The sequence below is a fragment of the Ursus americanus genome, chromosome 36, assembly GCF_024610735.1.
Source record: "Ursus americanus isolate L20-20 chromosome 36, mUrsAme1.1.p, whole genome shotgun sequence".
Lineage (NCBI taxonomy): Eukaryota > Metazoa > Chordata > Mammalia > Carnivora > Ursidae > Ursus > Ursus americanus.
The window spans coordinates 6,683,025-6,755,113 of NC_142162.1; the positions used below are offsets into that span (position 1 = coordinate 6,683,025).

Genomic DNA, 72,089 nt, shown 5'->3' on the forward strand with positions numbered 1-72,089 from the left:
CACCCCTACAAGGCACACAAAGGAACTCCTCCCTAACCTGTGCTTTTTAGTGCACACACATTTCCAGTGGCCCTCTCTTCTCCTTGGTCTCTGCCACATTGGGAGGTGGCCCTGGGCAGGGTGTATTTTCACCCACTTTTCTTTCTTAGTACAGGGGAGCCCAGACCCTGTCTTTCTCAGAGGTGTTTTGACTACTGCTGTTTCTGCTTCCTCCCCTTTCCCTCAGGCCTCGTTAGCCACTTCCTTACCTGTAAATAAGGTTTCCCCCCCCCCCCCCGGGTTGGTGCCCTCCTTTCCCCAAAGCGCTCTAGTCTCTGACCAGTGCTTCCTGTCAGCAAACCAGCAAGCCCACACCCCTGGATGGAGCAGGTCAGGTCAAAGATTTATATGGTGACTTAGTAAAGTAAGAATATAAATAGAATACGGGAAACAACCAAAAAGAAAAACGCAAATCTGGCCACTGTGGGCAAAACAGCTGTCAGGTCTGGTACTGAGCTTCCTCATAACAAGAACAATAAAAGAAAGCAGAGATTAGAGTTAAGATAATAGAAAAAAGATAACAATAGATAAAAGATAATAATTGTTATCATTTGAAGAAGTGTCTTATTCATTATTCTATCTCCTAAACACCTGGCTTAGGGAGGGCTTCATGCATAGTATGTGCTCAATAAGTATTTAAGACATAAGCTAGTAAAATAAAATCACCATTAAGTGCTGGCTAATACACCTGAGTCCTTACTATGCCGCCGGCAAATTCTAATCTGTGCAAGTGAACGACCTCAATAGGTGGGCACTGTGGTTCCCTTCATTTCCTCTTTTTCCCCCCTTTCTTTCTTTTTTTTTCCACCCTTCATTTTCAAATGTGGAAGCCAAATGTCCAGAGTGACTCCCGAAGGTCACAGCTCTTCTATGGTCTGGTGATGATTTAAAATCAAGTGCCCTGTCTGGAGCCAGGCAGTGTAAGCCCTAAAGAATCTGAAATGATAGAACAAACGAACATTTATGAATATTTTCATTTTACTAGACAGTAAAACCAATCATACTGGTTGTTTACTGCTGGTCCCTGGCTGGGAGCCCGATTTGGTGAGAGACCCTGCTGGAAACCAAGGCAGGCCGCCCTCCCCTCTGTGGGAAGCTGCCAAACTTCAAAGCTGACAAACCTTTTCCATGTCTGCCCCCTGCTGGTAGACGTGAGGATCATAGGGCATTCCCCCAGCCTGTTGCGGGAGGTCTTCAATGAGAGTGAGGCCTGGGCCCTCTGCGTGGCCCTCCGGCCGCAGGTTTGTAGAGTAGGGGGTGTACTACCCAAACCTCAAACTGGCCTCTGTGTTCTGACAAATGGAAGTGCCTTAGGATAGGCTGTTTAAAATTTGTTGCTGTCCTGGCAAGTCTAGTTGGCCTCGTCTCTTGATGCAGGGTAGAGGCGGCGTGGTGGAGCTAAAGGTCAGTTTTAGAACCGTTAGAACAAGAGTCAGGAGGCCTGAGTTCTAGTCCCAGGAGGGCCCACCCACCGAGTGGCAGGTGTCCTCTCTGGAGCTGTTCCCTCCTTTGCAAAATGAGACATTATTTTCTATGACTCGAAGGGGCCTGCGGTCCTAAACCCCAACCTTTAAACTAAGTCAGTCAGTTATTTATTTATTTATTTATTTATTTATTTATTTATTTATTTATTTTAAGATTTTATTTATTTATTTGACAGAGAGAGACACAGCCAGTGAGAGAGGGAACACAAGCAGGGGGAGTGGGAGAGGAAGAAGCAGGCTCCCAGCAGAGGAGCCTGATGCGGGGCTCGATCCCAGAGTGCCAGGGTCACGCCCTGAGCCGAAGGCAGATGCTTAATGACTGAGCCATCCAGGCACCCCTAAATTAAGTCTATTAAAGAGCTCCCTCAGTTGGGTCTCCTTGGACCTCACCTCCTCACCCTAAACTCCTCCCCCAAACCATGTTCCCCCTCTTGAGCCTGCTGACTTGCATCCCTCTGTGGCCGGCTAACTTGCTTCTCCCTAGATGCCCCACATTCCTTCCCACCCTAAGCCAGGCCTTGGCACCTTGTATGAGATCTCTACGCTCACACTAACTGAAAATGGGAATCTCGCGGTTCAGAAAGTAAACTGGGCTGTACTTCTTGGCATCTGGGCCAGCTTGCGTCCCACCCACTGGCAAGACCAAACTCAGGATGTAGAAAGAGAGAAGCAGCTGAAACCAACAGCTTATATGGGATTTTGTTGGGTGTTAAAGATGGAATCTGAGGTTAAAACAAACCTTTGCACAACCTGATAGTTTACAAAGCATTCTGTGAGTCACAGAACAACTCTATGAGAAAGGCATTTCTGTCACCCACATATGTATGAGGAAATTGAGCCCAGAGATCCACAAGGCACACAGTCACTTAGCCAGCATGTGGCTGGGCTGCCCAGGGACAGGTCCACACCAAGCTCAGGACTTACCCCATCAGAAATGTGAGAGTTCCAACCTGGTTATTCACTCCAGAAGAAGGCAGTGTCAGACAAGACAAGCCCTCTCACCCCTTCTTTCTAGTGGGAGCATCTCTTCTCCTTCTGGAACAGTTCTGCACCCGGATTTCTTACATATGGCTAGATGTCCCTTGCTCAAGCTCCTGGTACAGATCCTAGTCAAAGCTGGTACTGGCTTGTCCTGTATTGACCAGCCTGTACCCGTGTGTCGTATATTTGGACACTCTTACCTTCCCTGAACCCCAGTTTCCTTGACTGTAAGGTGGGGATAGTAATACCCAGCACAGAGGTATAGCGAAAAATAAAAACAGGATGTGTGGGGAAAGTTTTTACAATGTACAGAACCACCAAGTATTAGAACTTGTGGGGGAAGGAGGTAGAAGAATTTACCTGCTAGCTCCCTCTGTCTCCTGTTTTGCCCCTGTACTTCCACGTTGGATCACTGATCCTTTCCAGCAGCGTCGGAGGAAGCCAGACCCCATACCCTAAGTACAGTGCTTCCAAGGATCCAAAAGCAGTGAAAGGGGCCAGAGCCCCCTGGGTCAGGTTGGATGGGACCTGGGTGCATGGCTGCTGAGGCTTCAGCTATGCCAGGCATGGTGGGGGGAAGCTAAGAGAGGGATATCAAGAGATGAAGGGATAGTGACTGCTGGCACTTTCCATTTGAGCAAATGGTTGAAATTCTGGGAAAATTTGGGGCCAAGGAAATCTAGAGAGACTAGTAAAGTTGTTGTGGTCCAGTGGTGGCTACCTTAGGAGGCCAGAGAGCCGTAAGAGAAATGTGGAGGCTGGAGTTCCCGTGGGGCAGGGCTGGGAGTTAGAACCAGCGGATGTGGCTATTCTATGAACATGACCTCATGTTCAACCCTGGTAGTATCTGGAGAAATAAGAGTTTCCGAAGGATTTTTGTTATTTACTTTGGAGCACACATAATATACACATTTATTCAACCCCAGATAGCGTCTAACGCAGAGCTTCTGTGGCGAAGGACAAATTATTTTTCTTGATTTTCAGCCCATCATGGACTGACACCTAAAAAAATACAATAAAATAAAATACTAAAAAAAGAAACGAAAAAATGCCTAAACCAGTCCCTACTCTCGTCAGTGAGATGAGTCCTCTGATCACGTACTTGAATAACGTGGCTGCGTCATGTTGCTATAAAATTTCTAAATGCTGACTTTCTATATCTGTGTTTATCTCACCATGAGCCCCAGTTTGTGAATTCTGGTTTTTGGATTCTCTGGAGGTGAAATCAACCTTCATAATTACAATAGAGACAGTACTTTTCAACAAATGGACAGCTTCCACAAGGAGCCAAAAGGAAAACTCATAGCACTTAATTTGTCACCACCACATTTACCCAAAGACAGTCCCCTTACAGAGACATTTGTGTGTGCCGATGGCCATGTGCTCTGATTCCTGGTATTGTTTCTCAGCATCAGCAGAAGTATTGCTTTCCTACTTTAAACTTGAACATATTTACAATACCAGATACCAAGAAGTAGAGGAACAAGAGCACTCTACTACATTTTAATAAAACTCTACCACACTTAGCGTAAAACTCCAAATCCTTGCTGTGGTATTGAGAAAAACATGTCCAGAAACGGGAACAGGCAGGAGCTGGCTCTCCTGGGACAGGGCAGGACTGGACAGTGGCCAACTCTGTGCCTATCCTTTCCGGTTTTCTGGTTATTTTCAGCTTTGAATCTTAGTAACTGAATTTAATGTGTTTCTATTTTGATTTCAGTTACGAAGCTAATGAAACTTTGTTCGATTGAAAAATAAAAATTAGGTACACTAGTAATCTGGTTTCAAAATTATCTTCTTGTTAGGAAATACCCTGAAAATATTTAAGAAAATGGACAGTACTAAGCCCCTGAGGGAGATATAATTTACAGGAATGAGACTGTTTCTCAGTAGACATTCGGAACTCCTATAGTCAGCTTGGGGATCATACTGTTGTTCTAATGATGCTGTCACTGCTCAGAACACTTTTGGAATGACTTTTTTAGAGTTGTGTTCAGAGGACAGTACCCGGGGTATTGACATACATTAATAAACTTTTTCTTTATAGTGTCTAATAACTTGAGATTTAGGGAAATAATTCAAATGGAATCTTCTAGAAACATAAGTTAACAATAGAATTTTAGGGTCACCCTCAGGGTATGTCCATTCAGGTATAGATAAGAGAACCCGTGGAAAATTGTGTAGAACAAATAATTAGAAAAACGTATAATTTTTCAAAATCTATTCAAGACCTCTGAGGATAACTGTGTTTTCAAATAATGTCATTTTTATTGTTTTATGCTTGGGCAGCACTGTAGTTTAGGGTGTAGCTTCCACATGCTTGTGTCTCGCAGATGGCCCAGAGATCTAGAAGTCCTAGCTCGCCTGCCAAGTCTGAGGTATACACTGCTTCCAAGGGCCCCGGGGTTAATGTGTGTTAGCCGGCACTGTTTCCTTTCATCGCTCCTCTGCCCCATCACACAACCTACTTTGGTCCTCCCATCTGCTTCCCTGTATGCAGGGCGTCTTCTAGGTTCTTCATCCCCTACCCTCCAGCGTCACTGAGCTAATTTCTCAACCATGGTCATTCCACATCTGCTGCCCTGAGGCAAACGTTCAGTCAGGTAGGTAAACCAGAAAGCTGATGTTTGTGTTTGTTTTACTGGACCAGGTACCAATGCCCATCAACAGATGAATGGATAAACAAGATGCGATATATCTGTGCGGTGATTATTCAGCCTTAAAAAGAAAGGAAACTCTGACACATGCTACAACATGGATGAACCTTGAGGACCTCACGCGAGGTGAAAGAAGCCAGTCACAAAAGGACAAATACTGTAGGATGCCATTTATCTCAGGTACCTAGAACAGTCCAATGCATAGAAACAGAAAGTAGAATGATGGTTACCAGGCGCTGTGGAGCCAAGGGAATGGGAAGTTATTGTGAAATGGATCCAGAGTTTCAGTGTTGCAAGATGAAAGAGTCCTGGAGATGGATGTGGTGATGGTTGCATAACAACATGAATATACTTAATACCACTGAGCTGTACACTTAAAGATGATTCAGATGGTAAATTTTATGTTATGTGTATTTTATGATGATAGCAATTTTTTTAAAAAGGAAAAAGAAAAAAAAAGTAGATTTTCAGTTCTTGTCTCCCCCATCTGTGCATCTCATGACTATGTTTTTACTACAAGCTTGATGCCAGTCCCTTAGAAACGCAGGATGACTTGAAAACTTCATGTGCCAATTCATTTCCTCCAAATTCCCCCATAATGAATAGAACCATAGTTCACGGTGAAAAGAAAAGCTACTTGAATAGGGGCCAAGTAGACCGAGGCTGGCCCACATCCAGACCTTGGTGGAATGAAGTGATGAAGCACTCAGCTGCATTCATCAATGGAAAAAGAAATGTTTCTTGCCATCTCTATGTCACTGTTCACAGCCAAGCTAAGGAGCAGTCTTGCTTTATGCTTCAGGAAGGCATGGCCAGAGCCAGGCTGGGAGCAGAGGGCAGGCACATCCCTGCACTGGGAGGTGGCTTCGAAGGTTGAATGGAATTTAGACCTCATTCTTTGGTGGCAGTACCACCACAGGGGTGATGAATAGCCCTCCACGCTAAGCAGAGGGTAACCTGAGCCTTCTTGAAGGAACAGAGAGTTTTGTAAGCATGCACCAGACTGAAAATCGGGAGACTGAGCTGCTTCCTCGTCTTGCTGCCCAGGAGCTGTGAGGCCTTAGGCAGAGATCATCACCTCTCGGCCTTCAGGGTTTATAGATGGCAGATTGCGTCTCCCCGAACAATGAGATCCCATGAATCTATGAAAACGGTAAAAATCATATAATGAATTTCTCCTGAAATCCCGAGATATGATTCATTCCTAAGAAAAGATGTAAGTGTTTCATCCTAATGAACTTAAGTCACTTGTATTTCCATAATCTATAATTGCAAGATCTTTTGAAAGAGGTGGTAGATTAACTTTCTTCTTTTTTCTTCTCTTCTCTTTTCCTTTCCTTTCTTTTTTCTTTTTTCTTTTTTCTTTTTATATGTGATTAAAAGAGGGAAGCTTCTTTGATTGCCCTTATGGCCCCTTTGAAATTATCTGAATTCATGTCATAAATAACAAGAATCTTTGAGAAGGTATCAGCACTGAGTGTACATCTTCCTAAAGCAGAGTAAAAAGCAGGTTGTTCCCTGAGAGCTGTTTCATTTCTTTTTTCTTTCTTTTTTTAAATGAGATTTTGTTTATTTATTTGAGACAGAGCGAGGGAGCACAAGCAGGGGAGGAGGGGCAGAGAGAGAAGGAGAAGCAGGCTTTCCGCTGAGCGAGGAGCCCAATGCGGGGCTCAATCCCAGGAACCCGGGATCATGACCTGAGCGGAAGGTGGATGTTTAACTGACTGAGCCACCCAGGCGCCGTGTGAGACTGTTTCTTGATCTACTCTTGTTAAGTGCTCCTAACCCAAGTGGCCTTACAGGGAACATGCTCATAAAGGCTGCAGAGGGTGCCAAGCAGGATGTGTGTCATGTGAAAACATGAATAGCAACCTAGAAAATAAAAAATATACTGACAGATTGTGAAGAATGGAATTTATGAGCTGAAGCAGCATTGGACTTCAAAAAAATTAAGATGATCTTATTTGGAGATAAGTGGATGCACCAATTCTCTTGGAAGTGTCCCTTCTCTGCTCATGTAGACCAAGTCACAGGTGGTCGTTCAGCCACGGAGGCAAACCACACCGAGAAGAGCAGGGCAGCCAAAGTTCAACCTTAGCGGACTCCACAGTAGACATAAGTCATAACAGTCTTAAGTTATGATTGTTTAGTGATTAACAGTTTGTAAAAATGTCCTGCCATTATCATTTGCTACTGGCCTCCTTTGAAGTAAGAATGGAAGGACGATCTTCTGTGTTCACTAGTACTCAGCCTTTCCATGTAGTAGAAACAATACGGGACAAGGAGCCAGTGGCCATCTGTGCTCTTCCCTTGCCATCTATCTGTACATCCACAAGCAAGCCACGAAGCTCCGGGCCTCAGTTTCTACACTGAGCAGAGTGGGGGTGGGGCAAGGGCTCAGCCAGATGGTCTTATAGGCCCTTTAGCTCTGAGAGTCTTTGAGGGCTTGATTTATTTGGGGGCGGGGTCTCAACTGTGAAGCCTAATACTGATGGTCATTTTGAGTGAAGAGGAGAGCTGGTTTGCTGATCAAAAGTTCAGGAAATCAGGCCTGAGAGCAAAAGGTTAAAAGGGCAGGGTGGTCTGGGATGAGGGAGAAGAGCCTTGATTTATAGAATTTTCCAATTTCCATGGTGTACATACTCCCACTGAGGCCAATCTCAAGCTACCAACTTGGTGTTTACTGACTCACAAAACTCCTGACAACTCAGCATTGACCTTTGTGAGCTGAAATGAGCCAGACCCAGCATACCCCTGCTCAAACCCAGCTTCTGACTGTGACCCTTGTGGTCCAGCTTTGTCTGCTGTCTTAGTCTATAAAATCTGCCATGAGAAAATACTATAGACTGGGTGGCTTAAGCAACAGAAATGAATTTTCTCCCAGTTTGGAGGCTAACAGTCCCAGATCAGGGTCTCGCCAAGTTAGTCCCTGGTGAAGACATTCTTCCTGGCTTGTGGACGGCTGTCTTCTCACTGTGTCTGCATGTGCTTACAAGGCGCTCACTAATCCCATTGTGTTGGAGCCCCAAACCGATGGCTTCATTTAACTTAATTACTTCTGTAAAGGTTCTATCTCCAAATACAATCACAGTGAAGTTAGGGCTTCACTACATGAGTTTGAGTGGTGGGGGGGAGCATAGCATCTGCCTACCTCATCAACCCTGTTTCATGCTCCCTCTGATTGCAACACTTCAGCCACACTGCCTGCAAACCCTCAAATACTCCAACCTTCATCCCACCCAAAGACCTTCTCACTAGCTATTCCTTCTATCTAGAACTTTCTTTTCCAGATCTTGACCCAGTTATTCTTTGTCAATCTGGTCTTAACGTCAGTATCTCAGAGAGGCCTCACCTGACCATCTTAATGCTAAAATAGAGCCCCTTCCCCCATCATATCTCATAACTCAGTTTATTTCCTTCACTGTCCTTACCATCATCTGAAATGATCTTGCTTATTGTCTGTCAACTTATTTATTTTCTGTTTCAACATATAAGCTGCAAAGGAACAGGCACTTAGAATAGGGCCTGGCACGTGGCATGTTTGTTGAAGAAAGAAATTAAGAATAGGGCAAGAATAAATTGTTTTTGTTGCAAGATGGAGGTGATAAGCATTAGGGAAAAACTTCACTCTGGAGGTTTATAACATCAATTTCAGAGATTTTTGGTTTTTTTAGTTGGCATAGTTTTATTTTGATGTGGAGACAAATGTAGATAGACCTCTTAAGATCAGGACTAGTCTTTTATTCAAAGCGAACTATTTGAGGGGTGCCTGGATGGCTCAGTCAGTTAAGTTTCGGACTCTTGATTTTGGCTCAGGTCAGAATCTCAGGGTCGAGAGATTGAGCCCTGCCGTGGCTCAGCGCTCCGGGGGTGGGGTGGGGGAGTCTGCTTGAGATTCTTTCCCTCTCCCGCCCCACAATATCTCTCTCTTTCTAAAATAATAAATAAATAAATCTTAAAAACAAATGAACTATTTGAAAGACCACTGAGCCAGGAAGAGGGAGAAGGAGGAAGAGAAAGGAAAGACGCAATTGACCTGTTAATTTCCTAAGGGGTGCGGAAAGGGGAAAACCACAGGAAGAGTGAAGGAATGAGCTGACACTCTCTGAGCACCTTTGCTGACCCTTACAGGCACAATTCTACTACTACGCAGGGTGCATCTAATCAAAGGATCCTGTGGGGCATGCGTTATACCCACCTTTACCAACAGGTCAAACTAGCCTCTGGGAAGTTAGGCAGTTGATCCCAGGACAGGCAGCTTGTAAATCACAGAGCTGGGACTTAATTCGAGTTTGATGGAGTTCAGCCTTTGCCTGACTGGGCATCTCCTGTGAAGGCATTGAGTGAATCTTTTTCAGGGAAAACTCCCTGATCAAAGAAACCACACAAATGATGATGGCAGATGCCTAATAGAAGATTTTGTTGTATGTGACACATTTGCAGAGTTTGACTCTTTGGAAGTAAGGAGTTGGCTGTGGGCATTGGAAAAGTGGAGAAAGCACATTTAACCGATCCCTATATCAGGAACAAAGGTCCCTGGGAGAGTTTTTTAGTGATCTCTCTGGGCAGGGCAGGAGCCTGTTTAGTAGTTTCTGTGGGCACCACAACTGCGGTGGCTTGTAGGAATTGTATAGCACATGGTCATAGTCTTGGGACAAATGGCTGCCTGGCTTGGGGCTTAGGGTGGGGCAGTTTGTGCAATGTTATTAAGTGCAAGGGAGGGCAGGGTTAATTTCCGTCCAGGAGCTCCCCCCAGGGGCTCAGGGTAGCTACAGCCAGGCAGGGAACTCCCGAAGACCTGCCCTGCCACGGCTGAAAACTCCACAGGCTCAGGTACAGAGTGGCAGGAGGGGGCTTGGGTGTAATGCAGGAGGAGAAAAACCTTGTGTGGTTGGTGCTTCTCAAACTTCAACATGCAACCAGGTCCCCCGTGTTGCAGCTTGGGTATCTAGCTATAATGCAGATTCAGACTCAGCAGGTTTGAGTGGGGCCTGAGGGTCTTCATCCTAAAAGGCTCCCAGGTGCCATTGCTGCTGCTCCGTAGCCCACTCTCCTACACGCTTTGCTCATCTTGGACCACTTATCTAGGCATCAGAGGGACCTGGGAGAAATGCAGAATCTCAGGCCCTGCCCTGGCCAACTAAGTCAGGATCCACAGTGTAACAAAATCCCCAGGTCACTCAGATGTAAATTCAAGTTTAGGAAACACCGCTCTAGAAAGTATGAACTGCCAGTCATGTCCTGAGGGACTAGATTGATTGAATGATGGCCCCCCTCCCCCACCAAAACATTTGTTCACATCCAAATCCCTGAAAACTTGTGAATGTGACCTTATTTGGAAAAAAAGGGTCTTTGCAGGTGTAATTAAGGATCTTGAGATAAGATCATCCTGGATTACCTGGTGTGCTCTAATCACATGATGTGTCCTTAGGAGAGAGGCAGAGGGAGACTTGAGACAGACTGAAGAGGACATGGCAATGTGACCACAGAGACAGAGATTAGAGTGATGAGGCCACAAACCAAGGGGGCCAAGAACAAACTGGTGAGGCACAGAAGGAGTCTCTTTTAGAGCATCCAAAGGAGCATGGCCCAGTCGACACCTTAATTTCAGCCTCTGGCCTTCAGAACTATGAGAGAATCTATTTCTGATGTCTTAAGCCTCCCAGCTTTGGGTAGTTATGGCCTTCCTAGGAAACTGGCTCAGTGAGGAAGGGCTATCATGAAGGGTCCATGAAACCGCTGAACCTGTGACCTGTGTCCAGAGCAATTCGGGAAGGTGACTGGGGATTGTAAGAGAAAGGAAAGAGATAACAGAAGTTCAGAGAGCACAAGGGAGCATGGAAGGAGGATCTGCAGAGGAAGAAGAAAGAGAAGGACGAAAAGCAAATACACACAGATTCACTGGAAGAGAACAGTAGTCCTGGGCCAGGAGGCAGGGCAGGGGTTCCCTGAACACAGTCCTCAGCTCTGGACCTGAGACAGGCGGCAGGACAGTGAAGGGGCTAGGAGGAGGACTCGTGTGGAAGGTCTTGCAAAAGATCTATGAGAAGCCAGGATGCAGGCTACTGAATTAGAGACTAGAATGAGACCTAAGAAGGAGAACAGGGAATAATTGTGTTGAAACATGAAGAAATGTGCTTTTTGGATTTATTTGGAAATGAGTTAGACTTGTAAATATGCAGTGTAATCTCTCCTGATAATCAGTGGTCATCACATGTGATCGTTAAACACAAAAATACCATATATTCACGATCCTTATGAATTTGGACTGATTATGGAGCTAAGAGAGGTTCTTCTGAGAGATGGCCTCTTTGAAGCTGTGTGTTCCATGGGACCAGCTTTTTGGCTTCCATTAGAAAACGTTCGACTCCTTACCAACCCACAGACTTGTGGAATCTCAAGTTGCAAGAGGGGTGTCAAGGTTCATCTAGTCCAACTCCCTAATGAGCAGGAACTCCCTCCCCAGTAGCCCTGACCAAGAAGTATACAGCTCCCCCTGTTTGGTCATGTTTTTCTTGTTTCAGTTATTTTTTTTTTAAGATTTATTTATTTATTTATTTATTTATTTATTTATTTATTTATAGGAGAGAGAGAGAGAGAGAACACAAGCAGGGAGGAGGGGCAAAAGGAGAGGGAGAAGCAGGCTCTCCTTTGAGCAGGGAGCCCAATGTGGGGCTCGTTCCCAAGATCCTGGGATCATGACCTGAGCAGAAGGCAGAGGCTTAACTGACTGAGCCACCCAGGTGCCCTGTTTTTCTTGTTTTGAATGTGTAGCCAGTTCATTCACTGTCTCAGGCTGGTTCAGTGGCCCATTTTAGAAGGTGTACATAGGATACCAATTATCTTTGTGAATCTAGTAGAACTTGATTCTCTTAGTGGCTCAAATGCTCTTCCACCAATGTTCTATCCACCAACAAAGTATTGAGTTCATGCTGTGTGCCAGATACTAAATAACTAAAACATGGACGGCTAGAGAAAATATATTGATCAATTCACTTTGAGTCCTTCATATAGCCAAATGAATATAACTGGTTTGACCCATCATTGGCTGGTGGTTTGAGAGACAGGACAAAGTCCCAAGTCACTGTTTTTGGACTTATTGCCATGGTGATCTGGCTGATCAGAGCTCATATAGGGGCAAAGATTCATCAGTATTCTAAGGACATGATTTTCTGCCACTCCATCCCCCAATTTTAATACCTATACCAATGAAAACGTATAGGCATTATATTTATGTTCATATTTATATTTGATTTTACAAAGGACCAAATCCCACTTTTAGTCAATGTAACATACAGGAAAAAAATCATAGATTTTGGGATAAGTCAGATGGTTCAAATTTCTAGGTAAGAGAGTGTGGGCAAGTTACTCTTTGAGAATCAGTTTTATCATCTGCAAAATGGGGAATAATCTCTTGCATGATTGTTGTGAGGTTTAAATGAGATAAGCTGGACATGGCAAGCACTTGAAGATGGAGAGCTATTACTTGTGACATCTTAATGATTTATAACATTTCTTTCCTCTTCACACTTGCTTCAAGGACCACATGCAAAGATGTGTCAGGCACTCCTACATTATCACGGGCAGAGAGTTCATTTCTCTTTGCGTGTTTTTGATTGTTTCTGGAGCTATATGAGCAGTAAAAGCAGCAAGCTGCATTTGGAAGGGGTGGTAAGCATGCCAGAGAGAGCATTAATTTCAGGAGGGAAAAGAAGTACTGTTGACCTTAGTGATCCATTAGTTTGAGTATGAAACCAAGGCCACTCAGAAAAAATGATTTGCTTCAATAAATGTAGTGGTTTGCCTGCAAGTTCAAATAGGGCATAAAGTGATTATTTGTGAGTGAAATGTGGTCCATGAACATGTTTCATGCCTCTGCAGCAGTAAGGTAGGGCTACATACAGACATATAAGTGTTTGGGAGCTTGTATTCTGCAGGTGATGTGTGGGGAATGCCCAGATCATCCCTTCAGCAGCCAAATTTCATGTCTGAACTGCAAGAGAAATTGCCTTATGCACTCAGTTTATTAGAACCTAGATATAAAGGGGGAATTGGTGTTATGTTTATGAAGCAAAATAACAAGTTAGAATGAAAGCATTGAAAATGACTGTAGAAGTCCTCTGGTGTCTTCTGCATGTACAGATGGTCTACTGAAGTTCAGATTGGTGAAAGGACACCACAGTCATCTTTAGAAGACAGCCAGCTATGAAGGGTTGGGCTAAGTGAAGTCAGACCTGGAGCTGGGATCCCTGGGGGGGGGGGGGAACGCTAGATGTGATCCTAACTGCGTGACATTGGACAAACCACTTGACCTCCCTGTGCTTCAGTTTCCTCATCAGTGAAATGGAGACTTTTTGCCTTCCTCACAGGGTGGTTGGATGGGAAGGGGGCACCAAAAAAAAAAAAATGATGGATGTGAAAGGGATTGATATTAGAGACCTTAAGCCATGGGCCGAGTCCAGCCCAAGGATGACTGGTCTGGCTGGCACTGTGTTTTAAGAACATTGAACTTGCATGCCTTTAGATGAGAATACTGCTTTTTTTCACATAAGCTCTACTTAACAGCTGGCCTGATCGTCTGATTTATGTTACCTGTCTGGCTCCTCTAGACATTCTGATTCAGGACCCCTAACAACCTAGACACCACTGTATAGGTAGAACCAGCTTTCTGTGTGGGTGAAGCAGGTGCTACCATTTTTAGGGGTTCTCAAAGGCACTCCCTCCTCTTCCCTCCTCTCCCTCCACAAGCCCAGCTTGCTGATGCCTATCATTCTTTTGGGAAATCCTCTGGACAAACAAAAACCTATGTTGGAAGGAAGGATAACATTTCAAGCCTTAGCTTTATCATTTAGAACTTAGGTAGACCTAAAAAGCATTTAGAAGTAGATCTGAAAAGCAGTGCCTGGTTGGCTCAGGTGTTGGGAGTATGCAACTTTTGATCTCTGGGTTGTGAGTTTGAGTCCCACGTTAGGTGTAGTGATTACTTAAAAATAAAATCTTAAAAAAAAAGAAGATTGGATAAAAGCAGACTTAAAAAATTTTTTTGAGAGCAGGTTTTGATAAGAGAACCTGAGACACTGACCATGTGTTTTGGGGTATGTGTGGGTATGAGAGAGAAACTCTGTAGCAAGCAGGTAGAAAAGGAATATAAATGGATGGATGGGGGAATTTTTCTGGAAATGAGAATAGTACCTGCTTCATAGTATTGTTGGGAGAATTAAATGATAATGTAAAGAACTTAATAGAAAGAAGAAAGTAAATGCAGTTTTCTTGGTCTGAAAGAAGAAACACACTTTCACAATAACCTGGAGTGGGAAGAAGGTAAAAGGGCAATGTGTTCAGCTTCTTACCCATCCAAGCTTAACTAGGCTAGCAGAGGAAGCCTGTATGCACTGAGGTTGTGTCTCCTCCCTGCCAAACACCTGACTATTTGGAAATAATGAGATGAGGGACTGAATAGTTCATACATATCTGGGATCCTTGCCAAATGAAGAAATTGGTTAATAGATGTCCATCATAGTGGGCTTCTTAGCCTTTTCCATTTTGGCTAAAATAGAGGTGATTTTATGGCCATCATAAGGTCCGGTTTGCCCACCATGTGTTTATAGTAAATTACTATTTTTTTCCCTCTACTCTCCTTTTTTACATAGTACCGCATCTGAAATGAATTGAAATTGTGCAAAACTAGATATGTTCCTAGAGGTTACGGAATAGCTTAATGGAATCTGATAATTTCCTATTGAGGCAGATGTTGACATCCATATGTTAGATCCCCCACCTTATGCTAAGAGAATTTTTATAGTTCTTTCCCATGGACTATCTTTTTTTGAGAAGGATTCTCTAAACATATGGGGTATGGGGTGGGTAGGGCAGAATCATCCAGATTTATTTCCTGTGTCAGATTCCTTGGGTAAGGAGGCAAGGAATGGCAAGTCTCAAAAGGGGTTTACCTAGCATCACAAGGTGGGAGAGCTGGGAAACCGGGGCTGACCTCCTCAGCCTTCCAAGAGTGAGTCCTTTTACAAAGAGGCAGCTTGATGAAGGGGCCAAGGGCTTTGGAAGGAGAGGTGGACTTGAGGGCAAGTCTTCCAAACTCCCTGAGTCCCTGTTCTTATGGATACAATGAGCTTCCTGCAGCAATCATACTAATGTGAGAGTTGTCATGAAGCTAAAAATCAGAAAATGGATATAGAAGCATCTGGCACATCTTCTGCCCTCTCTACTGCATGTGAAAATGTTTGAGGGTGTCATGAGTCAACCTAACTACTGAGCATCATCATTATTATGCCTGTGCTTATTAAGAGGTTGCCCTGTACCAGACACTGTCTTACCTTTCACATGAATCATCCCTTATAATCCTCACAGCAATCTTCTGAAGTAATTATTGTCCCCATTGGATTGACGAGAAAACTGAGGTATAGAGAGATTGAACAGCTTGTCCCAACTATACATTTAAGAAAAGGCTGAGCCCAGATTTAAGGCTTCACTGCCTCCTTATTTATGGAATCATAGAGCTGAAAGGAACTTAAAAAACCACCGGGGCCACAGGCTCAACCTCCAGGTCTTGTAATCTCAGATCTTCATCGCAAGAAATATTTTACTAAAACAGTTAGTCTACCTCATCCATGGGGGATACATTCCAAGACCCACAGTGGATGCCTGAAACCACAGATAGTACCAAACCCTAGACGTACTGTTTTCTTCCTGTACAGACGTCCCTATGGTAAAGTTTAATTTATAAATTAAGCACAGTAAGAGATTAACAACAATAGCTAGTAATAAAATAGAACAATTGTAACAATAGACTATAATAAAAGTTATGTGAACATGGTCTCACTCTTTCTCAAAAGATCTTATTGTACTGTACTAACCCTTCTTGCGATGATGTGAGATGATTAAGTGCCTTCATGGTGAGCAGAATTGAGACGAGCGATGCAAGCACTGTGACATAGTGTTAGGCTACTGTTGACCTTCTGATAGTATGTCCGAAGGATCATTCTCTCTGTGACTGCTGTTGACCATGGGTCACTGAATCTGCACAGAGTGAAACCATGGATAAAGGGGGACTACTGTAAATTAAAATACTGAAGTTTGTGAAATGTTTGCATTTGGTTATAATAAGTGGATTCAAGGTTATTCTTATAATAATTTTTATAATTATATTCTTATAATGGTTCCCATTTGTTTTATGCTTTAAAATGCTTTCTTGATAGAAGGGGAAAGGCAGGGTATACCTAATGGGCTGGGCTTGGTGACCAGGTTGACTTGTGTGAATGCATTCTGTTTGTTTGGTTGACCTGGTGGAAACAGAGTATGGCCATTGGCTCTCTAGACATAGGCCAACATTGGCTCTCTAGACATAGGCCAACATCTGCAAAAAACTGCGGAAAAGAAATGTGGGAGTTCTCTTGGGCAAGCCCTATCTGTTAAGCCCTGGAGAGTTCAGCCTTTGACTTTGCTTTTCTTGTGCTAAGTCTAACTCAAGTACCACAATTCCATGTCACTCATTACTTTGACGGAATGTAATTGAGCAAAATCCTTCTGCAAGTATGGGTGAAAGATTCGGTCACAGAGCCCAGCTGATACAGGAGATTGAGGAAGGTTCAGCTAGTATTCTTTCAAGTAGTCCAGTGCCACACACTTATGGGAATATTAGCTCCATGAGTAGCCAAAGAAGCTATTTAGAAATAAAAGTGACAACTTCCAACTGACAATTCTTAATAGGTGGGATGTTCTGTATGGGATTATTTTCTCCTTGGAAGAGGAAAAAGTGGGATGTTGATGAAGGCAGAGGGGGGATGTCCAGTACGTCTGAAGATAGGAGGGCACAGTTGTCCTCACGATTTCACAGTAATAGAGCCCTTATAATGCATGCATTTCACTGACAGTTTCTTTGAAAACTGGTAAAAACTGAATCCACAGCACATTCAAGATGATAATCAAGTACATAACAATGAGACAAAATTCTGAAGAGAAAACAGGATTTTCAAATATATGTTGATCAGCTTAATGAAAAGTCAATGATATTCCAAAGTCCTTAGGCAAAACCTGTACAAACATATGGGGTTTGTTCAAGCAGAGTGAAAAGTTGAATGACTACCCAGATAATTTGATTCTGGGAGTTTGCTTGGATCATTCAAACCAGCACTTCCCCTCTTCCTATCCTTTCTCTGCCCCCCACCCCATCCCTAGATTTTCCCCAGCATATTTTTATATCTACAATGTCTCTATCTAACTACATTAGCTTCCATCTGACTTTGTGTAGACATAGGCCTTGACTACATATATGCATACAAAATACAACAGATGTTCCAAGGAACTGGATGGGCGAAGTATACTGATCTGAAGTCTGTTTTCCAGCCAGAGGCAAAGTAAAGTGTGTGTTTATAGTCATCAAGTGAATTAACTTGGATACATTTAATCTAAAATCCTGGTCTTTCTTTCTGGGGTCTGAATTATTTGGATGATTGTTGAGACCTGACTATGGATATATCCAGGTACACAGGCATATTTCTGTGTATGTTTAGACCATATATATGATCCATATAGTTCCAACTTCAAAAATTTCTTTCTTTACTAATACCTATCCTTGAATTCTTAGAATACCTGCCTCCCCTTTACTTGGATTCTGGGGCCAATTAGATTATCTATGAGCAAGAGTGTCTGTTCAGTGCTGTCCTTCCTCCAAAGTAAATATAGAAAAGAAAGAAAAGATCTCCTGCTCTCAAGGTGCTTACGCTCTCATTTTATATTCAGCTGTTGTCCTATTACCAAATAGTAGGATGAAAAGAATATTCGAATGTTGAGATGGAAGTTGACCCAACGGCAAACATTTACTTACTTACAAATGAGTTTAAGTTTTTAATTTTTTAACGGCATTCAGTAGATACAATCATATTGGCTGTATAACACAAGTGGAGTGGTATTTGGAAAATTAACTCATCTACTTGATTCTCTTCATTTTTAAAAATTTTTTATTATTTATTTATTTATTTATTTATTTATTTATTTATTTTAGAGAGAGAGTGCATGAGAGTGGAGTGTGGGAGGGGCAGAGAGAGAAGGAGAGAGAATCTTAAGCAGGCTCCACACCCAGCACGGAGCCCGACATGGTGCTTGATCTCACGACCCTGAGATCATGACCTGAGCTGAAACTGGGAGTCAGACGCTTAACTGACTGAGCCACCCAGGCGCCCCATACTTGATTCTCTTAAAGAACTAATTTACAAGGTGTGCATTTTATCCATGGCTATGTATAATGATTCAATAAACTCGATAGCAGTTCAATCTCCAAGGTAACTATTAAATCCGAGGTAGGATAAAAGACGATTGCAGGGCCTCTACCCTGACCACATTCTCTACTGATCTGTTGCTGTTGACTTCGGGATCACAGAAAGAAGGAGGGGGGAAACTGTTGAGGGAGAAAGAGGATGGAATGGGTTTGAACCCACTGGGTTGTGGAATTAGATGTAGATGTAGAGGAGTTCTCCTCCCTCAAATTATTGGGGCCATTGTAAGAGTTAATAGATTCCATTATTTAAAGTTATCGCTTGGTTAGCGCTAGTGGAGCTAAGCAATGTGCAAACATGAAGAAAAGAATTTTTATTTGAATTTGAAATGCATTGTGTGATTTTTTTTTTCCTACACCAGATGTGTGGTCCTGATTATATTTTACTCAGGCTATTACTAAGTTACTTTATATTCCCGAATCTATATCTATTGTAGTGGAGGTGATGGCTGAGGCATAAATTGAGAGACTGGGAAAGAATGGTCCTCTGTTTAACTTTTGCCACAGGCACATCTCCTGTGGATAATCAAGAGTTAATTGAATAATTCATAGGAAAAGTCATATGTTGAATTTGTAAGCCCTTCTCCAAAGAACATGAATGTTGTGGAGCCTACCACTGAAAACTAAATCAAAACACTTTTATTCACATTAGCAGGTATGTTTGGCCCTAAGTACCCAGACATCAGGCTGGCCTTTCTAACGGACTTGAATGCTTCTGCCCCAGACATTAAAATGCTCTTGGGGCAGGGCAGTGGAGATTTTGTGGGAAGGAGGACATAAGTTTTGCTGATGGCCTGTCTTTTCCAAAGCATGTTTTGTGGGATTGACCATTTTCCCTGCAAACTCTTGGCCTCTATTTTCTCTGGAAGTCTGGTTCTCTGGTTTGGATAAAAACAGATGACCAATGTCTCCTGACTCGCTGCAGTCCATACAAGGTATGCCTATAAAATGGCACAGGCCACCAAATGTTCACTGTGAGGATGACACTACCTGGTAAAGACGGACGGCTTCCATATGAACTACTGATGAGAAATGCTCCAGAGTAGGTACGGACCAACCTTCTTTAGTGTTTGAGGCACTTTTCTGAATTTCTTGGGATAAAAACCATTTCCAGCAAGTTGCTAGTCTCATCTGGGTGTAAGGACAAGCCATATTTTTTCTGTAAACTTTCAACACAATTTCCTTGCAATGTCTGTACGTGGAATCGTCTCAGAAGTGTAACCAGGACGACTTTCATCATCACCATGGCGATGTACTTTCCTGCACAGCTACGGGGCCCAAAACCAAATGGCTGAAAATACCTGTAAGGAACCTATGAAAATGATCAGACAGTTAGCCAGAATCATGCAGTCTCTGTTTGATTCACCCTGAAACCACTGAACGGTCAGAACGTTGTTACAGGGTCCAAACCATACTGTTCCCTCACTGAGATGAGTGACTGTAACGCAAATAAGTTCTTTCCTTCATCCAATGTGATTCACTCCCTGTGATATATGCCCAGCTTGGACAGTCCTCACTGTGGCTTTTCACATAAATTTGCTGGGGTAAATCAATGCACATCATCTTGTTCCAGCCAATGTTAGCATACTTAACTAGGTCTGTGGGATGGCCACAGCTTTGCTACTCTTCTGCATGTCACCAAGGCAAAGATTGTTTTTTTGTGCAAAGATGTTGACTCCTGGCCTATTAGTGCCAAGCATACAAATATTTTTAGTTATGCAGAAAATTAATGGGGACAACATCTGACTGTCTTGTTACCATTTGTACTTACATAGTACCTGGCACATTGTAGGTGTTCAATAAGTTTTTGTTGACCAGCTGTCATAGCATGGGTTGCTCACATAGAAACAGAATGAATTAGAGAACTGGATTAATTAAGATCATGTTTCTACATCATACGCAAATGGAAAAAGAGGACAGTGAGGGAAATATCTGGAAAATTTTGGTTAGTAAACATCACTGCCTAAAATTTGACATAATGGAGACAGAATCTACAGTATATTTCAATGATAGAAAAAGCTGGAGCTCTTCTAATTACTGAATTCTATTTAGAATGGAACTAGTGTTCATGGGGCCGTTTGGTGAACCAAAGGCAGACTGTGAAACTAAATCTTTTGGTCTTGTTTGATTTCCATCTGAGGCACAACTGGATTTTCCTTTGCGGAGATGGTGCTAGAGCTGAATCTACGTGATTAAAAAGTGACAAGTTGAAATGGAAAAGCAGGTTGGTTGGGTTAAACAACATTTGCCTCACTGTAGCCAAATTAAGGGCCTGGATTTTTCACATTTTGACCCATTGTGTGGCCACCATGTGGATACTTCTCAGAGCTGGAGGCCCAGCATCCTTGGCTTGACGATGAATATGGTAGTCATGTTCTAAGCTAGGGGAAACATGTGCTTCTGGTGAGGTAATAGAGGGGAACAAGTAAATAGAATGAAATGTACATGGTGAAAACACAGAACCAGAGAGGATTTAACAGTTGACATTTTTAAGAGTGGCACGCTTGGTTTTAAGGAAGTGCTCTTACATTCTTTGCAAAGTTTTCAAGAGTAAATTCATTGGGCTTGGGGAAAAACTCGAGTCTATGCATTCTTCCAATATTCAGGATAATGTTAGTCCCCTTTTTCACTGGGTAGCCATCGATGACATCATCCTGTAAGGCTTTGCGCATGACCAAGTTCACAACAGGCTGGTACCGCATGCTCTCGTAGATAAAGTTTTCCACCACTTTTAATTTTTGCATATCATCAATCCTTATATCTCTTTCACCTGTGGGAACAGATAAATAGGACAAGGAGGTAATGATAGTTTCAATACGGGATGGGCATTAAAACTCCCATAGTTTCCACAGAATACTCAGCTCCTGGCTAAAACAACATTTTTTTTTTTCATTCTAGAATTCTAATGCAAACCAACAACCTGGGCCAGATATGTCATTTGGTTCACAGCATGTTTTGTAAAAATTCAGATTTGAAGCCAATTACTATAAAACCTAGGAGATTTTGTGGAAAAGCCTGGATTTCTAAAAAAAATCAGAAAACCTGGTGACCCTGGACCTACATCCCTACATGGCAATGATGGGCTGAACTTGAGTAGCCAATGAGCCCTTTAGAGGGTATCCACCTGCCGTTTTATGTAGACCTACACAGTCTGCTTCAAACTTTATCTGCCTGGCCTCTGAGGTCTTTGAGTTTTGTCTCTTCCTCTAAATTCTAGGGGACATCCACTCCTTCTCTAGTCAAAGTGAGATGGTGAATTAAATCCCTTTCAATGAAATTTCCTCCTCTGGTTACCTCTGCGGTCATCTGCCTGGAACACATCACTGATAGTCCCTCCTTCCATCTCATCAAGAACAACCTTTTGTGGTAGAGTGGCAAGAACCTTTTTCCTTACCACAGCAAAATAGGTGCCTCAGCTAAACTACGGGGGTGCTGGGGATTGACTGGTCAGAGAGGCTTAGATTACTCCCAGAATTGGCAAAGCTTCAGAGCATCCTCGAATGGGTTACCACTTTTGCAGAGTCAAAATCAGCCCAGGGTCCTGAGGGATCTCTGTCTCCTGTACAACTGCACCATTCAGAAAAGGTCTCATTTGGTCAGAAAACTCTAACAGCCCTGCCGCTTGCATGCTGCTCTTTGTACACTCAAGGGTCTACTGCGGTACATTTATCTGGGGTGGGATGGTGGAAGGGAAGATGACAAAGAAGGTAACCAGAGGCATTCTCTAGGAAGTAATTACTATGTGTGTGTATCTAGAGGGAGCACGAACACATGTACAACTGGTTCAGCTATTTTCCATCTTTGCAGAGGTTTGTTGAAGTGTCGGGGGACATCATGGGGCAAACACTTTTCATCTCTCAAGGAAATTGTATTAAAGGCTCATGGTTTCAAGAGCAATTTTCCCCTTGTTGCCTGAACTCCATCATTCTATGGCTCTCTCTTCACTCCACTGGGCTTGCTTGTTAAGTTCTCTTTCTCCTGCCAGCCTGTGAGCCCACAAGTCTAGGAATAGCTCTGGCTTATTCACTGATGTGCCCCTGCACCTGACCCAGAACTCAGAACCTGACAGGGGGCACATGAGAAACCATTCTAGAATTTGGGGCTTGAATGTCATTCTGGCTTCCTGTGATCTATTTTCCCAGGCAATTTCCCACCTACAGCAACTCCTCTGTAGAACCATTCTCTCACATATTTAACCCTTTTATGAAAACCCTTACTGTCAACTATTTCAAGTAGCACTCCAATGGTGCCTCTAAAAAGATGGTGCCTCTCTACAACCAAATAAGTCATTTCACAGGGATTTATAAGGTCAAGAGAGAAAAGTCTGTATCATTACTGATGTCTCTTCACATGTCAGAAATGTGCTCCTGAAAAGATTATCTATGTGGGGGCCCCTGGGTGGCTTAGTCAGTTAAGCTTCTGACTCTTGATTTCAGCTCAGGTCGTGATCTCAGGGCTGTGAGATCAAGCCCTTCATCAGAGCATTCTCGAATGGATTACCACTTTTGCAGAATCAAAATCAGCCCAGGGTCCTGAGCAGCTCTGTTTCTCTCTCCCTCTCCCTCTGCCCCTTCCCACCAACCCACCCAACCCATGCACATGATACTGGTGCTCACTCTCTCTCTCTCTTAAAAAAAAAATTATCCATGTGAAGGACATTCCAAATAAGGAATTCTGGTTTTTTTTCCCCAGAAAGCAATTCTGATTTCTTCCTAATGTGACAGTGTTCGTATGGAAGGGGGCAGCAGCGTCAGCAGCAGTGGGCAGAATGATGCTTAGGCAAAGCCAGAGCAGGGAAAACATTGTGTCAGGAAGAGCTGAGCAGGGACCTGGTGGAGGAGGAGAGGGCAGGGGGAAAAAGGGTCCAGCATCACTGGATTTGGGGGGAGAGGGAAACTGATCACTCTCCTGCCTTTGCTGTCATCCTCCCCTTGTCCTTCTGCCACTGGCTGGAAGTTCATTTGTGGACAGACTACTTGAAACCCAGAAACACTGCTGTAGATGATAGCCGGTTCTCTGGGTGGACCCACAAAAGCATTTGGCCCCATAAGGTAGGCAGAACATTTATGTGCACATTAAGAAAGACCTTAAAGAATACACGGCAAAGTATTAACAGTGGTTCCCTCTGGGAAATGCAAATGAGGCTGGTGAGGAGAGTGGAAGGGGTCAGGGAATGTCACTTTTGGCTTTATACATCTTTGTGTTATTTAATTTCCTTTCAGTAAGCATACATTGTTTTTATAATGAAAAAAAACCCCACAGAACAGAACTAACTTTGCAACCTATCTGGCATAACCAAGTGTGGCAAAATGACTACCTTTATTGTTTTCTGGGTGGATTATAATAAAGATTTTGTTTGAAATCAGATTCTTAGGACATAAAAAGCTGACACTCAAAAGGAATTGTTTTCTAAGTTCTATTATTGATCAGTTCTTACCAATAACAGTCTGGATCTCCTTCATTATTGCCTCTTCAACCTTAGGGTGCTTTGCAATGAGAAATAGCATAAAGAACACAGAGACAGACATGGTGTCTGGTGCTGCGATCAGCATTTCCAATATGCACTGGTTCACATTCTCTTTTGTCAGGTCACCACGTTTCTGAACAATTGGGAGAAGGGCGAAAAATTGGAAAAGTGAATCAAAGCTTCCAAAAAGGAGGGAAAGGGACAGTCGGGATCAAAAACATCAATGAAATGAAGTCATAAATATTACACCTCTGTAATCGACTTTGGACATTTTTCATAATAGTCTTCAGCTGAAAGGGGAAAAATTTAACCAATTATATATGTATTTACTGTCTCTGGGCTCCCCCATTTTCGTATTTTGTATTGTGCAGACACAGTAGTTTCAATCTTAAAAGGTCAGTCTTACCAGAACGTCTAATGAGTGGGCTCTGTGGGGTGCCATTGTAGAAGTACTAGAGCAGATACTTAAAAGCAGAAGTATGCAACAATTACAAGAGGGGATCTTTACACAACCTGACACAGTCAAGTACACATACCGCGTGGGAATTATGGTTAACCCAGGTCAGTACCTCGGCAAAAATTAACTCGGTGGCAAAATCCATATGGTCTTCCAGTTTCTCTGCTGTGGAAATCCTGTGTCTTTTCTCTTCTATCAGAATTTCCATGGCATCTTTCAAATCCTTGCTAAAAAAAATTTTTTTTAAAAGTGAAAATATAATCTATCTGTAGTCAGTTAAGACATCTAGAAAAACAAACTCATTAGCCGCATTTGTTTAAGTAAAATTATCTGCTCTAATTGAGGTCTTCAGCACTCACAAATAACTGAATTTAAACTTAATTCTTCCCAAAGATCCTTAAATTATGTATTCATTACACTTCATGTTAAGGAACCAAATTTAGCTAAGATTTCTAGGTACTGGTAGCGAAATGAAGGCTGTAACCTCTAGTTAAGGGTTAAAAGCTGGTACCAAAATGGTAAATCCAATTGTGTTTTCTGATTTTCGATATGTCTGGTACAGTGCCTAAATTGAAAAATAAAACCAAAAACTAGTGAAGGTATTTATTGGGGGCATGTTTGCTCCAGGCACCTTCACTTCCTTTTGACTTATAACCACCTAGCCCATTTCTATTTGCTCAACTCTGGAAAAAATTGAGTTTGAGATTTCCTATTCTAGAACCTGAACACAAAGGATCAAGTAATCCTCTTGATATTTATTCTCATACCTTGCAGTTTCTGCCACATAGTAAACATGAAGTAGATACTTATTGACTGACTAGCCGCACGAGTATGTAGTATATGCATTTTGACAGTGTGGTAGAGGGAAGAGCATCTCGAAAAAAGAGTCAGGTTCTAGTTCAGATTGTTCTCTACATAACCTACTCTACGTCTCTTAAATCTCTTTTAAAGTGAAGGGCTCAGACTTAACAGACAATAAGTCCATCTTAAGATCTAGATTCTGCTATTCTTGCCTTTGTCTTAAAGTGTATGCATTCACGTGTAAGTGTATTGTTCCCCAATCTCAGGGAATGGTGTTCTGCATTACATTAAATGCGTAATAAGTCTTTCTTTCAAATTTTTGTTGACATGGTCACCTCTATGCCCTGTTGATGATGTTGACATAAATAGCCTCTGTGTTTACTCCAGCTGGGCAAGAAAATTAAGGGAAGATTCTTTAAGATTCATCCCACTTTTTGAAGTTTCTTTTGGGCATCTCAAGGAAGGGGTTTAAACATTTGAAGAGGTATTCTTCAGGCTAGTGGAGTAATTGTGTCATTCAAAATGAGGATGCCATCTATTGCGTATCTCTGTAAGTGTGCCCATAAATACATACATACCTCCAGAAATACACGAAGGATATATTCACATTCATTCATTCATTCATTCATCTACCAGTCCATTTATTCAGCAAATATTTGTTGAAACTCTTACATACAAGGGACTGATATTCACTCAGTTGGTGGGCTGTGAATGCTCATAGCATTCCTACCTGAGCAATGGCCCCTAAATGCCCTAAGACTATAAATTCATGGAGAATTCCTTGATGGAACTGCAACCACTTCTGAACATCTTCTTCCCTGGGCAGAATTGGGGGCCTGTGAATGCCTGTTGGGATCCTTCTTACTCAGATTAGAAGCTGGTCCTACATAAATATATGCATCTGAATTTATACACCCTTAAAAACTGGGAGAATTGAATTCAGTGACAGTTTTCAGGGAATAGGAAATCTCTGACTTACAAATATGTATTGTAAGAATATATCTGTGAGTCTGTGGTTTGGAACTCTGAGCGTATTTTGCACCCAAACAAGGTTGTCTCAGTTATCAGTCCAGGCCACAAACACCTATTTAAGGTATTCTGTGGCTAAAAAGCCTTAAACTTGCCAGAATAAAAAGTAGAAAACAATACTGCTGTAATATTGGTTATTAAGACAGGCAGAAGTATAAAATTGAATAAATAGGGATGGGAGTAGATGTCCCAGAATCCTTTCCATCAGTATATTTCTCAAAAGTATTGGTGTGACAGAGAAAGACAACTAGTATATGATCTCATTTATATGTGGAATCTTAAAACAAAACAAAACAAAAAACCTCTAGCTCGTAGATAGAGAACAGATTGGTGGCTGCCAGAGGTGGGGGGGGGGCAGCGGGTAAGAGTAGGCAAAATGGCTGAAGGGAGTCAAAAGGTACAAACTTCTAGTTATAAAATAAATAAACCGTGGAGACATGATGTACAACATGGCGACTATAGTTAACAATACCATATTGCAGATTTAAAAGTTGCTAAGAGAATAGATCTTAAAAGTTTTCATAACAAGAAAAAAGTTTTGTAACTAGATATGACGGTGATCATTTCACAATATATACAAATACTGAGTCATGATGTTGTTTGTATACCTGAAAGTAATATACTGTTTTATGTCAATTATACCTCAATTTTTAAAAAAAATGGCATTATTGCAATGGGCATGGATGGGAGAGGAAATTCAAAGATTTCTCTAGGTCTTTACTGCTCTAGGACATAGGAGATATGGATTAATGTACTAACCATTGGTAAATATTATATAGAGAGGGAATGTCACAGAGCTAATTTCTACAGAAACCTAAGAGAAACCATAATATAGTTTCATGCAATAAATTTTAATGCGCTTGCTGGCCAAAACCAAAGCTAAACAAATGACCAGAAACTATAAAATGAGCCCCTTCAGACCACTGCCAAATTTGAACATAAGGAAGAGATGAATCCTTTATCTCATCGATTCAAGTCACAATAAGCTCTGGTGGAAACTCAATGAAATGTATAAAGACCCAAGTGTCCAGATCACTTACCTAATACTCACCAACCACATGAGAATATATAAGCAACATCAAGTTGGTTTCCTTGTGAAGACTAACATTATTAAATTTCAAAATACACAAACAGGATAAAGTTAGGTCTTCAGACAAGTTTGGAAAGTTTTAGAGATGGAGAATTTAAGATCATCAGGGACATCTGGGAGAAGATATGAACAGAGGGAAGGAGGAAACTAATATCTTTAGTGTCTTCTATGTGCCGTCCTCTGTGTTAATTGCCCTACGTATAGGATCTCATTAATCTATACCTCTATTCTTGAAGGTAGATTATATTTTACTTTAAATAACTTCTCAAGGACATTTAGTTACTAAGCAGTAGAGACAAGATATAAACCAGGTCTGTCTGCCTCTAAATCCCATGGGCTTTTCACTGGTGGTTGGGGGGCAGCTACTTACATTCTAGAAACCTTTTTTTAGCCTGTAGACTGTTGGGCATTTGTCCAATTTTTGTCTAGACTCATCTATAACCAATGCAAAGCCATTTAATGACAGTTTCAGGATCCCCCAAAGACTAATATATATGACTAAAAAAAAAGGAAATCACACATTTTATTGAAGTCCGGTATATTCATCGTGAAAAAATTCTTTTGAGACTGCTGTTAATTCCTACAAGTTGAATTATGTTAAATTCATTCAGAAGCAACACAACTATAAAATGATTTTGTGTTTCCATTTTCCAGATATGAAAAGAGAATTTTTACAGATAATAATGATAGGTTCAACCAACCCTTCTCTTCAACTCAAACTACACTGCAGTGTCCTAATTCCAGACATGGGGCTCGCAGACCATCCACTTGGCCCCCTTGCTGAAAAGCTGCCTGGGCCGAAGGCCTCCCTTACTCTTCAGTCTGGCCACCACGTGCAGCCAAATTGCTGTACAATGTTTCATCAGTGTCTTAATCCATAGCTCCCCTGTGGGTTCTGAAGAGCAGAAAGCTAGCTGAAGAGGCCAACAAGAGCAAAGACACAACCCAAAGTCAATCCAATCTCACTGATAAGTTTTCCAAACTTGTGTTACTTACACAGACTTTTCATACTTTTTGTATAGCCAAGAAATCTTAAAGAAGATGTCTGGTTTGAGAAGGAGAGCTTGCCATGCATCAAAATAACCCTGGATTTTAACCACGATGGCACTTTCTGAAAAAACAAAACAAACAAAAGAGCAGAGTAGTTGAGCCAAAATGTGAGCCCAAGAAGGGTACTCTGAGAAGAGCCCCTGTATAGAGTCTCTTACCAGCCTGGGCTTCAGTGGGTGTTGTAGCCATATGAATGCCACTAGACAAATCAACATTAATTTATTCTGCTTGACATCTAAATCAACCAAGTTAACCAGAGATTTACTGCTTTTCAAGTTTGTGTTAAAGACACAGCCTAGAATCTCACATACCCCTCTTTGACTTGAGTGTCCAACTCAGTCCTGTTTTTTTGGACAATGGGAAATAAGAGGGACACCAGAATTATGGCTGTTATCGGCCTCAATGCTGGCACCTGGGAGGGCAGAAAGCCATGCCACTTTCCTGGTTACATTTTGGTCCAGAGTATAGAATTCATCTTAGTATCCCTAATGCCTTGTCCTGAGCCTCATGCATAGTCAGCTCCTAATGAATGTCCTTTAATTAAATTGCATGTTTGGGGAAAGAAAACCTCTATTTTTTTCACATTGTACAAAAAGAGAGGGAATAGGCATTTCTTTTCAACTGCTAAATACCAGTCACCATGCAAAGAGCTTTACAAAAGAGACCTCATTTAATCCTTACAATCTTGCTAGGGGGCTGATAGAGTGTCATCACTTTTTCAGATGAAGAAACTGCCGTTCATAGAAACTGGGAAGCTTGCCTAACACCACCATACAGCCAGTGTGGCAGGCAGGCTCTTGGGCTGGAGCCCAGTTCTATCTGACCTCAGAGCAATGTTCTTTCCTCTTGTTGCACTGACTCCCTCAAGCAAATCGAGAGTTTAACCAGGACCGGGTGTGGAGAAGGGGGATCTACATAACTCTGCCTGGGGTTTTACAGGTTCTTAGCATCACAGCCTGTATCCCTAAATTAACAGAGAGATTTACAATTCCATTTACTTCATCCTTCCCAAGAACCAAGGCCAGCATGGAACCATGAAGCAGGGACTCGTAAAATACGGACTTGCCTGACCTTCGGAGAGCTGCATGTAGGACAGGCCAGCTGGGATTAAGAGTTCCTGTCTGAAGGGGATGGGGCAAGGGGTGTGACTTAAAATACGCAGAGTTGAATGGGGCTCCCATCCAAATGGCAGTCAGATGAGGTTTCTATGTCTCTTGTAGGAAGTAAGTAAAGAGCAGGGGACAAGAGGTAAGCAGAGCTGGAGAGGAGGAAAGGAGGGCTTATAGCTTATCTGTTCTTCCGAATGTGGCCAATGAGGCAGCAGGTATTACAGCTTGCCTGCTTTGGGCCAGTGTTAAAATGAGGCCCTGTTCTCATGCCTGAAATGTCCTTCCCTCAGACCTGGATGTTGCTTCTGGTCTCACTTCATTTAGGCTGATGTCCAGGTGTCCTCCCTGCACAGGCCTTTCCTGACAACATTGTCTGGGATAGCCACACCCACTCCCCCCTGTGGCACCTTCTTCTTCACTTTCTATCCCCTTGACCTGCTTCATTTATTCTTCAGGGCACTTAGTATTGCCTGATGTATTATTAGATATTTACTTGTTTGCTGCTTATATTGCCACTGGGATGTGACCTCTTTGAAGGCAAGGACTTTATCTGTCTTGTTCACTGCTGGATCCCCAGAACCTAGAACAGTGCCTTGCATAAAGTAGGCAATTAGCAAATATTTTTTGAATGAATGCGTGAGTCAGTGAACATGCTAGAATTCAGGGAAAATTACATTAAGCTGGACAAAAGCAGCACGGAATTAACCCAACTGATTAATGTTTATTTTTTGAAGGTGATAGAGTTGCATGTATGTGTTGTAATATTTGTTTCTGTAGTATAGTGAAGGGAGTAGCTTTTTGTGTTGGACATTTTTGCCAGAGTTGTTATAATGCTAAATGACAAACTATATGTAAAGCAACTTTTTTTTATAGTAGATACTAAATTAATGGTAGCTATTTTCATCATTTCCAGCAGTAGCAGCACCAGCACCAGCACCATTATCATCGTATGGAAAAAGTTTTCGTGCTTAGTAGCTTTGAGGGAGGAGTGTATATGTATATTTATGTATATATGTATGTATGTATATCTGTGTGCGTGTGTGTGTGTGTGTGTGCATGCGCCCACAAGAACGGTTGGAATTGGTTAAATATATCATTTTGATTGGGGGTAGGGTATATTCATGTCCAAATTAATTGATCACGTTTGTCAAGTTTTGACTGTGGGTAGAATCATATTTCCCAGAGCAATGAGGAGAGTTATAAAAGAGGAGATGGCTCCCACTTACAGAAACTTCTATCTTATAAATAAACAAGGCAGACACACTAGGAAAAAAAAAAAACATAAGAATACTTAGAGATGTTTGAACAAGAGCAATGTACAAGAGCATTATCTTCCCTTGAGTCTGTTATCCCCTTCATGCCCTGTTCAATAAAGGGCAGAATGTCAACTCTCTAGTACCGTCCAAGGGGATCCCCAGGAAGAGAATGTTCGAGGTGTCCAGCATGATGCGCCGCATGAGGGTCAGCACGTCGATGTAACCCAGTTCGTTGCTGACCTCCTCCAGCCTGTCCAGATGTGTTATGATGGATCCAACACAAACTGTCACCATGCGCACAAGGCCAGGGCCAGACAAAGCTGAGGGGAACACATCAGAGAGTGAGTCACATGAACTCAGGGGCACGCACAATCAGGTTATTTTGGCCTTTTCTGGTTGGAGTTTAACTGTACACGATTTTTTATTCGGTAACTTGGCAGAAGTTTTCATGTTCTTTTTTATACTTTTCTGCATTCTTCTAATATTCTACAAACATGCATCACCTTTACGGGAAAAGTGAATGAATGAATGAATGAATGAATGAATGAATGAATGAATGAACGAATGAATGAATAAAAATCTTATTTTAAACAAATTCAAAATTAAACTCTTCTTCATGTGTGGCAAATCATTTGTGAGACTGCAAATGAAACCTTTAGTACTTGTAGTCATGAATCACACATCAGTGGTGTTCCATATTTATTGTATATATATTTCTCTAAAGAAGGTTTGGATTTGGCCAGGGAGATATTTATTTTATGTTTCAGCAGGTGGCAAGGTATTGCTATCGAACTACTCAGACTGGACCTTAACTATTGATCTAAAGTGCTTCCTGTTTAATTGTGGTTTATGTGGTTGAAAATGCTAGTCTTAACAAATTACCAGAAGTGTTCTTCTCTTGATTTTGGCTTCTTTTCAAACTACTTCTAGATTTGTCTTACTTAACCAAGGTTGTGACAGCTAAACAATTTTTTGTTTGCATACAAGTCTTCCCCACTGGCTGGGAATTCTTGAAGGGCAGTGACAACCTCCTATTAGCACTGTCCTTCAAGTCCACAGTACATGGTGGCCTTCAAATCATATTTGTCAAATAGAAGAATGAACGAATGGAAGGATGGGCGAATAAATGAGTAAAGACAGAGTGAACTGGCTTTGCTCTAGATCCTCTGGGCAGCTAGCGGGTTGTGGTGGTAGGCAATCTATCCAGAGTTTAACTCTTAAGGCTCTCCTTTCTTTGTTCTATTTTTTAAAGCTTTCTTTAAGAGTCATCTCTCCAATTTATGTCTTTTGTTATTCAGGCTTACTGTTAAAGTCAGAGTTCTTGAAATAGAATGAAAAATCGTGGGGAAATTTGTAGCCATAATTCTTTCTTTAAAAAAAAAAAAACAACGGGCGCCTGGGTGGCACAGCGGTTAAGCGCCTGCCTTCGGCTCAGGGCGTGATCCCAGCGTTGTGGGATAGAGCCCCACATCAGGCTCTTTCACTATGAGCCTGCTTCTTCCTCTCCCACTCCCCCTGCTTGTGTTCCCTCTCTCACTGGCTGTCTCTATCTCTGTCAAATAAATAAATAAAATCTTAAAAAAAAAAAAAAAACAGTTGCACAACAGAAACCCCTAAAGGCAGACTTTGCAAATAAGAAAGGAAGCCTGGTGAGCGGTTCTGGATTCTTAAGATTTCTACTTATATATAAAAAGGAAGGTTCGGTTGGTAGCATACTTTCTGACTTTAGGAAATACCTGGCCGATATGAAAGACCAGGCTGTTGTTTCTTGGGTGACTATCACATTCAAAGGTGGGACCAAATGATTCCTTAATGACTCAGCCCTTTGTGCGAAAGGTTTGGCTTCAAATATCCCTGGTGGTTTTGTCCCAGACAGATGTATGACTTGCCTCTATGTCCAAGAGCTGGAAGCCACGTTTCAAACATATAAGCAAAATTTAATATCATTGCTTATAGGCAGTGGTATGATGTAGATATAATTTTAATTTTTAAAATGTGTGAAAAAGTACTGAATCTTATCCAGGTTAAAAAAAAAAAGTGAGCAAGAAATCAGCGTAATTCCTTCACTATGGACAATTCTCTTGGCAGTTTTAGGAAACACAGGCTATTTCTTGCCCCTCTGCCTTCATCTCTCTGGGATGGGCCATTGCCTAGGCTGTACTTCACTATTTCTCCATAGATATGCCCAGGGAATCAATGCCTTCATTAATATTACTACTTTAGATACCAAAAAGTACCCTCACATTTTTGCTATATCAGGAAAACTAATGAGGAACATAACTCTAAAAGGAAATTCAAGAAATGCCTGGGGGGCACCTGGCTGGCTCACTCGGTTGGTTAAGTGTCTGCCTTCAGCTCAGGGCATGGTCCTAGGGTCCTGGGATGGAGCCCTACACCAGGCTCCCTGCTCAGCAGTGAGTCTACTTCTCCCTCTGCCTCTCGCTCATGTTTTCTGTATCTCAAATAAATAAATCTTAAAAAAAAAAAAAAGGGAAATGCTTGGGACTCTCATTGATTACTAAAAATATCAGACACAACAGGGAACTTTTAATAAGCAATTAGACCTCTCTATTTTTTTTTTAGACCTCTTTTCTTGGTATTTAATCTGAGTAGACTTGTAATGTTTTTATTAGAAAATCTGATCTTCTATATACAGGGCTTATCTTAAAAAAGTGACAAAGATTTTTTTAATTGATTTCAAGTGCCCTAGATTTTACTCTTTTTTAAAAAAAGATTTATTTATTTATTTTAGAGAGAGAGAGTTGGTGGGGGGAGGGAAGGACAGAGGGAAAGAGAATGTTAAGCAGATTCCGGGCTGAGAGCTGAGCTTGACTCGGGGCTCGATATAATGACCTGAGATCACGACCTGAGCCTAAACCAAAAGTCAGACACTTAACTGACTGCACCACCCAGGCGCCCCAGATTCTACTCTTTTAACATCTCTTGCACTGATGACTTCCCTTCCACCCACCCTGTATCACTGCAGTCCTAACTATTCTCACTGCTCATAGTCATGCCTTCTGTCAATGAATCATTCATTCTGCTATCAGAGGAATTTTTCTAAAACACAAATATGTTCGTGTCATTTTGCTTAATCTTGAATGATTTACTGTAGCTTTTGAGATAAACTCAGTTCAGTGCCTTCCCCTTGGCCTCATGCCTACATGTATCCATGGCAGGCACAATGGCCTACTTGCAGTTAGTTCCCTGGACATACAGTGTTGACCTACCCTTCTCTGTCTTGGAGTATCCTGTTCTTTCCTTCTGTGGAATGCATCTTTGTCCAACTTTCTTAATGTAGGTAGCTTTTACCTTCTTTCAAAACTTATCATAAGCATCCACTCCTCAAAAAGCTTCCCATGACCCCTCAGGATACTTTAGATGGCCCATTTTTTCTGTGCCTTGTAGCACTCTGTACACACCTCTTGCATAACATCACCTAGGATGATATTTGGTGATGTATTGATCTGCCACTCTGCCCCTCCCCCTATTATAAATTCCTTGAGGGCAGGGACCATGTCTTGACTATCATTGCATTCTGGGTACCTAGCTCAATGAGGAGAACACAGTAGTTGGTTAAACAAATGAATGAGTTTAGAAAATTCTATTAATCTAAAAATTTTAAAATTCTTTTGAGTATGGGAGAGTTAACTGCTCCTAAATACTAGTTCCCATGTTCCTAATGTGCCTGGGCCAAACAGCAAAGTAAAATAAAACTTACATTTCATTTGCAACAACATGGATGGACCTAGAAGGTATTATGTTAAGTGAAATAAGTCAGACAGAAAAAGATTAATGAATAGCCCATGACTTCACTTATATGTGGAATCTAAAGAACAAAACCAATGAACAAACAAATGAAGAGAAATAGACTCATAAATCCAAAGAACAAACTGGTGGTTGCTAGAAGGGAGAGGGTGGTGGGACGGGTGAAATAGGTGAAGGGGATTAAGAGGTACAAACTTCCAGTTATAAAATAAATAAGTCAGGGGGATATAATGTACAGCATAAGAAATATAGTCAATAATATTGTCACATCTTTGTGTTGTGACAGATGGTGACTACACTTATTGTGGGGAGTATTTCATAACATGTATAATTGTTGAATCACTAAGTTGTACATCTAAAATTAATGTAATACTGTATGTCAACTATACTTCAATGAAAACAAACAAAAAACCACATTTCTATAGGATCTTACAGCATTATTTCATGATGTCTTCATAATAACCCTAGAATTAATGTTCGGTTGTCTTTATCACCTTTTGTGGAGAAGGAATACCAAAGCTCAGAGAGGCTGAGTGACTTGTCCAAGTTCATATAGCTAGTAAAGTGGCAGAACTAAGACTTGAACCCAAACTTATAATCCTGAGTCCTATACTCTTTCTGCAGTTTTCTAAGGCATGAGAAGATTGATCTGCCCCAACATGAGTGGTAGGCAGAATAATAGTCCCCTAAAGCTGTCCAGGTCCTAGTCCCTGGAACCTCTTAATATGTTACCTTACATGGTAAAAAGGATTTCTCACATATGATTCAAATTAAGGACCTTGAGATGGGAAGATTACTGTGGATTATCTGGTTGGCCCCAACCTAATTACCTGAGTCCTTGAAAACAAAGAATATTTCCCAGCTGATGTCAGAGTTAGAAAGTGACTGTTGCTAGCTTTGAAGACAGAGGAAGGGGCTCTAGGCCAAGAGATGCAGGTGGCCTCTGAGGCTGGAAAAAACAAAGAAACAGATTCTCCTCTGGAGACTCCAGAAAGAAAGATGGCCCAGCCAACACCTTGATGTTAGCCTGTTGAGACCCATGTCAAATTTTGGACCTGTAGAACTATAAGATAATCGATGTATTGTTTGAAGTCACTAAGTTTATGGCAATTTGTTACAACAGCAATAGGAGGCAAATAGAGTCCACGAAAGTGGAGTCTACAATAGAGTTGTACCAAGTCTTGGTGATGGGCAATTCTGTAGAGGGAATCAACACTCAGCTGGGACAGGCATAGCTTCTCCCAGTCTCAGTAGCCACATGGGAGGCATCCAGGTTCATTACAGAGGCTGACTAGAAGGAAGAATATTGCACAGTCAGACCTAAGACCCATCTAGCCTCAGATTCTATCACTGACAATGTTTCCAGGACATAATTATCTTCCTTGATGTTGATGTCAAAGACTGGTCATGTGTATTCCCCAACCGCTTCATTTCCAGCAAAATACAGCAAAGGGGGAAATCACTAGATAAGGAGCCTTGGGATCAGCTCTCTGCTTATCTATTGTTTGCTATGTTGCCTCAGCACAAATCACAACCTCTCTAGGACCGCATTTCGCCAACTATAAAATTCAGAGACTGGATGAGATGACGTATACAGTTCTTCCTAGTTCTAAAATTCTCTAATTTTATTTGCAAATTGCTTTCTGTTCAAACATCTGGGATGTCAGTCAATGATTCAGCAAACACATTGTTTGACTATGTTTAAATCAACCATGTGACCGACACACTAAATTCTTGACTGAAATGATCCTAAGTACAGAGCTCTCTCTCTTCTTCACGTCCACAGAATTGCTTTGTGCGCCAACAGGAAGAATGGAGTTTGTGGTGGTTTAAAATGTAGGCAGTGGCATTGTCTTCTGGGCCACCATTTACTAATTTGGGGACCTTGGGTAAGTTACTGAACCTATTTATTAAAGCTTCAGTTTTCTTATGTGTAAAATGTAGGTGACGAGAGCATTTACCACATGGGGTTGCTGTGGGATTAAAATATCAAGGAGTTAGAACAGTGCCTACCAAATCTTATCACTTCAAAATAAGTGAAGCAGCAGACTTTGAATTCCAGGAAAGGGGGCTCAGTTATAGACAAAAGAGCAGAATGTCGCCAGCGCCTGATTACCTTTGATGAAGAAAGGCCGAACGGCTTTCCAGAGTGTTGGATTGTTGTTGAATATGATGCCGTTTTCATGCATGCCGATGCACTGTAGTCCAAGTTTGCTGCCGAATCGGGAGCTGTAGTGACTGTGCTTCATTATATGGAACATGCTGGAGGACCTGCAGAGACAGCAAACCTTGGCATTAGTTTTTAAGGGTCAGGAGAACTCATGGTGATGATTTTGACTACCAGGTGGCTCTCTTAGCAAATGCATGTTAATCGAAATGCAAGGCCGGTCGGTTAAGCATCCAACTCTTGGTTTTGGCTCAGGTCACGATCTTGAGGTCCTGAGATTAAGCCCAGGGTCGGCCTCCATGCTCAGTGGGGAGTCTGCTGGAAATTCTCTCCCTCTCCCTCTACCCCTCCCCCCACTCTCACTCTCTCCCCCTCTCTCTAAAAAATAAATAAATCTTAAAAAAAATAAATGCAAGATGTTCTAGGATTCATATTGAATAAGCATTTGTTAGCATCAGAACATCCCTCTCTAGTTGAAATATTCCTACCTACTGTGCACACACGCGCGCACACACACACACACACACACACACACACACACACACACAGACCCCATTCCTTATTTCGTATTTTTTTCCCTAACTCCAAGTCTCCAAAATACTGCTCACTACTGGGGTCAGAACTGCAAGGCTTTGAGAAGCTGAGCGCTCCACACCACCAGAGGGTCCCGAAAGCCTCCAGCCCCAGTCCAGATGCTGCCACCCCCTGCAGGAGTGAGTCTCAGAATCCTGAGTTCCTGGAATTGCCCACGTCTTTTTCCATTTGGAACCGGCAGTTCTGCCTCTTACCACCTATCCTCAGAATCTCTCATCAGGCCTGGCCCCTCCAGTGGATATCCTTCTGGGTTTGAAGGGCATCTCCTGGGCATTCCTGGCTCTGGGATTAGCTGGCTGGGCTGGGCCTGGAAGGCTCTCTGTGGTGGTAACAGCTGCTATCTTGAGGCCCTGCATTCCATCCTGACTCATCAAGGTCTCCAGGGTCACAGAGTTCTTTCAGGACATAGGACATGGTGAGCCATTAGATAGCCCTTGAGGTAGCAACACTGGGACCTTGCCAACGGGCTTCCTTGAACTTCTCAGCTCCTACTCACTGTTTTGCCTCCATCCCTCTCCATGCCCAGCTTTTAAGGCCTGGGAAGAACTAGGAAGGAGGAGGAAGCTCCTTCGTCTCTCCTCTCCCCACCTATTTCCTCCTCTAGTAGCTGCTTCTTGCCCCCCACATTCCACGGGGGTGATTTGGACTTGATGAGGCACTGAGAGTTATGAAATGTTATAAAATTCTAGCTGAAGAAGTTATAGGAGGCTGTACATGTGAGGGGAGTATTACCTTCTTAGGACAGCGGTGCAGAATTCTTCTGTAGGGGGAGACTGACTCGCTTTGTTGAGAAGATGTTAAGACTGCTTAGAAGTTAGCCTATGGCATTAGAAGGATAAATGGGTAATTTAAATAATAATCAAAAGGATAAAGGACAAAGTGATAATTATTCTCTTCAGGATAAATGGTAGGTGGCTTTATTGGAGGGTGGGTTCACGCAGCACGGGGAGGGTGGGGGAGGAGAGCTGAGATGATGCTGTAAAGAGTTGGAGAGAGAGGACTCCTGCCTCAGTGCTCAGCAAAAGAAGTCTGCAGGGAATTTATGAAGTTGAGAATTATGGGGTAGATGGAATGAATTCATTTTTCACCTGCCAAGAGAAAAATTAAGAAATGCCACAGGTGACTGCATTTCCTGTGGCATGGGCTTTGGCTGGAAAATACGTTCATGCAGGGCCCAGAGGGAAGCAGGTTAGCTGGACGAGGGCTGAGTGATGACTGAGGCCATGGACCTCATGGGTCAGGAAACCGGAACTCCAAGATGGCATGTGCTTATAAGCTATGTGGCTAACCCTTCGTAAGCTGAGAGAGATGAACCCTACATGAAGACAGACAGGACAGTGTTTACTGAAGGATGGAGAAGATAAACAGGACATGTGGTGCTTATATGTCTATTATTTTCATAAATGCCAATACCATATTGTAGGTGTAGAGCAGACATAAACACAACTTGGAAAAATCAAATGAGAGTATCTAAAGGATATGGAAGAAAGTTAGTAGAGTGAGGATAAGAGGCAGACAAAACAGTGCAGAAGGGGGAGCAGCCAGCCAGACCCCAAAATCCTCACCCACAGGGGTGCATGGTCATGGTTGAATGAGTGAGGAAAGGGAGGTCACACATCAGTTACTTCCTTCCAAGGCCCAGCCCTTCCATACAGAAGGCTGGGGACCCTTGGAGGCTTGCGACCCTCCAACATCTCTGTGCTGCTGAGTAGATGTTAGGAACACAGGATACACAGAGGACCACAGAGTTTGTGCTCACAAAGTCTCATGTATTGTCCTTGGCCTCCCTATGCTAACAAAGCATGTTCCAAGTACATGCATTACCCAGACTCCTCTGAGGTACATGATAACAGGCTCTTCAGATCACAAGGCTGATGTCCCAGTATTTACATGTGGACAACATGGCCAAATGCAAATTCCCCTTGGTAAACTGTAAGCATCAGCAGATTTACTTCTCTCCATATATATTTTTAGCAACTTCGAAAAATTTCCACTCAAGTATATTCAAATGGATTGCCATTTTTCTTGGAGATAGGGAGAAAAAGTGAGCAGGGTTTGGGAGTTAAAAAGAGGGGCAGAGTAGTTAGCAGAGGAGGAGTAGAAGTTTTTGGCATGCAGCCAGGGGAGGTGTGAAGAAAGGGAAGGCAGGGTAAACTGTCAGGAAATTTGACTTTTAGCCATGTTAATAGTGCCAGAGCCCGGCCGTGTATAATTGTTGTCTACCTGTATACGCTCTGGTGGGGATTGTAGGCAAACTTCAAGTGACATAACCCTTGACCTTGGGGCTTTAGAACTAAACTACTCAGGTCTGCCAGGTAAGTTAAAATAGAGCCCCCAAAGCTTTGGTTTCACCTGAGGATTATAAATTACTCCATGTCTCTGAGACCAGAGTAGAATTCAGAGGCAGAGATCATAAAATTAGGAAGGGACTAAACATTTGAGCAGAGGATGAGGAAGAAATTAGGCACATTATTGCAAGAAAGCAAAATATATTTATAAACATCTCTCTGATACTGCAAAACAGTGAGAACCTGGGCATTTTTCTGGTGTGGGAGGGATAGAGGGGGGAACAAAAAAAGAAAGTAACAGCATGGTTCTTTAAATGTGCAAATTCAAAATACATAAAATACCATCCGTGTTATATTTTAGATGCTGTAATTTTTTTATTTTGGTGAGCTCAATATTTATACAAGTTTGCACGTGTTCATTGCGACTTTGGTTCTTCCTCTCCACTTCTCCACTGAAATTTTGTTTCTCAGCTGCAAATCTTCCTACCATGTGGTATTTCTGAACATGTAACCGTTAGAGATGGGGAGTGGCCATTATAGTATATGCACCTCTTAAAGTTGATACTTGGTTCCTAAGTGGATGACTTTGCCTTAACGAGGTTGTTCAGTTAATGCCTGTGAAAACACATTCCCAAAGAAGACATCGGGCCAAAGGAGCTGTGCTCTGGCTGAGATTAGGCTGCGGGCTAAACATTAGCCAAACCCTCACATTTATGATGGTTCCATAGTCCTATTTAAATTTTAAAAGAAAGACACTAAAATAATGGCAGTGTCAAGAAATGAAAACAGAATTATTATATGAATAAATTGTGTACTAATTTCTTTCAGAAAAAAAAACCTTATTTTCAAATCAAAATACTCTCCATTAATTCAACTATTCTCTTGACTCAATTCCAGATAATATTCATCAAATGATCCCTGAGTTTTGGGCAAGTTTTTCTCTCCCTAGCAACAAAAATAAAAACAAAAATCCAGATGCTTTTGTTTGTATTCCAGGGAATTAATTTGACTGACAAATAACTAAAATTTTGTCCTGTATAGAAAAATTATGCTATAAGAGGACTGAAAAGCTTATTAATATATTTCAGCACTTTAGCTTCTCTTACCTTCCCCTACCTTAGTCTATAATGACAGCAGAAAGTAATTTGTACATTCTTTATTCACAGATTCATATCTAAAAATTTTAAGTGCTCAGAGGTAAAGCAAAACACTATTTTTTTCTGTTCTCCTAGAGATTTTATACACTGCATTAACCACATTAGCCTGCCCATTAACTTTGAGGAGTTACTAATCAATTTTAAAAAGCAAACAAAAGACCCCAGACTTAAACCCAACTAAATGTGTATTAGTTAATGAAGAGCTAACTTCAAACATAAATGTGTTCTTTAGGGGGCGCCAACATCTCAGCGATTTTTGAGTCGGAGGTTTGGACTTGGCAAGGGACAAAGACGGAAGTGATACACCCTGCAGGAGAAGAGTGACCAGAGGCAGGTGAGCAATTTAAAACCAAGTCTTTGATCAAAAGTAGGCTGGCTTTATCTAACCAGAGTAAATCGAGAAAGTGAAAATTAGAAAGTTGGTGAAGAACAGGGATTCCAGCCCCGAGCTCTCAGGGCATTCAGGAACACAGTAGAGAACTTAACTCCAGCCTTTTGGGCCAGCCTATAATACCAGTTAAGGGAGATGTTATCCTAACTGGGACAGTAAAGATTTCTTACCACTCAAGAGAGACCAAGGGAGTCCCCAAGCTCAGAAGGGATAGTGGGTAGTGTAAATTGTATGGTAACTGGGGTCGTTATTCTTTTTTCTTTTCTTTTTTCCCTTTCCTTTCTCTTTCTTTCTTTCTTTCTTTCTTTCTTTCTTTCTTTCTTTCTTTCTTTCTTTCTTTCTTTCTTTCTTTCTTTCTTTCTTTCTTCCTTCCTTCCTTCCTTCCTTCCTTCCTTCCTTCCTTCCTTCCTTCCTTTCTTTCTTTCTTTCTTTCTTTCTTTCTTTCTTTCTTTCTTTCTTATTTGAGTATAGTTGACACAGTGTTACATTAGTTTCAGGTGCACAATATGGTCGTTCAACCAGTTTATACATTATGCTGTGCTCACCACAAGTATAGGGCTATCTGTCACCATACAGTGCTATTATAATACCACTGACTGTATTCCTTATACTGTACCTTTCATCCTTGTGACTTATTCATTCCGTAACTGGAAGCCAGTATCCCCCATTCCCCTTCATTATTCTTCTTTAAACATAACTGAAGTCAAAAGGCATTGCCAAAGATGGCAAACCTATTGTCTATTCAAAATGGAAAGTAGCCAGAGTAAGCTCTTAGGTAGTGAGGAGGAAGCCACCTTCAGTTCTGAATTTACAGGACTCACACTGGGGCACCTGGCTGGCTCAGTTGGTGGAGCATGGGACTCTTGACCTTGGGGTTGTGAGTTCAAGACCCATGTTGCGTGTAGAGGTTACTTAAAAATAAAATCTTCAGAAGAATAAAAAAATTTTTTAAATACAATCTTCAAAAAAAAAAAATGACTCACACATCTGTGGCCAGGTTCAAGAGTGATGAGTGCTAGAAATACGGAAACTAATGGAATAATTGGTACCAAACATTTAAAATCACTTGCCTGTATGGACCTGTTTTGTGCCTGAGCCTTATGGTCCATTGATCCCATTGCCTTTCCCCTGTCCTTTGCCCCTCTGATGTCCTCACTTATATCACTTACCCAGCTTAAATACTGGAGTCACTGCAAGAGAGAAACAATCTTTATAACAGAGAGATCTGCCTGTAACCCAATGATCACAATTAACATCGCTAATAGTGGAACAACCTTCTTCGTCTCTTGATGTGATGCAATATGAAATGCCTAGTACTACCAAGGAAGTATCATGACAAAAGAATTTAACCTGAATGAAACTGAGCCTTCAGACATAATTTTCAGTTTATAAGAAATACAGGGAATAGAGGAATATGTTAAGTGACACCATAATGTAACGAGAGAAATTCGGAAATGTGGAACATCTTATAAGATAACAGACCTGGTCTCTTCAAAAGGTCAGTGTCATGTGGTGCAGGGAATGGGAGGACTGCTCTTTCAACTTTCCTGTTCCTTTGAACATTTTCTTAATAGAAAGTTAGGAAAAAACCATTTTATTGTCCGTTGTTAAAATCATTCTCTTTCATGCATTCTCAACTCCCTTGACCCTCTCCTTGCTTTGTCACAGTTGCCTGGTAAAACGTCACTTCTGGGTAAATCCAACTCTTAGCTTACTCTCTCTGCTTGCCCCTGGCAGCTGAATGCGGCTGGGAAAAAAACCCACACATGCACATGTTCGTACACACACACACACACACACACACACACACAGGTCCCAGTTAAATTCAAGTGGGCCCTTAGTGCAGCTGACAATTCTACATTTCCCCAAGTCCATTCACTCTCACTGTTCTAGTTGACTATTATATCCAGCCTTCTCTCTCTTTAAATATTCTACTTCCTCAGTCTCAGCTAAAGACTTTATTCCCTATTTTACTGAGGAAAAAGAAGCAGCTAGAATCTCTGCGAGCTCCAACTATTGGGATCCGTGCTCATATATTCAAACTACCCAAACTTACTGTGGATGAACTTCCAAGTCCCTATGCAAGACCAACTCCACTTGTCACCTGGACCCCCTTTACCTCTCACCTGGCACACCACTTTCTCTTCCATCAACAATTTTGCTCTGTAATTCTCCACTGCCATCTCAACACACATGTTGTAATTTCTCCTAACTTAACCAAGACTCCTTGGACCACACATCCCTTTCTATTTCTTTGTTCCATTTCTCTGCTGCCTTTACGACAAACTCCTTTGGAACAGTTCTCTACACCTGCTGCCTACAATTCTCTCCCCTTATTCTATACTATCGTCAGACTTTTGCCTTCACCACTCCACTGAAACTGCTCTTTTCAAGGTCACCCATGACCTCCCTGTTGCTAAATGCAACAGTCAAATCTCTCGTTCACCAGGCACTATCTGGCATGGTTGACAATTCCATCCTCCCTGATATGCGCTCATCACCTGGCTTTCAGACAGCCACACTCTTCTTGTTCTCCCTTATCTGGCTGTCCTTATCAGCCTCCTTTTCTAGTTTCTGACTATGGTGGTGGTGGTGGTGGGGTTGTCTAAAGACTCAGACCTTCCTTCACAACATCCCACTCAGCTGTCTACTAGGCGTGTCAAGTCAAAATATCCCAAATGGGATATTTCTCCCCATCCCAAACTTGCTCCACTTATCTGAGGTAATGATACCTTCATTTTTCTAGGTATTCAAGGCAAAAACTATGCTATCACCTTGATTCTTACACCCAACATCAAATCTCTTAGCACCTTACTGGCTTTGCCTTCAAAATATACCTAGAATTTCACCTCTCATCTTACAACCTCTACTGCTGTCACGTGGACCAGCCATCATCTCTTGCCTGACTGCTCTCTGTGCACTCACCCTTGTCCCTTTAGCACCTATTCTCAAAGAACGTGGGTAGAATGGGGTAGAGTGTGGGTAGAGAAGCTGGGAATGTGCTGAAACAGGAAGGACTCAGATATGTCATTTTTCTCCTCAAACTCTTCAAAGGCTTCTCATCTCATGCAGGGTAAAATTCAGAGTTGTTACAATGGCCGACATAGTCCAACGTGATTGGGTATCCTAATACCTCTCTAATGTCATCTCCACTATTCTTCCCGTAGCCACACTGGTATCTTTGGTGTTCCTTGAACATTTCAGACAGGCTCCCACCTCAGTGCCTTTGTACTTGCTCTTCTTTTCCTCTACATCTCTGCATGACTCATTCCCTCACTTCCTTTAGGTCTTTATTCAAATACTATCTTCTCAACTAGGCCTGCCTCAACTGCCTATTTATAGCTGCACTTCCATCCTTGAAACTAGCCCTCCCCACTTTAGTTTCCTATATAGCTCATATCTACCTGATGGTAGTGTGAGCAACCATCGTGGTGGGACTGTCCCAGTTTTAGCATTAAAAGTCCCACATCCTGGGAAACACCCTAGTCCCAGGAATACCAAGACAGTTGGTCACCCTACTCGTGTACTATTTACTCATCTATTGTTGGTATATTAACAATACAATATATTACTCTATGAGGGTAGGGATATTTGGCTGATTTGCTCACAATACCCAGGGTACATAGTTAAGTCCTCAATAAATGTTTATTTAATGAATGAAGGGAGAGCCAATAATGATTATATGATAGGATCATCCAGTGCTTAGTATATAGTAAATTCTCAATAAATGTATGTTGAAAGAATACACGAGTGCATTCCCTATAAATGTACACATGATTAAGACAAAAATACAAATATAATCCTAATTAGTATGTTAATTACTAACAGGTTTGCAAATATAACCCTAATTAGCATGTTAATTGCTAACTCCCCTTTATGGACGCTACCCATATTCTTTTTTTTTTTTTTTTTGGTATTCATTACAAAAACTAATATAGGCACACAACATATAGTGTCATGCACAGCATCTGTAGACCCTCTTTAATTAAGAGCTCACCTGCTTGGGGAACTGTGCATACTTTATCTACCAAGGACAAGATGAACTTTCCCCCAGAACTCCGAGCTGCTCAGACAACATCCTGGCAGCACTCGGGCCTGAATCTCCCCATGAAATTCTGCAAACTCCTTCCCTGCCACCCCGACTTTGGGACTATGCTGGTAGGAAAAGTTGGACCATAATCTCTACTCAGTTGTAATGACTACAGATCTCAAACTTTTCAAAAGAAAAAAACCTGGCAAACTATTCAACTAAACATAAAAAGCTTTCTGAGGTCCAATGGGGTATTTTCAAGAGGCACGGGTAGTTCTGGAAGGGACCTGAAGAGCAGGCAAGGGAAAGAGATGGGGACAAACATGTCCTATTCCCTCAGGGAGCTCAGCCCTTAACAACAAAATTGAGCGGCTCGGAGGCAATTAAGGAGAACACAAAGACTCCAACCAGTGAAAAGCCTGTGAGAACAGGACGAGGAGAGAACTGGGAGAGCTGGGGGAAGGGCAGGATGGGTTGTGTGCTCATCTTGAGCATGAATCAGCACCTGAATTGGTCGCTGAGGTCACTTTCTTAATGCAGACAGCGCAGTGGTCAGATGCCACCCTGCACTGTCACAAGGATCCTATTTCAGAAATGGCTTTGGGCTTCCAGGATTGGATCTGGGGATCCACGTATGTAGTATCTGTTCTGGTCCTCTGGTCCTTTGTCCCATTCTTCACTCCGGTTCTTGTCTTATACTACCATCACTTGAGCTAGACTGAGGGTAAGATGATAGAGAGAAGCATTCCAACCCTGCTTAGCTGCTCCCCTCACCCCAAGGCAAAGCCCCCTGGTGCCAGAAGCTGCTCTCCTGTCTCAGGCTCTGCAGCATATTGGCATTACTTGGGGAGCTCTGCACACACCTGATGCCTGGGTCCCACCCCCAGAGATTCTGAAAGCTGGGGTGTGGCTGGGGCATTTTTTTTTTTTTAAGATTTTATTTATTTATTCGACAGAGATAGAGACAGCCAGCAAGAGAGGGAACACAAGCAGGGGGAGCGGGAGAGGAAGAAGCAGGCTCCCGGCAGAGGAGCCTGATGTGGGGCTCGATCCCATAACGCCGGGACCACACCCTGAGCCGAAGGCAGATGCTTAACCGCTGTGCCACCCAGGCACCCCGGCATTGGGGTTTTTAAAAGCTCCGTGGGTGACTTTAATGTGCAGCCAGGGTGAGAACCTCCGCTTTAGATCCTGAGCTGTAGGTGGAGATCCTTTTGGATAACCATCCTGCGGGTCACTTCCCCTGTCTGCTGAGGAGGGCTGGAAGGCAACTCGCCATGCCGCTATGTCGGTGGTTGAAAGAACAGGTGCAAATGTCCCAAGCCCCCAAGCCCTTGTGTCATCAGTCCCAGGACATTTTGAGACTATAGACCATTGCCGGAGTGAGTAAAGTATTGATTTTTAAAATGAGTACTTATCGGGGCACCTGGGTGGCTCAGTCGTTAAGTGTCTGCCTTCGGCTCAGGGCGTGATCCCGGAGTCCTGGGATCGAGCCCCACATCAGGCTCCTCTGCTGGGAGCCTGCTTCTTCCTCTTCCACTCCCCCTGCTTGTGTTCCCTCTCTCACTGGCTGTCTCTCTCTCTCTGTCAAATAAATAAATAAAATCTTTAAAAAATAAAATAAAATAAAATGAGTACTTATCAAGTTCACCTAAATCTGGCTGACCAGAGTAGCCCAAGAGAAGTAAAATCCAAGGGTAATTATTGGTCCCCCACTCCCTTCTATCAGTTATTTGGTTCAAAGAACTGGGCTTTGAGATTACCATGATATTTTATGAAATGATGTGTGTAATCTTGGCTTGAAAGAAATCAGTGTAGCTTCTAGAAATGCTTCATTTGCCTCTGGGTAATAGTCCATGTATCTGGACAAAAAATTCTAACGCATCAGTAAAACCCTCGTTGGTCTTTGTTTGTGGGTAGAGCCCTGTCAGGGAATATAAAAACTCATTAATGACACAATGTTGGCATATAACATTATTAAATATCCAGTAAAGACAGCTGAAAGTCCAGTGAAATGTGCTCTCTTTGAAATTCTCCATTTTCTATGATCAATAAATAAGAAAACTAGTATTTCACAAAGCTAGTTCTGTACAGTCGATGCCTGTTTGATTAATCCTGGATGAATTCAATCTGCTAAACTTATCCAGAAAATGTAACAAATCATTGTTTTGAACAGGCAATACTCCTGGTTTATTAAAGATCACTCAGCTGAGACACCTGCCCACAGTCATAAATAGAATAGGAGCATAGGAATGGCATCTTTTTCTACCGTTTTGGTTTTTTTTCAAAGATTTTATTTATTTATTTGACAGAGAAAGAGACAGCAGGCAAGAAAGGGGACACAAGCAGGAGGATAGGAGAGGAAGAAGCAGGCTCCCAGCAGAGCAGGGAGCCTGATGCGGGGCTTGACCCCAGGACCCTGGGATCACGCCCCGAGCCGAAGGCAGACGCCCAACGACTGAGCCACCCAGGTGCCCCTTATCCAGAAAATGTAACAAATCATTGTTTCGAACAGGCAATACTCCTGGTTTATTTAAGATCACTCAGCTGAGACACCTGCCCACAGTCATAAATAGGAGCATAGGAATGTCATCTACTGTTTACCCTTCTAGAGGGGCTAGGAGCCTGCACATTAGCAAATTGGTGCAGATTACTTTCTCTCAGGTATTTTGTTTTGTTTTGTTTTAACTGCTTGCTTATAGGAATAAGACCAAAATCTTAGGAAAGCAGGAAAGATAATGCCTCTCCCTAAAGTATGTTTTGTCAAACCCAAATCCTTTGGATTGTAAGTTTCCATTCACTGCTCAGAGAAATTTCAAATAGTTTCCCAGCTTTCTAGAGTTTCCTTTTCTATGTACCTCTGGGTTTAGGCAAAACCCAATTACTCCACTTGTCTGCAGGGTTAGATTTTTACCTAGGAATTGCTCACCTTCATTTGAGTAGTGAAAACACAGTCTTAGCAACAAAAGCATCAAGATATCAAAATGAGTTTGTTTGTTACTTAATAGAAAAAAACACAGCCTTGGTTTAAAAAAAAAAAATCTGTCTCCGATTATTAACAGACTCACTTGCTAATAATGAGTGTTTCCTCCCCACATATCCAGACTCTGATGAATTCTCCATACATCTTGTTGTAGTAGTTGCAGGCACTGCCAATGCCCATCCACAGGAACCTGCAGTGGGAAATGAGGGGCCCAATCCCCATACAATAGCCGGGACCTAGGAGAGTCATCAGACCACAGTCAGCATTTTAGCAAACACCAAAAAAGAGCAACTGCTTTATGTTATTGCTGTTTGTGTTTTCTTTCTTTTTTTTTTTTTAAAGATTTTATTTATTTATTCGACAGGATAGAGACAGCCAGCGAGAGAGGGAACACAAGCAGGGGGAGTGGGAGAGGAAGAAGCAGGCTCCTAGCGGAGGAGCCTGATGTGGGGCTCGATCCCATAACGCCAGGATCATGCCCTGAGCCGAAGGCAGACGCTTAACCTCTGTGCCACCCAGGTGCCCCATGTTTGTGTTCTTTTCTATCTAACAGGTCTTTTAGATAGATATACCTGATGTATACCTGTGAATCACGAAAAAAAAAAAAAAAAACACGAACAAGCTTAACATGAAAAAAACAGTAGTTCCGTGTCTGTACCACAGTAGTTCCATTTGGTCTCAATCATTTCAGTCTGAACAAACCAGGGTCTGTGTCTGCTGTTTTCTTGCCATGTTGAACAGTGTCGGTGAGTTTTAAATACAAGTCAATCAGTCCATCTAGTTACAAGCATGGAAACCAGGACGTGTGACAAGCTGACAGATCTGTTTGGCTGCCTAGTTTTGTCTGAAAACTTTTGGTTTGCATGCCCCAGCTGACGGAATGGGCAGATTAGAATTAGGTTGTAGTTTTGGTATAATCTTTTTAAGGGAGAGACATGGTCTACAAAGATAATGTCCAAACAAAGAATATCATTTTTTTTCCTTCAAAAAGGACACAGTTTAAGAGAAGAATCCTAAGGTAAATCTCATTAGGCAAAAAAAAAAAAAAAAAAAAAAAAAAAATACAGCTAAGCATTGAGGAATTAGGCAATGAGTCCGATCAGTGTCTGGACTAGAATTTGGATTCAGTGATGTGGTTTTTACTCTACAGCAGTGACAGCTCATATCCTTGCTTAGATAAAAAACGGGGGAATTTACTATTGCTTAGACCAGAGAACAAACTTGGTAGCTTGATTTTACTGGTGGTGGGAAAAAGTTAGACAAAAACTTCTTGGAATGGTTTTAGGAGTTTTCCTGTGAAGTAGTGGCTTTTTTTACATCAAACCTTTCTCCTTTAATTCCATTCCAGTAGTAAAATAGGAAGCCAACATACACAGCTGTTTGAAACAGTGTTCTCACTCCAGGGGCAAGCACCGTGTAAATAAATCTAGATAATCTAAGCGTTTGCTTAAATCATTTAAATTGGATGTTAAGTCCCAAATTCAGCAAATAAGATTAGTCCTTTGTAATAGCTGGATTAATGGGAATAAGACCGTCAGGTTTTTTTCTTTAAAATGAAGGTCTTTGGGACACCTTGGTGGCTTAGTCGTTGAACATCTGCCTTCGGCTCAGGTCATGATCCCAGGGTCCTGGGATTGAGTTCAGCATCGGGCCCCTCACTTGGTGGGGAGTCTTCTTCTCCCTCTGCCTGCCACTTCCCCTGCTTGTGCTCACTCTCTCTCTCTGACAAATAAAATCTTTAACGTGAAGGTCTTTGGTAATATCTATAGAACCAAAACATTTTCAAAGGGTTCTTCTTAATCTTCTGATTGTTCTGCTAACACTGTATTGTAAGTAGATGACTGACTTTATGTTAAATAATTTCATTAAGTTCTTTAAAAGATTAAAACAAGCAAATTTCAATATGTATTTCCTTAAAAGGTCATCAGATATACAGATCTCTAATCAATTAAAATGTACATAGTAACAAACTACTTTGTTGGGTATTTACAGCTTGAAACGTTGTAGATGCCTAATAAATGTTTCCTGGTGAATTTTTTAAAGTCATTAGATATGTGTGTATAATATAAAGGATGGAGTTTTAAATATCATCCTCATTTACAGTATTTCAGGTTGTATTTACATTTTGGTAAAATGGAAAAATATTGTTGTATCATGTACATTTAGTCCATGGGAGGTCAGACATCCGGCTATTTGGAAATAGACTCACTCAACAAACGTTTACTTTGCTTAATATGTTAGGCCTATGAGGAGTGAAGACATACAAATGAAAGGCTTCACTCTTCATTTTTTTTTTTTTTTAAAGATTTTATTTATTCGACAGAGATAGAGACAGCCAGCGAGAGTGGGAACACAAGCAGGGGGAGTGGGAGAGGAAGAAGCAGGCTCATAGCGGAGGAGCCTGATGTGGGGCTCGATCCCATAACGCCAGGATCACGCCCTGAGCCGAAGGCAGACGCTTAACCGCTGTGGCACCCAGGCGCCCCTTCACTCTTCATTTTTTATCTAACAGTTTGGTGCCATGTAGAAAGTCTTAATATTGGGGAACCACCATTCAAGTTTAAAATATGTCAGTGCAGATCTCTATCCACTGAAAAAGGGAAATGATGATGAACTTTGCTCAGGTTGAAAACCTGAGTGTTCTAAACAGAAGAGAATCCAAGTCTGGGGTCCCTAGTGATCAATCATGTGTCAGCTTAATTCATCCAACAAACACTTACTGAAACCCTACTAGGTTTAGACACTAGCTACGAGTCAGAGACTGGAGATGGAGTGATAAGCATAACTAGGTTCCCATCAGAGTCCTGGGCAGGAAAGGAGAGTAAAGGGGGGGGGGAGAAAGTACAATATTGAAATATTATAACACAATGTGATCCTTTCATTTTCACGTATATCTTATACCCTCCAGCTGAGAAAAGAATGTCCTAGGAGGGGAGAAACTTTGTAGAATATTTGGGAATACTCTGGTTGCATCCGCATTAAGCTGCTCTCTGCCTCTCAGATTTGGGAATGCTGATCTGGGCCTGCAGCGGTCACGGGAGCCTCTTCCACACCCTAAGAGGAGCCACGGATACTACACTGCATTTTTTGCAGAAACAGCCTCCCGGAAGCCAACAGCTGGGACCTCTCACCCACTGGCCTAATCAAGAAGCCGTTGCATTCCATGCTAGGTGTACACCCTAGAGAAACCTGTGCACAGGAAGGCTCATAGCAGCACTGTTCACAATAGTCCCAACCTGGAGACACCCACACATCCACCAACAGTAGCGTCAGTAATTAAACCACGAGATGTTTGTGCTCCTGCATACCGTATGAGCTGTAGCAGCGAGTCACCACATGGACGAAGCTTACAAACACAACATCGAGCAAAAGAAGCAATAGAGAAGAAGTACTGTAGGACCCGATTGCTAAAACAATTAAAACCAGGCAAAATTAATCTGTATTGTTCAGGGATATGAAATTAGGTGGCAAAACTATAAAAAGCAAGGGAGTGATTATCACAAAATAGAAGAATGTTTACCGCTGGAGGCGAGAGAGGGGTATGATTGAAAAGGCACACGAGAAGTTTCTGGGATGCTGCTAACATCCTGTTTCTGGTCCTGTACTGTGATGACATATTTATTTGTGCACTTTTCTGTGAAGTCATTTTTTAATGGGAGAAAGGGGAATGTGCAGCCATGTCCTTTCCCCAGTGCCCCCCTCTGGGGACGTGGTGCCCAGGGCAGAGAGAGGCTCTGGGGGAGTGAACCCATGTGCAAGGTTGAGGATGGCTTAAGAGACTTAGCTCTGAGTCCCAGTTTCATCCCTTACTAGCTGTGCACCATCGACCCTCTTTAAGCTCAGTTTCTTCATTTGCAAAATAGGCATAAACACATCTACCTCACGAGAGTGCTAGGAAGATCACAAGAGAAAAGAATGTGAAACTGCTTTGTAAATTGTAACTAACTTAAGGACTTTCAAATCAGTACACCTTTTTAACTCCCCTTGGCATTCCCTGACCCTGAGCTTCCCCCAAACCTTTAAACCAAGAACCCAGAGAACCAGTGATTTGAGGAAACTGGCAAAAGGAGTTCAGAAGTATTGGTCAGGAGGAACCCCCCCCAACAAAGCCAATTTTCTCACCGTAACTGCCCCAACTGGGCACCATGGGACATTAGTCTGTGCCACAAGAGGGTTCTGACCAGAGCTCACATTTTCAAAGGGAAAGCATGGAACGAGAAGCTACCTGGCTAGCAAAATGATCACCAACCTAGGATTTAGGAATTCCTGGTTGCCCCCCCTGCCCCCCACTCCCACTTCCTTTCAAGCTGAGGTGCTGACAAGACATTTCCTTTCTCTGGGTTTGAACCCCTCACCTGTAAAAGGAAGGGTTTGAACTCTGCGGTTTCCTATATTTGTCATAAGGGTTTGCTTGGGTAAGGCAGTTCACCTCTCTGGGGCTCAGTTTCCCCTTCCATCAAGTGAAGGGATTGGGCTCATATCTATGGCTCTCAATCCCGACTGCTAATGAAAAATCACCTGGGGAAGATTTTTTTATTTTCTATTTTATTTTATTTTTTATTTGGGGTGAGGGGGCGGTACAGAGGGAGAGAGAGAATCCTAAGCAGGCTCCAAGCTTAGCATGGTGCCCAGTGAGGGCTAGGTGGGCTCAATCCCACAACCCTGGGATCATGAACTGAGCCAAAATCAAGAGTCTGACCCTCAACTGACTGAACCACCCAGGCGCCCCAGATTTTTTTTTTTTTAAATATCAACGTGCAGGCCCTGCTCCAGACATGGCTGAGAACCACAGTACTATTAGTGTATGACAGCATGATGTTCCCAGTGCAGGAGTGGTGGACAGAGTCACCTAGGCTCCTGATCCAAAGCTTCAGGGCTGCCAGTTCTTGTGCTTGCCTTCCTGTAGGCTGATCTCCTTTTTCAAAGGTCCAAGGGACTTCTTCTAACACTTGCAACATAAACATCTGGGGGGACTTGTTAAAAAATACTCTTCACCTCACCCACCATTCATGGATCCTGACCTGGGAGCCCACTGTGGGAGAAGAAATCCAGTGAGGAAGGGGCTGTAGTGGGAAGGAACTCAAGTTAAAGGCCATGGAAGGGTCTTCCCTCAGACCCCTCGGGGAGTAGAGGACATTAACCGAGCGCTCTGCTTACGTGGACATTAAAGCAACCTAAAATACCAGGCTGAATCAGATAGACAGGACAGACAGTTCTCTGGAAAATTTTGGAAGAATCCAGACACAGGGCACTTTGCACCAGCTTCACATTCCTACCCTACATCACTCTATGATGAGGCCCACTACACTTGGAAGTGCATAGTGACTGTGCTCTTGAAGTAAAGCCTTATTGGGTATCTCATGGGAATGGGGATAGATGCCTGCCATGAAGAATTTTCACTGAAAACAAAAGAAATCATTGGATATTTCTGATAATTCTGAATTAATCTGATAGTGTGGAGTGGTAGGGGTTTCTATTGGAATTATCCGGATAATTATATGGTACTCTACTTTTGATTAATCCACAGACCTGTTGAAGATTCTATCGGGGTCTGATGTTCCAAGGGAACCATAGCGGTCCCCATTTTTCTTCCACTTCCCAGGTCCCAGCCAGCCCTTATGGTGGCACCACCATCACACCTACCCCCAAGAATAAGAGAAAATGAAGAGTGGGATGAAGAGAGGAAATAAGCTCAAGAAAGGAAGAGGGCAGAGCACATGGATGAGGCAAAGCAGGAGGGAGGAGGAGAGGAGTATAGAAGGCATTCCGGGTGTGCCCGGCTGGCTCAGTCGGTGGAGCACATGACTCTTGATCTCAGGATTGTGAACTCAAGTGCCACATTGGGTGTAGAGATCACTTACAAATAAAATCTTAAAAAAAAAAAAAAAGGCATTCCAGAGACATTTTTACCTTCAGAGCAACATTGGAATGAATTTGAATAATTAAAAAAAATGCCTGGTTTACCTTGCTTCACCCCATCTCAAACTTACTTTTTTCTTTTCTTTTCTTTTCTTTTTTTCAAACTTACTTTGAAGGATACTTGTGCCAAGTCTACTTTCCTAAAGCAAAGCACAGACTGGAAGGGATTATCTAAGATATTTTTTGAAATGCTTTCATTTGAAATGTGCAGATAATTGGCATAAAATTTTTCACCTGAGTTTTTATTTGCTAACACTGCCATGGACTTCAGCCATTTCCCCATGTTTGCTCTTTGCCCTTTTGCAAAATTTTCTTTACCCTTGTGGACTGAAAGCAATCTCCTTAGTTACAGAATGAAATGACTGACTTACCTGGTATTGAGGACGTGTCTTCGTAATTCCAAACCAAAAGAAGAAAGCCAGTGAGCAGCAGGATTGGCATGGTGGCCACAGGCATGACTTCGGGCATCATGCTGGTGATGTTATAATGCATTGGGTTCAGCATTTTCAAAACCATCTTTTGTTCCTTGATCTCAGGAGAAACAACTTAAAGTCCTGTGGAAATCAGAGGAGCCAAAAAAAAAAAAAAAATTAGAGAATCCTCCGAAGGGTACATCCAAGAGTCCCGTTGCTTCAGAGGATGCTGTAGTGCAGAAGTCAGCATTTGTTTTATAATGTGATTGGACACCTAGACAAGACAAACTTGTGGTTACAAGTCAAAACAAGCAGGCCAAAGGAGATCTTTTGGCTTGAAGTGCAGCATTTCTGACCTTGGTAGAGTCTCACGTTCGTTTAGACGCTTGGTTTGATAGAACCTTATCATCTTGCCCTTGAGTGGGTAGAGTGGCTGAATTCCCAATTGAGAATCAAATTTCTTACCAAAATACAAGAAAACGAAGCTCATTCCAGAGGTGGAGCCATTCTGGACTTCATCAGCAGATATTGCTCAGGCAATCTTTTTCTCTTGACACCAAATCAATTTTTGAAAAAGTAATCCCTAACCCCCTTCCTTGCTCAAAATTACTTCCCCCCCCCCCCCCAAGAGTAAGCTTCTCTAGCAAGAATAGTTGCTTGGGCATTGTTGAGGGATCCTCAGAGCCTCCTACTGGGTTCTGTGTTGAATTCAGTGTGACTCACTCAGAATGATCTTTCTCTATTGGCTTTAATAAGACTTAAAATCTCTTGTACCACAGGCTAGATGAAGCAGTGCCCATGGGGGCCAGTGTCAGAGGTAGTAGGAGAGAAGAATGAGAAAGGGAGAATCAAGGGAGAGGAGAAAGAGGAGGAATGGGGAAGGAGGAAGGAAAGAAAGGACAGAAAGAGTAGAATGCCGCCAGCGATAGGCTCAGGTGCCACTCATGCCTTGCCCACAGCAGCTAATCTCTTGTGCAAGACAGTTTTCAGTTTCATTTGCTGGTTCTGTCGTGTTTCTCAACAATGTCATGTTGAGTCTGTCTTTTCAGTAAGATTTTCTAAGACCAATACTCACAGAGGAGAGTTTCAGGGACGGTGGTTTGTTGAAGAGACCTAGACTGAATAAACTTGCATAGCAAGCCAAGAGCGACCATTCAGTGTGGTCCTGGTGCCAGAAGACTGCTCCGAGGATTACCCTCCCTTGGAAAGCGACCTGAGTTCGAAGGACTTGTAATGCCTCTGAAACAGATTTTGGCAGGATTTTATCCAAGGATAGTTCTAGATCCTTAACCAGAGCTTCTAAATGGATTTCGGATACTCTGTGAACTCCCTGAAATGCTGCATAATGTGTTGTATCTGCTCACCTGAAAGGAAAGGGAAAAGAACTTCCATCAGATTCTTAAAGAGTATGTAATTACATTTCTCCCCTGATCTATATGAGATCTTAAATATCCAGTTAAAAACCCATTTCTGGCAATTAGAGAAATTTTGTAATATATTTGAATTTATTCAGTTGCTTGATTCATATTATTGATTCATTGTATTGCACCATTTAAATAATTATAAACAGTTAAGTGCAAGGCATTGAAAATGCCTGCATATGTGTTGGGCAGTTTGGTTTTTCTTAAATATATATAAGATGAGGCTGAAAAGTCAGCAACGTGTCTGTTACCGTCCAGTTCCTTTGCTAATGAGTAGCTGCTCTGAACAGGTTGAATTTTAGGTATTGAACTTCCATTGTGGAATTTTTTACATCATTGTGAATAAGCTCCCTGTGACTTTATGACAGCCAGGACCCTCAAGGTTTCTGTTGTTATTGACGAGACCTGAACCCAAAGTTAAAAGTTGTAAGTGAAGCGGAGTCTTGGTGGCTCAGTTGGTTAAGCGTCTGCCTTCGGCTCAGGTCATATTCCCAGGGTCCTGGGATCAAATCCCACATTGGGCTCCCTGCTCAGTGGGGAACCTGCCTCTCTCTCTCCCTCTGCTCCTCCCCCTTGCTCATGCTCTCTCTCTTTCTCTCAGATAAATAAAATCTTTTAAAAAAGTGTGAGTGAAGAAGGTGATTCAGACAAAAAGGAGAAGATGCAGCAGAGGAAGTGATACAGGCAGACACTTCACATTAAAGAAACTCTCAGGAAAAAAAAATTTTTTTTTCGAAAAAAAAAAAAAAAAAAAAAAAAGAAAGTCTCAGAGATATTTCGCAGCATTGAAATCACAAAGAATAACATGCTGGAAGCTTACGCAAATTTATAAAGGAGTATGACAATTCACCAAGGCATAGAAAAGATGCTCCATCCTTATCGTAAGTTATACAAAGAGGAGACGGCAGCAAGAGATATTCAAATACTCTCATTTTTTTTACAAACAAAACACTTTTAAGAATTGCAGTGTTTCTGATGTTTACAGTGTATTATGATATGGATCTTACTATTTTTTTCGTTTCCATATACACTTAAATCCTGTAGTATAAGAGTTTTTAATGTTTCAACATAAATTTTAAAGGCCATGGAACACTTGTATTTTTTTCTCTCAATTTTCTTTTTAAGGTTTTATTTGAGGAAGAGTGAGAGCAAGAGAGCACAAGCGGGGGTGGGGTGCAGAGGGAGAGAGAGAAGCAGACTCCCCGATGAGCAGGGAGCCTGAGGCTCGAGCCCAGGACCCTGGGATCACAACCTGAGCCAAAGGCAGACTCTTAGCCTTAGCCGACTGAGCCACCCGGGAGCACTTGTCTCTCGATTTTTACACAGTTTCACTTTTTATGGTCATTGTTATGGTCTTGCGCTACTGTGTAAAGCAAAGACTGCCTGTATGTCTAAATGTTTAATAGGGCTTAGAAGCCTGGTTCCTCATCTTTCTCAAAACTATGTCCTAAACATGCCCAGAGTGTGAGGTTTGTTTTTTTTTTTTTTTAACGCTTACAGAGCATTTCCTATGTGTCAGGACATTGTTCCAAGTGCTTTACAAATTCTAACTCATTCACCCTCACAACCACCCTGAGCTAAGTAAGATGATCCCCATTGTACAGATGAGGAAACGGAAGTGTGATAAGTAGGGCACCCAGCTTGTTTGCTGCAGAGCAGGGATTAGAGTCCATGTAGTCTGTCTCTGGAGCCCATGCTCTTTTGGTTTTTCAAGTTTTTATTTAAATTCCAGTTAGGTTAACATACAACGTACGTTAGTTGCAGGTGTAGAACCTAGTGATTCATCACTTAATACGACACCCAGTGCAGACCCCGTGCTCTCAATCATGCCATTTTGGTGCCTATTATGGGATTTATTTGGTCTCTACATTCAGGAACTTTTTGTTTGTTTGTTTGTGTTTCTGTTTTTTTAATGTGGACTTTACACTCAGTGTGGAGCTCAGCATGGGGCTTGAACTCACAACCCTGAGACTGAGCTGAGATCAAGAGTCAGATGCTTAACTGACTGAGCCATCCAGGTGCCCCAGGAACTTTTTTTTTATAATAATTTTTTATTATGCTATGTTAGTCACCATACAGCACATCCTTAGTTTTTGATGTAGTGTTCCATGATTCATTACTTGTGTATAACACCCAGTGCTCCATGCAATATGTGCCCTCCTTAATACCCATCACCGGCCTATCACAGTCCCCCACCCCCACCCCCACCCCCCCCAAGCCCTCAGTTTGTTTCCCAGAGTCCATAGTCTCTCATGGTTCATTCCCCCTTCCGTTTACCCCCCCTTCATTCTTCCCTTCCTTCTCCTACCGATCTTCCTGCCACTTCTTACGTTCCATAAATGAGTGAAACCATATGATAACATTCAGGAACTTTTCAATCCTAAGCTATTTATGTTCATTTCTAAGCTATTCAGAATGACTTCCTTTGAAGGAGTAAGCTTTTCAGACCTCCAAATACCACAGCTGGAAAGGTCCTGTCAAATTCTTTCCTTCTTGCATGTTGGTTTTCCTGTTCATTAGAACATTCTAATGTGCTGCACAGATAGGTTGGTTGAACAGAAGCCTTTGAGTGGTGGTATAAGAATGTAGGAAGGTCCTAGAACTTCATAAGGGATGCTTATATATCCTCTGTGCCAGGAATACCCCCACGCCCCCAAACACACATACCCATATGCGTGGCCCTCAAGTGCCATGTTCCTTCAAATGCCATTGCGAACTTTGGGGGCTCCAGGCATTTGTTTGCCGAGCGGTCTCTACTCTTCACTCAGTGGGCGTCCCACATGGGTCCTGGTACCAAAGAGGAACCAGATCGGTGTTCCTGTGCTGTGTGGAACCACAGGTTCCTAACACCTTCACTTACTGCCCCACAACCTCAGCATGACGAAATACCAGCCCTACACCCAAAGTCCCCAGTGCAGGACAAAGGCTGCTGGGGACACTGCAGATCCTGGGTGTCCTGGTGCCCTGAGTTCAGGATACACTCAAGGCCCTGCAGTGCCAGGAGGGGCTCCCAGATGTCTTGGTACAGCCTTGACTCTCTGCAGGGTGGGGAAGCAGGCAAGCCTTGCAGGAGTGCCGCCCAGCCTGGCCAGATCTTACCAAATCTTGCCTTACAGTATAGGGGCGAGCTGTCCAGAGGACCCAGCCACCCTGGGTCTGAGGGCCAGGTGCCCAGCCTGCCCTTCCTTTCCTTCTCTTCACTACACCTGGTCTGTCCCTCCTTCACGTCCCCACTCACAGAGAAATGTGACCCAGCTACCTTGGTTCTCCCTGTAAGTCCCTTACAGAATAAAATGAGGCATTCATTCTTAAAAGTTCTCTCCCTCCTTTTGTTACCTCTCCTTCTAGAAGGTGAGTTCTCCAAGGCCAAAGATCTGTGTCTCTCTCCTTCACGACTATATCCTACTCCCAGAACAGTGTCCTGAACTTTGTATATGCTCACTGCAAGCCTGTTGCCTGGGTTTGCAGTTTCCACATTCGTTCAGATTTTACTCCCCATTGCAACCTCCCAAGACCCTTCTTCTCAGACCTTTCCTTTCAGTCTGTCCTGTGCACTGTTGCCGGGGCTGTTTTTCAGTTCAGTTTTCATGACATCAGTTCCTTGCTAAGCCTTTCCTTGCTTCTAGTTGATTGCAAGTCTTCCAAATTCATCCTCATTCAGACTTTTTTCTTGGCTCTCTGCACCAACATTCTGACTCCTCACTGACCCAACGACATCCTACCTGGGAGCTCTTCCTCTTGCCTCCCACATATCTCCCCAGCTTGGCTGGTTCTGCCCCATCGGCCTACCAGGAAAGGTTTGCTTCCTCCTCTCCCATCTCTGAGCCTTCTCTTACCTGGTATATATATACCCCTCCTCCTTTCCGTGACATAAGTTCGGGACACTCTTGCTTTTGACTGCCAAGTCAATCTATAACTCAAGAGCCATGGATGGTTTTATTAAACATTTATTAAGGACCTCGTCTGAGCAAGGTACTACATTCAGACATGAGAGGCATAAGGCAAGTTCCAAGGAAGGTGCTGTTAACCCAGGGCCTGGTGTGAGGACTACAGGTCTCTAGGTTGACAAGCAGAGCTGCCCATGAACTGCTACATCAAGGAAACACAGCTGGAAAGAAACTCTGAGATCTTCCAATAATACAGTTTTCTCCCTTAAAAAATGAACCAACCACATGAGGTCCAGGGAAGTAAAGATCCACTTGTCAGTGGTCCCTTAAAAGTGGGAAAAGTTCACCCGAGTGCACATTCTACGATCTGATTTCCATGACACCCTCCTACTGGGGTCATGACACTGCAGGTTCTAGTCATTCTTCCCAGGAAGCTTCCAAGTGAGTCTCTGGGAATTTCTTGTTCTGGAGCAGGAGAGATAATAGGAACCAACAAGGGACACCTGGAGGGATAAACATTGTGTGGTTGGCCTGGACTCCTCTTTAGGGACCACTGGCAAGACCTCAGCCACTGGCATTCTAACCACAAAGGGAAGACTACTGACAGTGCAGGAAAGGCAAGTTTCCCTCTCTAGTAAATGCACAGCTGCCAAGACCCACATTTCACATGAACATGCGGATCCAAAGCTCTTGGGCATCAGGCAGAATTGGGGCTTTCTTCCTCATCTTTAAGGTCCCGTGACTTCAGTGCACATTTGTAGAAATGCTCCTTTCTTTGCAATAGCGTACTGGCCAACTACCAGTAGGCCTGGCTGCTCTGTTACCTTAGCTTTCATCTTTGCCCCTGTGAGGGTGCCCTCTTGTCCCTCAGATACTTAATCCGTTGTCTTCCCAATGGCTGGATCTGATATCCTCTCCCAAGACAATTTGTTTTAAAGCATAGTCAGCAGAGAGCCCCAGGCAAAGCCTTCTAGATCTTGATCATTCAAAGCCTTTCAGGCCACTAGACAAGGTGTGGGTATTGTGGAACCAGAGGCCCACCATGGGGCCCACAGACCCTCTTGCATAGAGGCTGCCTTACATCAACCCATACTTTTCTTACTAGGACCTGTCTCATGGAGGGGGCAGAAAGGGCCGGGCTGGGTATCATTCTTACAGCAGCAGCCATTTCTCTAAGAGGTTTCCTCCCACTTCACTTTTCAATTCAGTTTTATGAGACCTGACATGTTGTCTGGCTTCTGAGAGAACAGGTAATTTTTCAGCCTAATCTTGGCTTTTAACCTGAAGAGGGAAAAAGCAGAAGTGACAGTATCACAGGAGCAGGATTTGGGGTGGGGGCCTGACTTCAAGTCTCAATGGCTAACCAGTCCTGTGAGCGCGTTTGCTCCCCAAGCCTCCCTGAGCCCGGGCTGAGGAAGCCGATTCTCTCTCTACCTTAGGACATGGAGACAAGGGTTAAAGTGAAACCTCCAGAGGCCAGCACCAGTGATGTTGGCTTGTGTTCCTCAGGCTCAAACTCTCTGTGGCACATGGAGTTGTGGGACTCCAGGACTCTGGGAGCAACTATACCAGGTCCCCAAGTGGGACTGCCTAGAGTAGCCCTGATGCCACCAGCTGGAGAGGCCCAGAAAGAGAACCTCTTTCTTGTGGCAAGATCCAGAACCCTACCTCAGCCTTGGTGCCCAAGATTTACTACACCGAGGTCCCAAGTGGCCTTGCTTTAGCTCACCTACTTGGATGTGATAAGCTCTTGTAAGGGCAATAACAAAGCTGCCTCCTGTATAGAACACCCAGCTGCCTCTGCAGTGGGATGTCTTTTGTCATCACCACAGCATAAGTTCCTCCAGAGCTAACAGTCACATCTTTCTCCTCTCTGTGGCTCCCATGGAGGCTACGTGAGTGCCTTGTACCTAGTTAGTGCTCAGTAAATGTCAGTGATGTGAATGGTTAGCAGATTAAACTTTTGGGGCCTGGAGTTGTCAAAGCATGAGGTACTCACACATCCCCAAGGGAATGTTTTCCATATCATATCTGTGATGGCACATGCCAAGTTTCAGCAATGCAGTAACCCACAGCCACCACCCAAACAGTCAGATAACAGCAGCTGGCCTTTCCTTGTGAGCTTATCTGTTGTTAAGTGAGCAAATTGTGAGGCCACAGAGATGGCCTAGAGCAGGGTCAGTCTCTGACAAGGGAGCCACACTGGCTGACCCCAAGTGCTCACGTTACTTAACCCCTCTGGACCTCCTTTCCTTAGCTCTAAAACACAGGGATTAGGCCATATGACCTTTTTTAGTTCTGTGTCTGATGCCGAGCATTCTTACACTTTATCTTAGCTTCCCCTCCTGGCCTTCTCTTCATTTTCCTTGATTCTTTTTCCTTGTGTACCATTGCCTTAGGCCAGCCAGTGGTGCCTATAGGCCCAGGTGTCCAGAGCAAAACTGGGATGTCAGGGAAGCTGGAGTGTTATAGCTCTTCTCATTCTCCTTAGAGCCCCAGGCCCATTCTGAGAACTGCACTCTGGGAAACACACCCAGGAATCAATGTGCAATGCTTTTGAATACAGTTCTGGGTTCTGGATCCCCTGAGGCCCATCCACAGACTTCAAATTAACAGTCTCCGGGGCCAGTTCCTTTCTCAACCTTCCACCTCAGTTTCCCAATATCCTAGAGGCTCTTTGCACATCAAACACTACCTTCACTGACCAGCGGAGTGTGATTTTCAAATTGTAAGTGAATGAAATTTCCTTTGGAAATTTTGCATTTCACTTGGACCCTAAATCTATAGGCGAAGCCTTGATGATAAGATGGTAGATTAAGCAGGCAATGGAATTGGTGATAAAAATTTAATGGGAGAATGTCTGATAACCCTGAAATCCCATCTGTGGCCCATCTCTCACTGACACTGTCTATGGCTAGACTTTAACCCTTGGTAGGCATCAAGGCTCATAGGATCTCTGCACTTCTGCCATGGAAGGTCCCATCTCATGGGAGAACATACACACATGCACACTACTGTGTTCACTCCCTAAATTTAGTATCTACAACATCCTAGGCACTGTTCTAGGCTCTAGGAATATAGCAATGGACAAAACGAGGTCCTTGCCCTCAAGGAGCTAATTTGGACAAGACAGAGCCACCTGTATTACTATTCATATAAGACAGAGCCACCTGTATTACTATTCATATAAGTCAAATTACAAGTTTAACCAGGGGCATCCTTGGGAAGACAAGAGAAACTGATTATCGTGGGAAGGTTGGCTATGGTTTGATGAGCAGACCTTGGAGGAGGAGCATTATTTTCAAGGTATCAAATTGAGGGAAAGGCATTGCAGGTTAAGAGAATGAGAAAAGAATTGACAGGGGAAACTCAAAGCTGCTCCTGCATCCCTCCCCATGCCATTAGCTTTCCTGTGTTTAGATGGACCCCCATCACTGTGTTATGTTCACTGCTACAGCTCTGCCTCAGTTTCTTCATCAGAAGAATGGGAAAAATCGTGTTTCTTGATATGGTAACTATAAGAAAGAGATAAAGCATGTTGGGGCCTTATCAGCATATCTTCCACGTAGTAAGAGTTCAATAAATGTTATTTGTCTTCAGTCTCCAGCAAGAACATCGGTCATAAGGGATAGTCCTGGGAATAGCTGGAAGGAGCAGCCTCTGGACTGGAGTAGTGCTCTGGGGGTCACCGAAGAAATCTGTGCTTTGGGGCAGATCACTACACCTCCCTTGGGCACTGTAAACCCCATTGGTGGGCGGTCTGGAGGTCAGTGATTCTATGACCCTTTTGTCACGGAGTAATTGGGGGCTAAGGGAGAGAGGCTGAGGTGTCCTGAACAGAACTGCAGAGTTGCAGAATAATTGATGTTTGCCTCCACTGCCCTTCCTCACCCAGACTTCCTTTTCTGTATCATTTGCCCACATTTTGTATCCTCCCACTTTCTTCTCCCCAGTCATAAGAAATCATCTCACCAAAATAATTGGTCTCCAGGGGCTAATCTTTCAACTTGTTCTCCCTCCTAGGGATATTTTCATTGTAACAGGTGCCTGGAGTGGTTTTTTGGAGGGCACAAAAGAAATGTTTGGCACTCTCTCAGCTCTATGGGAGCCTGCAGTCTAGTAGAAGAAAACTAATAAGCCTGACACTGTTGACAAGTACCAAAAGATATTACCACAGAGATATGGCCATAGAAGGCTTCGCATGAACAGTGAGACTTACCCTGGGCCTTGAAATGTGGTTGGAGTTTTAACGGTTAGAGGAGGACAGGGTTTTCTACGTGCTTGGAGGCAGGAATGAGTAAGGTGGTTGGGGATAATGAGACTGAAGAAGCTTGATTCATGTCTGGAGGCATTAATATCTACTGGTCGAGCTCTAAGCAGCGGTGGGGTTAATGAGGGAGGATCCGGGAGAGGCATGATTCTCTTAGTTGACCCCCTGGCTTCTAGTTTGTTCATGTACTCCTATGCTTGGAGACTAGAAGAAGGTTTGAAGAAATAGAAAATTCTACTAGCTAAACTGCCTGTGTGGGTGCTAATACTAGAGGCAGGCATCTTCAGAGCCAATTTGTGAGCCTTGTAAAAATATTTTAAATTCACAACTAATTTCACTTACGGCTCATTGTCAACAAGTGCTGGGTTTGATCATCCATTTGTTCCACCATGCTTGGCTTCAAAGGACCTTTTACTGCTCCCCAAATCAAGTCTATCATTGGTGAGTGAAGAATTGGCCCATTGAGATATCTGTATGTGGCTTTTTTATACTGCTGAGAATTCGGGCAGTTCCCCTTCAATTCTGGGGAATTCTTGGCTAATATTTCTTTGGATGTTGTCTCTCCCCCATTCTCACTATTTTTGCTTCCTAAACACCAGTTAGACAAATATTGAGTCTTAAGGATCCATTCTTCGTGTTTCTTACCTGCTCTTTTCATATTTCCCATCTCTTTTCTTTGTGCTATATTCTGAGATAATTCCTTGGTTGCATCTCCCAGCTCTTCAACAGTTATTTGGCTTTTCAGTCCATCCATTCAGATTTTCATTTCAAAAATCAAACTATTACTGGCCACTATATGTTAATTTCTTTATGGATGGCAGTATCTGCTGAGTTCTCTGAGGCTGTTATTAATTCAATGTATTATAGGGCCCTGTTTTGATTGATCAGTAAGTCTGTTTCCTCAGGTGCAAACTCTTCTGTTTACAGTTTGTGACTTCCTCCCATGGTGTTGGCATTCATCAGATTTTGGAGAGTCTTAATTATGTGCTCATTTTTGTGGCTGAAATTCCCCATTAGTCATCCAGCTGCCTCTGTTTGTCCAGCTTTTGGGAGAGGAAGAGAAGAGACAGGACGTTCTGGTGCAGTTTGTATTCCAGTCTGTTTATAGGAAGAGTGAGAAAGGGGTGGAACGTGCCACTAGTCAGAATATCTAGAGTTAGGCTTCTGGGCTTGGGTGCACTCTGCATCTCCAATTCCAACCCTCTGTGCCAATAGCTTCTTTAGAAAGAGTCCTTACCTCAGCTGCTGCTTGATAAGGGGATGGGAGATCTATAGGAACTCCTGAAGCCAGTTTCTCAATCTTCTTGTTGCCCTTCGTTTCCTCCTGCTCTCATAAACCTACTCTCTCCACGTATGGAGCCCCATTCGGTTTTGTATTGCCTTCATAGGGATACTTTTCTGTGTGTATTTTTATTTGTTTCCTCTATCAAGTTGATGCCATCAGTTTTTGTACTTTCAGAATTTCTGGCCCAAGGAGGGCTCCCTTCTTGTTTGAGTTCAGTTGTAGATTTTAAAAATATCTTTTCTATCAATTCCAGAGATTTGGGGTCACAAAGGCAGGCTGTCACATGTGCTTCATCCACCATCTTGAACCAGTTGACGACTGAGGATATTAGAAGTCAAGTGCCACAGACTTCTGAAAGCAAACCCAAAGAAGGGGCTCTGGTGATGTTTTTGGCTTCTATCATTGAAATGAGTGAGTAAGCTGCATAAGAGTGTCATCTGTTTGGTCCTGTAATGTCTGATGTAACAGTTAACTCATCAGTCCCACGGCTCTATGGCCAGACCCTGTGACAATAAGACAGCATTGTGGATGTCAGAGGTGCTCTAGACTTCACCCACGGAGGGTCCAGAGTTGCAGGTGGTAAACATAAGAGGCAGCAGGGGATAAAGAATGAAGAGAGATATACTAGGGAGACCCAGAAGAGCAAATATAGGTTAGACATGGAGGTCAGTGACCCAGCTAGAGGTGAGCAGCAAGCAGAAATCCAAACACATAAAAATGGCCTCTCCAAAAGTGAATGGAATAGAGAACACGGGGCATTTTGTCCAGGCATGGAAATTCTAATAAAATAATCAGCATTTCTAGAAGGCAGGCTAAACTTGGAAAAAGGCAATGGGTGAATCCTTCATAAGTGATAGTAGCAGTTTGCACAAGGCCTTGAACGATCTGTGACCAGTTGGAACTTGGAAGTAAGACATAATCAGCATTGTTAGTTTTTATGACATTATATGTGGGGAAAAATTTACTTTATAGCCCCATACTGTGTGACTTGAGGCAAGTTACTAAACCCATCTGAGCCTTCAGTTTCCTTCCCAGTAAAATGGAGATAATAGAGCCTTGAGATAACTTGGATGACATATCTATATAAACTGTGATAGAGTACAGATGGCAAGCATGATTTTGCCTGAGGCTCCATCTAACTCTCTTGGAGTCTAGGAGCAAAGCAGAAATGAACAATCTAGTGTCCCTTGAAAGAGAGAAACACCCTCAGGTAAGCATTCCGGGGATCCCTGCAAGGTTCTGAAATGCCACAGCCAGTGAACCAGACACATTCTCCCAAGGAGTCCACTCCTTCATCAAGGGCCTTCTGTTCTAGGTTCCATGCCAGGTGATGGGCACCTGAGGAACATGGTTGACAGGCCCCGTGCCTAGAGCTCATGACCTAGTAGTGAAGGCAGGCCTTGAACTAGTAAGCATAAAATTGAGACAAGATTTATTGGAGGGAGCATGTGGTCAGGTGCCCACTCAAGCTCAATCTGAAAGACAGTATTTTCCAGGAGAAGGAATGACAAAGGATGACTTATTCCAGGGAGAGGAAACAGCACTATTCCAGTAATTGGGGGCGGACATTACTTGTGCTGAAGATTTCTGGAACAGCTGGGCTGTAAGTTCTTACATGGTTTCCTGACTCGTCGAGGGAGTGAAGGGGGGACTGGCCCCATGTGCAGGTGCACTGGCCTGAATAGATTTCCACCATTTCTCATTAGAGTCACTAATGACCTGGGGCACAATGAGGGATCCCTGTCTCGATTAAAACCCAGTTAAAGTAACTCAAAGGAATCTTCACTCAACAGAATATTTTGAGAAGAAGTTTCATTTTCAGTTTGTTATGCTTACAAGTGAATGGGGAGGGAGGCTTTCTGGTGTTTCCACTCCTCAGGAAACTTTGGAAGCCTTTAACCCCATGGATGGAAACAGTCCCTGAGGCTCAAGTTTAGCTGAGACAAAAGTTGTGAATTGCCTGCTATTGATCCCAAGTTCTACATGGAAGCTGTTGGTAGGGGCCCTAAGAAATCAGCCAAGGGGTACAGAGGAAAATTCCCCCTTGCTGGGACATGATGTAGGTGGAGAGTACTTCTGGAAAAGCACCCTGAAGGCGACAGGCTCTGTAATGATGGATAAGTAAGGTGTTTGCCAAAGAGCTCTTTCCATACCCCTGCCCATGCTACAGGAAGCAGTCCTTTCCCCACATGGTGGGAACCATCCTCCTGAAAATTATTGCCCCAGAAATGATAAAGTGGCCCAAATAATTCAGCCGAATCCTGAGTATTATTCCCTCGATTTATGGGAGCCCTAACTTTGCTCACCTGGAACCAGACATTCAGAGTTAATATTTTCCACCAACAGACTCTTACTGAGTAAGGCAGTTTATCTGTATCACCATGGCGGAATCCAAAGGAGGCATGAAAGAAGTGTTTCTGTGCAGCTTATCAATAAAAGCACTGGGCCTAGAGATAATGCTCTCCATCCCCTGCCCCCACCCTAGGAATCTTTAAATGGAAAAAATAAAGATAAAATCTGCTGCCAGATTAGCTGTACAATCTTTAGGTCTTATGAATGAAAACTACACAAGATTCCATCTATAAAGAATCCAGGAGCAGGTTCAATTACCTATATTTATGAAGCTCCTATTTCTGTGAAAATCAAGGCAGCAGCCACCGGTTATGCAGCCCATTTGTCTGACCTGAGGATTTGGAAATTGGCCTTAATAGGAGAGGAAGATATTCACCTTGGCATTCACCCCATAAGTGCAGCAGTTGAGGGGTGAGCATGACAGCCCCGCATAAATCATTCTGGGCTCACCTCTAAAAATTCTGATCCAGTAAAGGCCTGGCTTTGGCCTATGTGGTAAATCCACAATATTACCATTTAATTGACCTGTAACCTTGGTTGGGCAAGTTACTTAACCTCCCTGAGCCTCGGATTCCATACCTTTGTAAGGGAGGTAGTACCTACCTTGTATAGTGGTTGGTGAGGATTTTATAGCTCATTTACTCAAAGCACCTAGTACAATGGCTAACACATATTCATTCTCCAATAAATGATAGACAAACTTAATGGTAAAATAAATACCCATAAAAAGACAAACATATCAAGAAGAAGAAAAATATTTAACTAAGAACTATGTTTTGAGAAAAGATGTATAGTCAGATAGCTTGGCATTGGAGACAAGGGGTAGACAGTAGATAGAGACTCATGGACTGGTTTGCCCAAAACAGTCCCAATTATGCCTATTGTCCCTGCACCATTATTACTAGTATTCCCTTTACTCTCAAAAGTGCTCCAGTTTAGATAATAAATTTTATAATCACCTTAATTATATGTGATTCTCCAGTGTGCTTTCAGAAGCAGCCACCCCCTTCTTTCTGCTTACAGCATCACACTACAGTGACTGCAGCTATTAGTAATAATAATGGCTACCTTTTATTGAACACCAAGCTTTACCTTACTACATCTAAGCCTCACAACCAGTCCCATAAAGATTTTACTCTTATATCCAGTTTACATATGTGGCTTAGAGAGATGAAGTAACTTGCCCAATAGTCCAGATTTCATGCAGTGTAGAATTCGGGGCTGGATGGAATAGCAGGCTTCTTTGTGGTCTTCCATCCAGGGAAGGGCAGAGCAGGTGGTGATTCTGTGAGGGTGAGGAGAGCCACTCTGGAAATTTCCTTTGCCAATGGAGCCGGTCTCCCATGACCTCCAGGGTCTGAACCACAAACACCTCTGCGAAGGGTGCAGAGCTGAAAGGAATGTTGGCTCTTGGGTTGGTGGCCAACAGGAGCTTTGCCTCCATGCCAGAGCGTGAGGAAATCCAAACAGGCCCTGGCTTCTTAGACACTGTGCTCTGGTGCCTGAACCCAGGGCACTGAGGTCAGTCTTAAACAGCACCATTTTCACTGCAATATTTTCTTCCAAATACTATCCCAGTGTGCTAAACCATATAAAAAACAGCAGCAACACGAAGATCAAGCCTGCTTTCCCTTTTGTGGTATCTTTTAGACTATAACTCTCAATCTGTGGGTCCTAATCTTGCTCGTGGATCACAACAGGTATTTTGTGCCTGCATATGTGTATCTGTCAGTAAATGTAAATCACAATAGCTAACACTTATTGAGCACTTACTGTGCGCCAGGCACTGTTGGTAGCACTTAGGTAATATTCTCACTTAATCCTTATACCAACTCTGGAAGATAGGCACTAATATGAAGCCTAGAAACTAGCAGCAGCTTGCCTAAGGTCACCGAACTACTGAGTGGTAGAAAGGGACTCAGATCCAAGCAGTGTGGCTCAGAAGCACACTTTGATCCTCTCTACTGCTTCTTGCTTTCTTCTCTCTCCTCTGCTCTATACTGGTAGCTAACATTACATATCCTACCTACTTCCAAAGGACCACAGGCTCCTTAAGCAGGCACTAGGTAGGACTCTAGAGCCCTGCCAGGGGATGGGATGATGTTCTCCTTCTTTTAGCTAGGATTGTGTGCTTTCTAAATCACTGCCTCTACCCCACAAAGCTTTTCAGATCTCCCAGTCACCTCTCTCATCTGTGTTCTCCTTTATTGCCCACGACCAGGGTCAGCACTTGGTGGACTTCTTCCATGACATTTCTAACATGTCTTTATTCCTGTGTAACCCATGTGCTTTTAAGCATGTGGCTTGACTCTCAGGTTAGGTTGTAAACTATCATGCCTCTCTCCCCAGTCACCTCCCAGCAGGACCCCCATCAGCCTATACAACACACTTGTATGATTTAGAAAGATCCACATCTGGGACGAAAACTTTGGAAAAGGCTCCCCTGCAGTGGAGCTTGGACTGGATTCCAGTTCCTCCTGGCCCCCGCACTTCTTCCCCACCCCATTTCCCACCCTGTCCCACCCTACGCCATCCTCTTTGTGTCCAGCAGGAGCTCTAAGAAAGAGGTGCTCAGTAGGTATCTATGTGTTGGCTGCCTAGAATTCTAAGGTAGGGCCTGTTGAAACTGTTACAAAAATTTACAAAAGCCAAGAGGACTATAAGAATGGTTTTCTTTTAAAATGTAAATCTGATTTATCCAATTAGAAGAGTTCAAATCCAAAAACCTGGGTGGGGGGGGGTCATCCAGCTTAAGTAGATGACGGAAACTACAAGGAACCAAAGTGGGCCGCAGCAAATGCTGCTGACGACAAATTTGACAAAAGCTTGAGAAAGTGAGAAAGTCTTAGGAAGCTGTAAGTTTAAGTAACCCCCCACCCCCAACCCCTACCATGATTTACAAGCTGCGGCAGTTTGGGAAAATCACAAAATTTCTCTCCTAGCCCCAGATTGTACATCTGTAAAATGGGGCTAATGATCCCTGCTCTCTGACCGTCCAGCGGATGATGTGATCACTAGAGGAGATAGTGAGGAGTAAAAGCACTCAGAGAATAGTGCTAGGTAGAGTTAAGACTTAGCGTTACTATCCCCTGTGACATCCATCAAATAATCAAGTAATCACAAAAGGAAGAAAAGAAAAGAAAAGAAAGAAAAGAAAGGAAATTGCATAAAAAATAATGGTGAATGCGTTGCACAAGGATCAAATTCTGGCAGATGCTTAAGTTGAGAAGTAACTGGAGATAGCTGGAAACATTTTGGCCATGGGCAAGAAAAGATGGTATAAGGAAATTACCCAGAGTAAGACCACATTGTGTTCTTCAGTTTCAAGGGAGATTTTAGGGGTAAATTGGACACAGCATACAGCTTCTTTTGGTTCTAAGAAAACCAGCTCCTTTGCCAAGGGAAGCTTCATAAGGCTTTCTTGTAGAGTTGCCCTGGGTAGGGAGGTGGGGGGCAGTGTTCTTAGGGCTGGAGAAACCAGGAGTGGTAGTTTTCCAAATGGAAGACTGCTAAACCCTGAAACTAGCCCTATTAAAGTTTTAAAAATGAGTCAAAAGAGGGAGCAGATTGGAAAGCTCTCTAGAGGTAGAGGGAAATGCCAGACAGATGGGGAGAAACTATAGGAAGCCAGTAGGAGTGGGCAGAGAAGAGACTGAGGACTTTCAATGTGGGCAAAGACAGGTGATGCATTTTGCGGGAAAAATGACCCAAATTATGTTTATGACTCATTTGTTGACTTTTCTAGAATCCTGAACTCCAATTAAGTGCAAGTCATGGTATTAAGCTTTCAGTATGGGTGGGTGTGGGGGGGGCAGGTAGGGAGGACACTAAAAGAATACCGTCTGTGCCGTTAAGGAGCTTTTGATACAGCTAGAGAGAAAGACATGAATACAAATAAAAATAGCAAGGTTTTCTGTGATCAACTCCACAGGAAAGGAGTATGCAAATTATGACGGTGGAGCAGCAAAGGGATTGACTCTGATCAGAGGAAGAAGATGGGAATCGGGAACTGTCTCTCGAGGAGGCAGTCTTTCTGGTCTTGTGGAATCATTAGAATTCTGCTGGAACTAGATGGCAGAGTGCTCTTGGCAATGGTGTAGGACAGGACTCAGGTGTATTTTGAGCATTTTTATGGAAGGCATTGGTCCTAAAGGGCTGCTGAAGCCTTGGTGAATGTTGGGAAATTTTAGGAGAAGCATTAACTATGAGGAAGTCTGTAAATCAACCCAAAGCATATATGAGTTAAACCATTTGCATTATAATATGCGTCCAGTGTGACTAGGGGTGTCTGGCCCCTTTGCTACATTGCTAAAGCACACACACAGATAGCTCACAAAGAGGTTAATTTGAACCAGCTGAGCTGGAGAGCAATTACCATGGGTCTTCAGGATAAAAGCCTCATTTAGAAGCTCAGAGATTGTGTCTCAGGCTATTCTGGAATTAAGAGGTTGTTGAC

At 42.8% G+C, this 72,089-nt stretch overlaps 1 protein-coding gene across 1 annotated transcript; it reads right to left on the reverse strand.

Annotated features, from left to right (window-relative positions):
• Positions 1 to 18,870: 18,870 nt before the first annotated feature.
• CYP19A1 (cytochrome P450 family 19 subfamily A member 1) lies at positions 18,871 to 54,540 on the reverse strand. The gene is made up of 9 exons (XM_045812177.2): positions 54,377 to 54,540; positions 48,172 to 48,322; positions 36,593 to 36,747; positions 30,852 to 31,028; positions 28,290 to 28,404; positions 24,486 to 24,600; positions 23,887 to 24,049; positions 20,978 to 21,219; positions 18,871 to 19,761 (listed from the first exon to the last, which is right to left on the reverse strand). The coding sequence occupies exons 1-9, from the start codon at positions 54,519 to 54,521 to the stop codon at positions 19,513 to 19,515; spliced, it is 1,512 nt and encodes a 503-aa protein (XP_045668133.1). The 5' UTR covers positions 54,522 to 54,540; the 3' UTR covers positions 18,871 to 19,512.
• Between the last annotated feature and the right edge of the window lie 17,549 nt (positions 54,541 to 72,089).

Coding starts and splice junctions, on each gene's coding strand:
- CYP19A1 (XM_045812177.2), bottom strand. CDS start 54,521: ATGGTTTTGAAAATGCTGAACCCAATGCATTATAACATCACCAGCATG. Junction 36,748..48,171: donor GAAACACTCATTATTAGCAA/GTGAGTCTGTTA, acceptor CTGTCTCTGCAG/GTCCTCCAGCATGTTCCATA. Junction 24,601..28,289: donor AAAAAGTATGAAAAGTCTGT/GTAAGTAACACA, acceptor AATTTTTTTTAG/CAAGGATTTGAAAGATGCCA.